A 71,674-nucleotide genomic window follows, 5' to 3' on the forward strand; every position below is an offset into this window, starting at 1 on the left:
TTGCATTTAGCAGTTTGAGGCCCTTTGAATTGGTCAAAGGGGCAATTGAGCAGAGCAGGGACACAGCATGGAGGCGTTTTGTGGCCACCACTGTTACCCAACAACAAGCCCTCTCCTTTCATGATGGCATTCTATCCTTTTGAGGTGCAATTCTTTTCAAAGTAATAGAATGGTCGGACAATCTATTTACTATCTTGATTTTTTTTTTTTTTATTGAACATTAGTTACGTGGTCTCTTTTCATTGTTATAAATGAAAATTCACAATCTGAGTACTGAATAAATTTATAGATACAAAGCATAAGAATAATAATATCTCCCGTTAATTCATGTATGTTTCAACAGGAGGGGGGTGCTCGGTCTTTTAAGTCAAAACATAAAAAGGAAGAGATGATGACCTTTTGTTAACCCAATGGTGGGGCCTAATTTAGCTGGCTGCCAAAGATTGCATCCTAACCTGCCACGTTTACGGGGAAAGATGAGGTGGCTCGAGGGCCTTGCACAGTTGGGGGATTCCAACGAACTTAACTGCCAAAATGCCACCTAAAATAACACCGCCATTAATGCCTTTCCAAGCCTCTGGTTTTCCCCTTTTGTTCCTCAGTTAAAGCAATCTGTTTCGGATTCTGAATCAAAACCCCCCATTTTAACCCCAATCTCCGTCGCCATTGCAGACTTTTGGCACCCTCCGAAGATCTGCAGATTTTCTCGTCAGCCAAGAAAAGGAAAATTTGTTGGAATCGAGAGAGAGAGCGCGAGCGAGGAATCAATCCGCCTAAGAATATTTTGTTCGTTTGCTTTTTCTTTTTTGCTTTCTCGATTGGCCTCTTCACATGGGAAGAAAATTTCCTGGGAGAGAGAATCCATCGATCCATCCAGTCCTCTCGTTATCTTTGCTCGTCGCCTACATGGCCGCCATAGTCGCCTTAGTCACCTCTCTATGCGCCTCCCGGAAAAAGACATCTTCTCCGACGCCTTCCCGCCAGAACTCCTCGGAAAAACTCGATCAACCAAAGGAAGAGGCCGCCGCAGCCCCCCCAACAGCAACGGCCACGTCAGCATCAGAATCGGACAAGACAACGGAGACGGAGACGGAGGCGGCGGCGGCGCAGAACGAGGAGTCGTCGCAGATGCCATTGCCGCCGCCGCCGGGGCTGTCCAAGCTTCGAGGGACGACGTCGTTCCATTACGGCACTGACTCATCGGCGGCTCCGCAGAAGAAGAAGCTGACGAGCATGAGCATGAGGGTGGTCGGCGGCGGCCTCGGCGGCCTCCGGCAGTTCTCGAAACGGGAGGATCATCCCCAGGAGAAGAAGCGCGAGAAGAAGTTTAAGCACGAGGATTCGGTTTGGAAAAAGACCATTATTCTTGGCGAGAGATGCAGAGTGCCGGACGAGGAAGACGACACCATTATTTACGACGATAAGGGGAATCGGATCTCGACGTATCACCCGAAGAACCATACGTCGTTGGCGGTTTCCCGGCCGGTTTCCATGGATGATGCTGATTCGGCTGGGAGCTCTTCGGTACAGAGCTAGGAGAAGAAGAGGAATTAAAAGTGGGCTGAGGATTAACGTTAGATCTTGTTCATCGATGATGATGTTGGTTGTAATTCTCTTAATGGTTCATTTGGGTCGTAGAATTCGATCATGAAACTGTGATTATATGTATAGAATCTCAAAGTTGATACCAACGAGAAAGTTGTCATGTAGAATCAGGCTAATCATGCTGAAGATTCAGCTTCCATTAAAGATATATGGATCTGCGAACTTGACACTGCACTGCAGGCTATCAGATTCCTCCCTTCGTGGTGATATAAGAAAAACTTTATGCTCAATTAAAAATATAATATACTTTGATGCTAAATGTTAATGCTATCAAACTATAGTTAAGTCTTGATAGCAGTATCATTTATTTTGGCTTAGGCCATCTCCAACGGAGACGGCTTTCATCACAATAAAATGGTGTATCACAGTAGGTTGTTAGTGTAGGATCAATTTTTTAGGGTCGTAAAACATTTGCATTCCTTTGGGAGTGGTCCTTGATAAGTGTCACGTAGTTTTAAAAAAAAAAAAAAATTCTGATCACTCAGACATATTCCTAATCTACCTCTCGTGATAACCCTGGAGCAGATTTAACGAGGCGCGAGTAATAGCGAGTAATCTAAAAAAAAAAATGGCATATCATTGTTCAACCACGACATTTTGCCGTGAAAAATTTATTCCCAAATTGCCCCTCTTCTAATGTGGAAAAATGTTTATGTCCCCTTTTAATTTTATTTTAGTATGTATAATTATTGATTTTGGTCTTAATTTTTGTATTTAATTTGATTTTTATTTTTAACAACATAATAAATTAAAATTAAGCAAAAAGATTATAATTATTTAACAGAATAAAATAAATTACTCTATAAAACTTAAAAAGTTGAGAACAACATGAGCATGTATTCTTGTTCAAGTAATTCTTTTTGAATTTTGTCGTATTAAATTATAAACCTTGTAGATTAGATTTTATGTAAATACGTATAAACTTTTGTTTATATATTTAAGCTACAATTATGTAAATAATTAAATAATTTTTTAAAATAAATTAATTGTTATAAAGTAAAGAAATAAGGAAATATAAATAACATTGTTCATTTGGTATAATGGGTTGGAGATGACTTGTTTGAATAGTGTGAAAGTTGCACTATTTTGATGCAAAAGTTACACTATTTTGAAGTTTTGGGTTAGAGATGGTTTCAGAGACATCTATATTTGTATATATGGTAGCATAATTTTGTCTTGAAAAAGTCTAACTTAGATAGTAAAATGATTTTTTACTTATAATCCATAACTTATCCTTGACTTAAATTAAAGAGAGATGAGTTGAGCATATCTAATTTTCAGAAAAAAAAAAAGAGTGTGGTTATATAAGTTTCACATAAAATATTGTTTATAAAGAAAGAGAGCTCTTATAAACTAAAACCATAGCTCGTCCTTGACTCGTGCTATTATCAAATTCTTCCTCCCAAAACAAGATATTTGGTCGATGGTGAGCTATATTGTACGAAAATAGAAACAGGAAACATTTTCAATAAGAAACGAAAACGTGGAAATAAACATTTTTCTAAAAAAATAGACATAAATAGGGTCCGAAATGAGAATAGGAAACGTTTCAAAAATGGGAAAATGACTCCTGTGAAGTATTTCCATATAACATAGATGGTGAGTTGGGTATGCATATTTTATGATTTTTTTTTTCATTGATAAGATGCAATATGAAGCGATAACAGTTTTGGTTACATTCTTAATAATGTATTATTCTCTTTATTCTGAAATGACTCTTATGAGAAAAGAGAGTAACCCTAATTTATAAGTTACAAATTTCCTTAGACTCAAACCAATGTGAGATTATCTTTCCTTCGCTTCACAATGACCATTTTTAGAATAAAAACACATGGCCATGCCTAAAGAAGATACTGGTCTAATCTAATTCAGTGCTAGTTGGTCCAAGCCATTTTTTCTCTTATTTTTAATATGAATTTACCTTGGGACATAGGATAAGAAGTAGCAAATATATATTGTTTAAACATAAGGTATATTTGTTATATATTTTTTTAAAATTTAAAATACTGTTACTTGTTAATGATATATGTGAGGATAAGATAAATGTATTATCAATCAATATATGTGTTTTAAATTTAAAAGAAAATGTGTAACAATACAGCCAATTAACAAGGAACCAAATATATATATATACACACACAAGGGTACAAACAAAATTAACATAATTTTAACATCTAATTACTTTTCCACAAAACAAAATATGAAATTTGGGTTTAAGAATAATATAAAAGCAATACATTATAAATAATATATAATATATTATATGAAGAATTCAATTTTCTGTTTTAGACCAATATCGAATAAAAAATCATATCGTGACAAGTTACAAATCCAAGCGTACTCGATTGTGGGTCATGGACTAGACTTAAAATTCGAATACTCCTATTCATTTGTGATAATCTCTTACTAGCTCTCTTACATGCACAACAAATTTCAAGTGTTTATTAGTTTTTACTTAATATATTTCAAGGTAAATTAAAGAAAAGGTGATAAATAAAGCACAAATAATAATGTAGAATTGATGACATCAGAAGGAATAAAAGGACAGAAGAACCCAAATGAGGAGCCTCACAAGTCCGTTAGTCAAATTCTGCTATCAAATCTGGGAAGCAAATTTGATTTTGAATTTGAATTTCACTAATGCTACTATATATAGCATGCATGCATGTTTCTTTCTTCTTCTTCTTTTTTTTTTTTTCAAGTTATATGCATGAATGTGCATCACTCAACTGCCGTTTGCAACTTTAAAGGTAAAAGACAAATTGGTAGAGAAATAGTGTTAGCCTTTTCTTCTTTTCTGTATATTTATTTATTCATTTATTTAGTGGAAGGTGGTTGGTGGTTGGAGAAACCTATAGCTTTTGAGTTTTGATTAGTGTTTGTATTATTATTTTTAGTTTTAGGTATTTTTATTTTTTTAATTTAGAGATTTCTCATATTTTAAAATTTTAATTGTGATTTTAAAAATTCAATAAAAAATCATATTTACTTAAGAAAAAGACAAGAACATGCAATTAAAAATTTAATTATTTAGAGATTAATTAGTTTGCTTATGTCATTAAAAAATAAATTGAATTTCAATTAGGTTATGGATTGATTGGGTTTTGCATTTCTTTAGAAATAAATTAAAATTCTGTTTGAGTTTGCGAATTAATTGGCGTCACTTTCTTTTATTTTTTCTTTATTCTTCCCTCTTAATTAAATTATCAATAGGTGTCACTTTCTTTTACTTAAGGGTAAGTTTGTATTTTTATTTTTAATTAATTTGCAATAGAACTATGTGTACTTATTTAAGATTAATTAGAACACTTTGATCATCTTATTTTTCTCGGTATATAAATATAATTTTTTGGCCCAAAAATAATGTCGAAAGGGGATCTTGCTCAAAAATAAAATTACAAAAAGATTAAATATCCAAAGTTATAAACTTTGAAGAAATTTAGTGCATCGTAGTCACATAGGAAAATATTAAAGTTGGGATATTACAGGAATTTAGGTTTTGATATTCTATTTATCTTTATTTTTAAATCTAGTTATATAAGCACCTTCATTTGCATTCAAGTTTATTCTTACTGGCTTTTTGAGTCAATATATATATATATATATATATATTTTAAATTACATACATGAAAATAAAATATAATTTTGAAGGTTACAACAATAACAAAACTATTGTTGGATTTTTCAGAAAAGCTCTAAAACTGTTATGTTATATATAAGTTAATTTTAGGGGTTTATGGGCCCTTTTATTGGACAGAATTGTGGGCCGTTTTATTGGATAGAATTATGAAGCCTACACCAGTCTTGATAAAAGTAGATTATAGGTGATCATATATAAAAATGAATAAAATAAAATTATATTAAAATAAAATTTAAATATTTTTTAGATCAAAATATAGACCAGTCGAGATAAGATTGAAAAATATTTTAAAATTTTTATCAAACTGTTTATTAAATTTTTTGAAATGTACTAAATAACATGTGTCATTTTTTTTTTTTATTTGTAAAGTCTAACATATGCTTATTTGGATGAGAGAGAGATAAACATATCTGAAAAATGACAAATAAAAAGTTACGTGACTTCTTTTTCAAAAGTCATCAAATAAATTTAATAAATATATTAGAAATAATAAACGTTTGAAATATTTTTCATATCTTATCTTTTCTACTTATATTCTGTTTAACAAACATTACCTAAGAGAGAAACCAAGATTAGGACAAAATTATAAAACCCAGCAAGATTAGGGCAATCTGTTCAACAATCAACAATTATTTAGGGCTAGGGGTATATATGAATTTTTGAGAAAATTCGCATTTTACTTTTATAATTCTATTTATTATGAGGTTTAAAATAAATGTAGGTAATGTATTTAAAGTTTAAAAAATTACAATGATTATTCTTGACTTTTAAGTTACATTGCAATTTTTCCTTGTTAATTTACATTTATTATTTTTTCAAATACCTAAAATACGTTCTATTATGATCTCTTCCTCAATCTCTCCCATCTCTCTTAATGCTAACCAAATCATTGAATTATGGAATGAAACCCTAACAATTGTTGTGGTTCAATTGGAATTTTAGCAACCATTGGTGGTCCATCGTCATTGGCATAGCCACTAACTATGTTATTTTATTTTAAAATAATCTTTAAACTGGGTTCTTAGTATTATTTTCGAAATTTCAAGAGTGTCTTTACATTAAAACAAATCCCAAAAGTGATATTTGTAAATTAATCTAGAATTAAATTTGATTTAATTTGCGTATATGCATATGATTGAACAACAAAGAATCTCAAGATTTATTAGTTAGGATTTTCTTCATGACCTAGTAATTTAAGGAAATTAATTAAATGCCTTAAATTGTAGACAATATGGGACGGGTTATTAAGAGAAGTACTTTACATAAAAACATGACATGCCAAGTACATGATTCTTGTTTATTTTTATTGTTATCTAAATACAATAATAAATTTATTTGATTGGAACATTATTGTCAAGTCACTTAAATCTACAAAAAAGAAACAATTAGAAGGTGCAAGGAGAGCATTGCGCAAACACTCCGATACTTAAATCAAATACTAAAGACGATGCAAATTATATTAAAATTAGTATAAAAAAACGTACATTTTCTATAATGAGTGCCTACTTATTTATAGAGGAATCTGAAATAATCTTAAATAATTTGTGATTATAATTTTTATAGATAATGTTTATTCTTATTTTTTCAAATATGGTTGGTATTAAAATTATTATGGAAGATGTCTGTCTTTTATAGATAACGTTTATCTTGCCATTTTTTAGAGATGAAATTTTTTATGAATAATTATTTATTCTAATATTTTAAAATTAAAATTATTTATAGATAATTACCTATTATTTTTTTTAAATATCTAGATGAAATTTTAAATATTAAAATTATTTAATTTGTTCATTTGTGTGTGACCATTTATATCTTTTAACTTAAAGAAATTATTGTGAACCTTGAGATTTTTTAATAAATTTTTGTCTATGACACAATTAAAAAACAATTTTAACTGGGGGTGGATGTGTTTGTTCTTTGTAGTGCCAACCCATAATCATAAATCAGAAATCAGTTTGGCAGGTGTCCCTGTCACGAAAGCGGGCAAATTGGCAAGTGCAAAACTAAGGGTAAAAGTGAAGTGTCCCTGTCATGGTAAAGTGTAAGTCTAATAAGTCCAGCAAACTTCAGATCAAACACGTCTGTCTGCAAGACTGCAACAAGACCCGTGCCCGACTCACCCACTTCTCCCCCGCCCCCCAACTCCCGAGGCCCAAACTTCAACGAGGTGCTCGTGATCCTCCCTCCCTTCCCTTTTCACCCCTCGGCATCTCAGAGCTGTAATGCCTGCAAATGCAATCAATTCTATTAACATTCATGCGGTTTATTTTTTGACATCATTTTTATTAAAAAAAATTAAATTTATATGTCAAAAAATCACAATTGTCTAATTAAACTTAAATATAATCACACACAATTCTATTTTTATAATAATTAATTAAAAATAAAATATTAAACTTACCCTTAAATTAAAAAAAAAAGTGCCTTATAATTTGAGAGAGAAAAAAAGTGAAAAAAATATAAACATTAATTATAATCAATTCTAAAATAAGTAAAATCTCAATTTATGTTCAATGGGGTACAAAAGTCGATTAGTCTTTTAATCACAAAACAAATTAATTTTTAATTTATTTTTAAATCACGGAAGCAAAGTAATCTCTAATAAATTAAATTTTTATTGAATTTTTTCTCAATAAATACGATTTTTAATTTAATTTTTAAACACAGGACTCGTTGAATTTTTTTTTATTTTTTTAGTAAATATGGTTTTTGAATAAATTTTTAAACACTATATTTGTGCTTTTAATTTCAAAAGTTGTAAATTACTTTGCTTTTATGATTCAAAAATAAATTAAAAATAAATTTATTTATGTGATTAAAAGATAAATTAGATTTCGATTAAGTTATAAATTGATTAGGTTTTGTAATTTTTAATAGATAAATTTATATTTTATTTGAGTTTACTGATTGAATAATTAGAGTATATTTGACAGGGGTAGAAAATGAGGGTGGAATTCGAATTCCATCTAAATTTTAAGAAATTCTATCAAATAACTTTTCAATTTTATGAAATTCAAATTCTATCTTAATTCAAAAGATAAAGATTTTTCTTAAAATTAAAAAATTAAAATTCTTATGGGTTGGGTGAGAATTGGAATTCCACTCTCATTTTTCATGCACCCAGTGTTAATAATTATAAAATTTTCATTTTTTTCTTGTTTTTTTCTAAAATTATCAATTGAAGCCACGATCCTTTCCATTTAAAATTTAAGTTTAATATTTTTATGTTTAATTAATTTGTAATAATCGAATTTTATATAATTATTTAAGATTAATTGGACATTTATAGTCATTTTATTTTGTCATATAAACATAATTTTTTAAGATTAAAGGATAAAGGCGCACGGATTGTCCGCGATGGAACTGCCTCCCGTTCTATATTGATTCCACGAAGCGCCGTCCAAGAGGAAGAAGAAGAAGAAGAAGAAGATTCTGAACGAAGCCCCCAAGAAAGCCTCCTTCCTAAGGTGAAGGAGACCGGGCAATTGATTCAAATTCGTAATAAAATAGTTGAATTCCTGTTCTCCTCCAACCCCATCGATCCCTCCCTCCCAATACCTTTGATCCGCGCTGTTGATTTCCGATCCAAATCTTCGCTAGAATCGATCTATTTGGCTTCGGATCCTCCCGGTGAACGCGTTTCGATTATTAGGTCTACATTATTCAGTTTCACGCAAGTTTTCGGTTTAGTCTAAAGGGTTTGGCTTTGGCTTTCTGATGTCGGCGTCGTATTGTGGGTCAGATTTAATCAATATGGATTTACGAGGGCAATTGCTTGAATTGAGGGGGGCTTGATTGCTCGATCCTTGTGCTCAGTTAATCTGCTTTTGTTGATGTATCTTGTTATTGTCAAAGAACAGGATCGGCTTGTGAACGTACCGAACTCGTTTCCGGGTGTTCTCAGGCCAGTTTCTTTAATATTTGAACAGATAACCTTCTCGTTTTGTATCCCCAGAGATAGATGGGATAAGGAGTTCTTCAAACTGCAGAGTGGATAGGTAAAAAGTAACTGATTTTAAAAGGTTTTGGTAGAAAGTTGGTGTGAGTTGTGGTAGTTCAGATGGATTCTTCGCAAGGATCGGCTTTGTCCACAAAGGTCACTGGCTTTGTTGATGGGTCATCCGCACGTAAAGAAGTTTCTTATCTTGATAGCTTGCCTGTCTATGCCAAGGAGCTAATAGCTGGAGGTGCTGCTGGGGGATTTGCAAAATCCGCTGTGGCTCCCCTCGAACGGATTAAGATACTCTTGCAGGTAAATTTGATTCTCCAATTTTTACCCCCATTGCCTTATTTGTTTTTTGTTTCCTTCTAAATATTTTAGACATAGTTAATTCAAACTTATTGCAAACAACGTGGTATTTTTTCAATCATTCTACTATTTGTCTTACTAACCTTTTCTGTTAGTGTAGGCAAAAGCTAATATTAGTTGTTTCTTCAAAGGAACATGGACTTTGCTCCACAACCATTATTGTTGCCCAAAGTTTCTTCTTTTTAATTTTTTAGGAAGATAATATGATTATTAATTATTATTATTGATAAGTATTTAATAGATTGGATTTTCAAGACAAATATACTAGATTAGGGAGTTTTAGAGGGTATGAAGAAGTGGATGGAAGAAGTTTGTAAGGGTGGAATTTGAGTGGAAAGAAAATGAATTCCAGGAAATTGAATTGCAGGGAAAATGAATGTCTGAAAATTGGAAGTTTAACCTGTTTGATTGGTATAATTTTCTATATGGAAAATGATGTTATTTTCCATCTTTTGGTGTTTGATTGGTAATATTTTTCATAGAATTTGGTCATTTTTCATGGAATTCAATGGTGAAAATGTATTGAAAAATATTAAATTTTGTACAGAAAAATTAAAATAATAATGTATTTTAAATTAATTAAATTATTTTCTCAAAGAAATAAAACTACTAAATTATTATTTTTTGTTTTCCAAAGAAATAATTTATATAGAATATTTTTTATTTTTTCTTTTTATATATTTATATTTATTAATTATTAAAAATAAAAAATATAAATAATTTACAAATTCTCCCCCATCCACCCACCCTCTGCTTTCAATTGCCTAGAAAATCCCATCTCCTCCCTCCCAAGGAATTTGATTTTCATGATTTGAAAGAAAATGCCCTCATGTGACCATTATAAGGAAAATGATTTCCCTGGGAAAAAATGGCTATCAAACAATGCACAAGTTGGAAATTGAGTGAAAAATTTTCCTTTTCCATAAAAAAAATTGGCTATCAAACATGCCCTTATTGATACATGATATACTGAGTTCTATTTCTTCATGTTTTTGGTTTTGATATGGAAAACTTTCAGAAGTAATTAGTATCAATGTGGCAAAATATTATGTCGGATTCCCTTCTGGACACAACCCTCCAGTGAGGGAATTAAACGTTGAAATAATTGCATTGATTAAATGTGTTTTTGAGTTGTTTGGAGTTTTTTTTTTTTTAAATATTCACTGAACATGCAATTTGGTTCTTGTCAGTGTGTATATATGGTTCGCTTTTCATCATATTTTCTCTCTAATTGATTGATACATGTCAGATGTGCATTATGACAAGTTGCAGCACCTGCACATCTGCATGCCACATACATGTTTCCCTAACTTCTCTCTTTGGATTTATAGACTAGAACTGAAGGATTTCATTCTTTGGGGGTCTACCAGTCATTAAAGAAGTTACTAAAGCATGAGGGTGTTTTAGGATTCTATAGGTAAGTTTTCACTAATTAATCTTCATCGTTTACCTCTCACAATATTTACTAGACAATGTTGTTTTAACTCTTGTTTATCTTATCTTTTAGGGGAAATGGAGCCAGTGTCCTTCGCATTGTTCCATACGCAGCATTACATTTCATGACATATGAGCAATATCGCACTTGGATCTTGAATAACTACTCTGCACTGGGTACGGGCCCTGTAATAGACCTTCTAGCTGGTTCAGCAGCTGGAGGAACAGCAGTTCTGTGCACGTATCCCTTAGATTTGGCTCGTACTAAACTTGCTTACCAGGTAAGTAGTTCATGCGAACATTTTAGACCTTTTTCTGTAATAGTCTTCCTCACATATTTCCACCATGGGGGCACTTTATTACATTGTCTGACTTCTTACACTAGGCCTGGAAATCACATATGCTCCCTGGACTATAGGGATCCCTTGCAGTACTCTAGCATATCTCTTTGTTGTTAGAGGGGAGCCCTGATAGCAACGGTGAGGTGTTACGATTTTGTGGCTAGCAAATCGCTGGTTTGAGTTATTGAAACAACATCTTTGCAAAGCAAGTGTAAGGCATTCAACAAATAGGCACACCCAATCCTTGCAAATAGGCACACCCATTTTATATCTCTGTGTTGTTTCAGGAAAGAAACCCTGTTCTGAGAGAAAACAAGAGCTGCTAATGCAAACCACCCACGGATAACAATCTATTTCTCTCCACTGGCAACCATCAATTACTGTGCCTCTCTTTTTCTTCTTCATGACTAACTGCTTGACTTCCTCCTAAAATCATGTCCTCCACCTCCATTGTCCAATCACTGTCTACCTTCAATGTCCTCTACATCAAAATAGGAGGCAAGGGTTAATTGGTGACCTAAAAATCGATCTGAAAATACTATACATGAAGATAAAAACCACCATTACCTTTTGTTGCACAGTTCCATATGAAAGATCTAAATGTACATTTAAGTACAAAAATTTCTGGGCATTGATTAAATCATAATTATTCACTAACCGTCTGTTTCCTGCTTGCCTGATTAATTCAGTAAACATCCATTTGCAGTTCTCATCATAGACCTCTATAACTCATATTTGGCAGCAATAGCTGACATTAACTTGCTTCAGCTAATCAGCTTGGGATAGCCAGGAACTCTACAGAAACAGATTCACCAGTATCAAACCCTGTTAATGTGCATCTGTGAAAAAGAAACGACACTTTGTCATTCAATTGTAAACAACCCTTGTTGCATTGTGTCCATGAATGCATTCATTACGAATATCTTTTATTGAAACTAGTCCTACTGCACAATCAACTGGCATTGACAAGACTGATTTGATTGGCAATATCTCACAGCTATTCATTTAACAATTGAGAAATCACAATGGTTATATGAGTCTCTTATATAAGTATATAACTCAGTGGGCTCTGCAGTGACTTTGTGAAAAGCTACTGGCCATTGGAGAGAGAGCACTTTGCATTTTAAGATCATAAAGCACATTTCAACTTTTCAAAGACAATGATATTACACTAAGAGGAATGTGTTACAAACTCATAGTTATTCAAATTAAGGTTAGGATTTTCAACTTTTCAAAGACAATGATATTACACTAAGAGGAATGTGTGACAAACTCATAGTTATTCAAATTAAGGTTAGGATTGATTCATTTTAATCCTAACCTTATCTGAATAAATGGTTGCATTAATAATTTAGTACAAGTGGTTACATTGTGATATTTCATTGCTGTGGCCATGGGAATTTTTTTAGCATTGTCCTTCATTGGTTTATGGGAGTATCAGTGAACATATCTAACATCTGTTGTAAAAAGGATATTATATATTTCATCTATAGTTTGTTGTTCACTATCATTTTGGTTGAGTGTTATTTGTCTTAGAGATTAGTCTCCAATATTAGCCGTGTTGTTATAGGAGTGTGCTGGTATAGCCTATGAAAAATGGAGCTCTGTGATATAAATTCTGTATCCCTGTAAAAAGTTGCATGTTTTTTATTTTCTTGGTTGTCTGGTGTTGAAACTCTGTTTGGCATATGAGCGAGATGCAGGCATCACCTATAATGTTTTTCAAGTGTCCTGTCTAATTAGATAATCGGCTCATATTGCCTGTTTTCAGATGATTTACTATTAGAGTAGTGTTCTTTTAGTTGATTAACAAAAACTTGGTAAATGCAAAGCTGGAATTATGAAGTGATGGTATCAACCTTTGAAGAGGTCCTGGACCACTGATTCATATCGTTTGAGTATCTTAAATCAAAATCTTCTTTAAGTGCTTGTGCAACATATACATTTTGGATGCCTTTGTATCTTTTGATTGTTAGGGGACGCCCTTATTTCTCAAAAGCAACCATGCCTATCTGAAACCTTTTGGTCTCATGAAGTTCAATGTCAAGAAAAATGTTTCTGTTTCTCAATGATACACTTAAGGATTTTTCATGCGACGTTTATTAGTAGAGTTCCCCCCCCCCCCCCCTTTAATAATGTTATATAACTTCATGTGAATTAGAGTGTTGTATATATATATTTTTTATTTTGGTTTGTGAATTCTTCATTTTACAGGTTGTGGACACAAGAGGAGCTCTCAGGAATGGTGCAAGAAGTTCTCATGCACAGCCTGTGTACAATGGCATAAAACACGTACTAGGGAGTGTTTACAAAGAGGGAGGAGTACGAGGACTGTATCGGGGAGTAGGTAAATGATGTGTGCTTCCTTTGTTTTTCTTCTCAATTACATTTAGTAGGTACTGTATGTCGACTTATGAGCATATTTATTGTTCAGGATCTATTACATGTTTGCTAATTAATATTATAATTTATTGAAGGATCTTCATTTTGAAAAATGTTTTCCACGTCATTTTCAAGTAGCTCTCAGTTATCAGCAGGGTTGAGACTGCTTATAATTTCTCAGTCCTAAGGCAGCTTCTCTTGTGATGATGCTATTGATTGAATTGGTTATATGCTTGAATTTCTTATTGCATTATTGGCTATATGTTAAGTTCTTTTTGCTAAGTGTTCAAGATGACTGAAGCTATACTTTAAACAGGTCCAACACTCATTGGCATTCTTCCTTATGCTGGTTTAAAATTTTACATCTACGAGGAACTGAAGAGGCATGTTCCTGAAGAACACCAAAAATCCATTTTGATGCGTCTTTCTTGTGGAGCTTTAGCTGGTTTATTTGGACAGACCTTCACATATCCCTTGGATGTTGTTAGGAGGCAGATGCAGGTTTTATTTTTTCCACTTTACTCTTCTGGTTACAGTTTCTCTTATTCCTTCAATTGCATATCTAGTTTGATAATAGATTAATGTTATTACACTCCTTTTGTTGATGAGGTTTAAACTTCTGTTTGTACATGTAGTGTCCTTTTCCTCTTGCTATGGCTTGATTTATGTTGGAATTGTCTTGAAAAATATGGTAATGGAAGTTTGTAATGAGAGGAATAAACTTCCTTAGTATTCATTGTTTCACGGTATGCAAATATATACACAAAAGTTCCTAAGAATTCTCCTAATGTTTAGTACTAGATTACAACAATATGTTTAGATTAGAATCAAACTCGTATTAGGATTTCCTTATCTGTTTTAAGGACTATCCTTATCCTCCCAGCTGGACATCTATTTCATCTTTATCTTTATCTTTTTGTCTTCTTATCCTGTTGGTCATAACTTAATTTCCTCCTTTATCTTCTTCAACACTCCCCTCAATATATTCAAATCCTTGTTTGAATAGATATCTATCATTCCCAGCTTGGCTCTAATATATTCAAATCCTTGTTTCTGCATTGCTTTAGTAAGGATGTCTGCCTCTTGAAATTCAGTAGGGATGTAGGTAAGGCTTATATCACTTCTTTCTATTTCTTGCTTGACAAAGTATCAATAAATTTTTACGTGTTTCATCCGGTCATATTGTACTAGATTATTCACAATGCTAATGACCGATTTACTGTCACAGTAAAGTACTTTTGGTGAGGATATTGAAAGCTATAAGTCTTTCATAATCTTCTCCACCCAAATAATTTCACACAGCTCTTGTGCAATAGTTCTAAATTCTGCTTCTGCACTGCTCCTTGCAACCACTGATTGTTTCTTACTTCTCCAGGTTACCAAATTCCCCCATAATTTTGTACAAAAACCATATGTAGATCTAATGTCTTCAATAGAACAAGCCCAATTAGCATCTACAAATGCTTTTATTCCTTTGTTTTGGCTCTTCTTAAATAGGAGTCCTTTCCCGGGTGTTCTTTTGAGGGTACATAAGAATGTGATAGGCTGCCTCAAGGTGCCTTCTTTTAGGTGAATGCATGAACTGACGTACTATGCTTACAGCATATGTAATATTAGGTCTTGTGAGTGATAGGTAAATCAATTTACCCACTAATCGTTGATATCTCCCTTGCTGTCTTCTTTATTTTTCTAGTTAGGTTCTAAGGGGTACTAGTAGATTTGCATCCAAGCTTACATGTTTCTTTAAACATATCAGTAGTGTATTTCCTCCGAGATATACAAATTCCTTCCTTGCTTCTAGCTGCTTCCATCCCAAAAAAGTATTTTAACTTCCCCAAGTCTTTTACTTCGAATGCAGCCTTTAGTTTTTCTTTTAAATGCTCAATTTCTAGTGTATTGTCTCCTTTGATGATAATATCATTCACATAAACAATAAGAACTGTCTTCCTGCCATCAACTTCAATTTTTGTAAAGAGGGTATGGTCAGCTTGCCCTTATTTGTACTCTAGCTGAATGATGGCATCACTAAACAGTTTGAACCGGGCCCTTGGAGATTGCTTTAGGCCATATAGTGACTTCTTTAATTTGCATACCTTTCCTCTTGTATTTTCTGTCTCAAAACCTAGGGGTATCTTCATATAAATTTCCACTTCTAGCTCCCCATTCAAGAATGCATTCTTGATATCAATTGATGCAGCCTCCAATCTAGATTAATAGCCACTGAAAGTAACACTCTGATAGAATTAAGCTTGGCCACCAGAGCAAAAGTCTCCTCATAATCGAGTCCTTGGGTTTGGGTAAACTCTTGGGCTACTAATCTTGCCTTGTACTTGTCAATGATTCCATCTAACTTGTACTTGATTGCCAATACCCATTTGCTGCCCACAACTTTCTTTCCATCTGGTAGATTGACAATATCCCAAGTGCCATTAGTCTTTAGGGCTTGCATCTCATACCTTACTGTTGCCTTCCAGTTCTCATCTTGCAATGCATGATGTATATCTTTAGGAATCACTATATTATCAATGCTAACTGTAAAGGTCTTGAATTGTGGAGATAGCTTTGAATATCCCACATAATTTGAGATAGTGTTATGTACAAGATCTCACCCCTTTCCTTAATGCTATTGGGATATCAAGATTGTCAAACTTGTTAGATACAACCTTTTCCATGTTGTCACTGCCCTTTGAACGTATCTCTGGATCAGACATTGGGTTTGACTAAAGGTCATGAGGCCTTCTAGAATATACCAAATATGGTTTATCTAAGGCTGGATTTTTTGAATCCGATCTTCTTGATCTCCCCCTGAATTAGACATTGAAGTTTGATTAGGAATAGGGATTTCAGGGACCGATTCAGTGGCAATAGGGAATTTAGGATCTTGAATAATGGGTAGAGACACAATAGAGTCCCATTGTTCCTCTACAATAGGCATTTGTTCCTGCAGAGGATTGGTGTGGAAAAATGGTTGATGTTCGAGGAAAGAAACATCACATGATACAATGAGACGTCTTGTAGAAGGGTGGTAGCACTTGTGGCCTTGTTGAGTAGGAGAATACTCAACAAATATGCATTTAAGGGCTTTAGGTTCAAGTTTAGTGTCATGTAATAACTTGCTGTAAGGGGAGTTTGCTGTAATTATCTATAGTTAAGGGGTAAAACATAGCATATGGTAGTAGCTAGCTATGAGGGTTGTACTAAATTAGTTGGTGCATTAGCAGCAGGTACATTCTCATGCATGTGGGCGGTTACAGCTCATGGGAGGATAGGAATCCAGCTATATATAGTGCTGAATTCCGTCCTACGGTTATGTACGAAATATCAGAGAATCTTTTGATTTCTTCTCTCTCTCTCTCCCTTTCTTTCTGCATAATTCCCTTCTCTTTCTTTCTGTTCCCGTCATTCCTATTCTATTGTTTGATCGGAAACTATTGTCCGCTTTGGGAAGCTGACATTTAGATTGAGAAGGTTGATATTTATGCACAAACACAATGCATCACTTTTGGTGACAAAGAGTTGAGCACCCTAGTATGATAGGGATAAGGAAGATACTCAAAGGGGTTCTAAAGGAAAAAACTTTTTGAGGGTAGACGATTAATAAGGTAGGAAGAGATAAGAATGGCTTCCCCCCAATATGTGTTAGGGACCGAGCTTGTGAACATAAGAGCTCTTGCTGTTTCAAGGAGGTGATGATTTTTTCTTTCTGCCACCCCATTTTGTTGAGGATTGTAGGGGCATGAATTTTGGTGGATAATGCTATGAGTAGCTAGATAATGACTGGAATCATTGGAGAAATATTTCCTGCCATTATCTGATCTTAAAACATGGATTGGGGCTTGAAAGACATTATTTACCATTTGTTGAAACCTTTTAAACACAACATAGGCCTCAGATTTGTCCTTCATTAGAAACACCCAACTAACCCTTGTATGGTTATCTATAAATGTGATGAACCATGGAGTGTTAGTCAAATTAGGTGTCATTGCTGGTCCCCAAATGTCACTATGAATCAAATAAAAAGGTTTTGTAGGTTTATATTCATAAGAACGATGAGAGTTTCTAGTTTATTTAGCAAGAATGCAGTGTTTACAATGAAACGAATGACTGCTTTTATTGATAAAAAGATAGGGAAACAAAGATTTAAGATAATTGAAACTAGGGTGCCCTAAACGCTGGTATCATAACATGAGTTCAAAATCTGAAATAATAGACAAGGAGAATTGGATTTGTGACCTAGATCCAAGGGGTTGTCCATGCTTTGTCATATATTAGAGGCCTCCCTTTTCCTCAACATTGCCAATCGTCTTCCTCGAAGATAGATCCTAAAATTCACAATAGGAATGAAAAAATGTTACCAAACACTTCTCTTCTTTGATTATTTTGCTCACTGACAGTAGATTGCACTTTAAATTAGGCACATATAGGACTGATTTCAATTTCAAACCTGCCACACAAGCTGTACCTTTCCCTTGAGCAATTGTTGTAGTACCATCAGCCATTGAGATGGTTAAGCCTTGAGAACAAGGCTTAGGCTGTTAGAACCTCAATAGATCCAGTCATGTGATCAAAGGCACCTGTGTCTATTATCCATCAATCCATAGGGAATTTGAAAGAGATTAAAAAGTGTCTAGGAATACCTTGTTTGGTAAGTGATTAGGAGCTTCTATTGTCTCCGGTTTGGTAACCTTAGATTGGCTCAACAGTTGTTGTAAAATCTCCAACTGATCTGCAGATAGAACCAAGTTGGTTGTCTTTCCAGTTTCTACCTCTCCTCCATAGACTGTTTGATTTCCTTTCCTCTGATTTCTAGGCTTCCAATTTACTGGTTTTCCATGTATCTTCCAGCAGGTTTCCTTGGTGTGATATGACTTGTTGCAGTGATCACACCATGGTTTGTCTTTCTGGGTTTCTCCTTTGAATGAACTAGGTGGTTTTATTCTTGAGGAAACCAAAGCTGATGTTTGTGAACTTGCATCAGAATTGGGCATCCTTGAAGGATTCAACATCACCCTTTTTCTGCTTTCCTCTCCCAACTTCTGCAAAAACTTCTCTTATTGAAGAAAAGGGTTTGGTTCCAAGTAACCGCCCTCTAACTTCATCAAGATCAGCATTCAATCCATACAAAAAATCAAACACCCTTTCTTTTCTATCATCTTTTCATATTTCTTCCCTTCTCCAGCTCATTCCCATTTAATCTCATGGAATAGATCCATCTCCTGCCACAATTCTGTTAGGGAATTGTAATATTCAGTGCTTAATTATTACCTTGTCTACTTGTTTGAATTGTAGATCGGATCTGAAAGCTTTGGGAAGTAATTTCCATGTCTGAGTAAATTTCTTGAACAACTTCCCAAATCTCTCTAGCTGTCTTGTAGAATAAATATGTCCTTCCAATCTTTGGTTCCATAGAATTGATTAGCCATGCCATCACAATAGAATTTTCAGCTTCCCACACACCATAGTTTGTTGAGCTTGTGCTTGGCTTATAGGTTGTCCCAGTTAGGTATCTAATCTTTCCCTTTCCCTGGATTACTAGCAAGACTGATTGGAACCATTACCTAAAGTTGATTTCATTCAACTTGTGCTGAGTGATCTGCAAGGAATGATTTTTCAAAGGTGATTGGAGATGATGGAACTTGAGTATTCCTTGCTAGAGGAGGTAAATCGGTTGAAGCTTCACTTCCTGTCTGAGATTCAGCCATACCATGAGCTTAGAGGATTCTTCAAAATGTAGGAAAGGGAATAGATAGTAGATTCTGCCACAGAACCGTGGCTCTAATACCATGAAAAATATGGTAATAGAAGTTTGTAATGAGAGGAATAAACTTCCTTAGTATTCATTGCTTCACGGTATGCAAATATGTACACAAAAGTTCCTAAGAATTCTCCTAATGTTTAGGACTAGATTACGCTCCTAATATTTAGAATTAGATTACAACAACATATTTAGATTAGAATCAAACTTGTATTAGGATTTCCTTATCTGTTTTAAGGAATATCCTTATCCTCCCAGCTGGATGTCATCTTGTCTTCTTATCCTCTCAGTCATAACTTAATTTCCTTCTTTATCTTCTTCAACTTTCCTCTTTATCTTCTTCAACATGTCTATTGATTTGATCCTGTAGATTTTGACTCATTTTGTGCTTGTTGGTAAAAAGTATGGTATATCAGATACTGGAAATTTATTACAAAGATCGTGTCATGTTTGCAGAATAGGAAAATTTACTCAAAATAAGTCTATACAAAAATAAATGTTTTTCTTTTCTGGATGCATGCGGAGTTATAGAGGAAAATTTAAACATTCTTGACAGCTTATGATGGCAGCCCTGCGGGCAATTCAACCTTGTATATTGATAGTCCATAAAGTCAATAATGTGATGTGAAAATTTAGGCCTTTCTGTGGAATTAAATACCGTTGGAATTTGGATCCAACAACTTGTAGTAAAATAACCCTTTGATTCCCTTCTCTCTCTCTTTTCTTTTCTCCTCTAGGTGAATTTGCTGTTCCTTCGACTTTTCTTCCATCCAAACATAGCATATATCTGTCTCCCATAAGAATAGGTAGGAAACTAGGTTACTATTTAATTGCAAAAAATATTTTCCAGTTTTCTATCTTTAGTTTTTCACAAAAAGTTTAAACGCATCAATTGTTTAAATAAAAAAAAAAATTCTTTTATCTTAGAATTAAAACAGGTACAAAAATAGTTTACGAAAAAAATGTATTCAATTATTGTATAATATAATATCATGCAATTAACAATATTATGATATTCCTAATTATGTTATTATTATTATAAAATTAATATTAACAATAGAATATTCATGATATTCCAACTATATTATTTATAATGATAATTGATAATAATTTATTAATAATATTTTAAAATTAAATCTATGAATAAATTAGATTGATATGTTATAAGATTAATATTGTCAATATATATATTCATGATATTGCTAATATTAATGATAACAATTAATTTTAATTGTTTCCAACAAAAGTAATCACAAGCTTTAATCCATTAAATGTGGTTGGTTGTATGAATTTTAGACCTCCATCCATCTCTATCTATGGCCATATCCTCTACATGACAAATTCTTTTCTACAATTTTAGGAATTTTGTAATACTTTATTATTGATATTGCTAATATTATAATATTACTTAGTATTCCAACAATAAACAATAACATCATCACTAGCCTTAATCCACTAAGTGAGGTTGGTTACAGGAATACTGGCTTTCCAATCATCTCTACACACAGCTATATACCTGTGAGGCATACTTGCCTCATAGGTAATGCCTATTGGCCTATTTCTTCCATGTCCAAACTCTAAACCCTATTTATTTGTCAAACTTAAATTTATAATATTATTTGTTGTTAGTTAATTTTGCTATTTATTAATATTGTCATTGTTTCTATTGTTATGATATTATTTATTTAACATGGGAGAAACGAGTACCTAGGGAAGTCCTATTGAAGGTGTTTTGAGGAGGAGTTTGGATTGCTCATATACAATATATTAAGGAGATGGATCATTTAGCAGAAGTGTGTTAGGACTTGTGGAGAAGATATTGAGACTTTCCCAATTACAATTGGATTACATCAGGGATTTGCATTAAGCTATTATCTTTTTGCTCTTGTTATCATGAAACTAAAAAAACTCATACTAGAAGTGCATTACTGTATTTTATTTGCAGATAATATTGTCTTGATAGATTGACAAAAGAATTCCTAGGATTTAAGCTAAGTAGGTCAAAAACTATGTGGAATGTTAATTCAATAAAAATATAAGCAGTTGAAGCTCAAATATTTGAATGTGACCTGGTGCTGGTGCCATAGTCGTATTAAGTTCATCTACAAATCATTAGTCCCATGGTTTAAAGCTGAACTAAGTTATGATTTGGTTGGGTTTCTGTTTCTCTGAATACACGGGTGGATTGATATGTTGGTTAAGTTTTGGGTTAAACTCAAAAGTCAATGGAAACTGACGCATGTGCAGGTAAATACCTACAAGGAGGGAAATACCATATGCTTAACATTCATTTGGGATGCAAGACCAAGTAGGAATATAGATTTGATTGTGCTTTTATAAGTAAGAACTTGAAAGACAACTGTGCCTAATTTGGATAAGTGCAGTCAGAAAGTTCTATTTTTCAATCTGCCCAGAAGAGTTTAGTCATTTGTTTGATATCCCTTATAACTTAAACTGGACTAGTGTTATGTTATTATATATGCTTAGCATATTTACCCTAGATATGCATCAACGGTGTAAAGTTTGTTAATGTTTTATCATGTATGTGTATCTGACTTTAGTCTAATTAAGTCCAAATCTAAAGTGACTGACGTGGTTCTTTCTTGTTTTCAGGTTGAACACCTGCAACCTTCAGTTCAAGGTGGTGGTAGATACAGGAACACATTCCATGCTCTTACAACTATTGTTCGTAATCAAGGAGGGGCACAATTATTTGCTGGGCTAAGCATTAACTACATTAAGGTATTGCTTCAACTGAATGATTCAGTAATTACATACTTTTGAGCACAGCTTGACATAACATATTGTTGACCACCAGATATCACATTTTAGTGCTTTTTAATTATTATATGCAGAGAACGCAGCTAACAACCAAAAAGTAATTACAATGGCAACAATGTCTTGTTACAAATTTATAATATATTTTGATGGAGAATTTATTAGTTGGTTATTGATTTGCTGGCACAGATCGTTCCTTCCGTTGCCATTGGATTCACGGCTTACGACACGATGAAGGCGTGGCTTAACATTCCGCCTCGACAGAAATCATCGGCGGCATCATCGTCGTAGTCGTCATAATCATCAGCAGCTGCATGCGCTGAGATACATGGGCATGAACACAGCCGTATATGCAAAGCTCGTTCACAGTTGAATCTCATCTCTAGCGGAGACTAGGGAGCTGGTTAGCCATGTTTTGTTTCGTATTTGATTCTCGTCTTTGGTACTTTCGACATAGCAGAATAAAAGTACTGGTACTGTTCTGTGTGGGCTATGTTCTTAAAGATCCGGCCTTTAAATTTAATGTTTCAACTGATGTGCCAGTCTCTACTCTCTTTTTTAAGTCTAAAGGAAACAAGAAGATTTATCAATGGATTCAATTTAATAATGACTTATTAGGGTAACGGAACAAATTCACCAAAACCTTTAAAATAGAATCTACCAATTTCGATCAATGGACAATATTTTCTTAATTTGTAAGAATTTGCGAGGAAGTTAAATATGTAAACAACTGTTCAAATCGATCAAAATTAATCATACACGAGATATAAATTTTTTCGTGAAAAATTTCTTCAAATCAAAAAGTAAAAACCACATAATCAAAAGTTCAGAAGCTTTAGTATGATCAATCAATCAATTGTTTACAAATCTCTCTCTTAAGACTTTTACAAACTAGCACCAATATTTCACAGATAAAAGGGATCATAGCAATAATTAATAAAATAAAATAATGAATGGGAGAAGAAATCACCAAAAATATAATTTTTGTTCTAGCGGAACATTCAATACTTGTAGGTCTCCGAATTCAAATCCCACTGTCAAGATTGAAGAAAGAAAAGTCTGAAAGTTCTTGTTCAAAAATCAAATCGATCAGACCATAAATCGCTTTAAATTGTCAAAATGATCACAACTACACAAAGTTGGAAATACTTACAAAACAGCTTAGTCTCAAAAACATAATATTGTTCTGAGTAAAAATAGTATGACTACAGAACTCAAAAATAAGATTAAATTATTTTAATTAAAACTCTACGAGAATAGAGCACACATTCCAAAAATTATGAAGATCAGATCATGGGATACTTTGGAAAATTATGAAGATCAGACCATGGGATACTTTGGATTAGTTGTTTGATCACAATTCTATTTTCCCCTCTTCTTCTTCTTTACAATCCTAATTACAGCAAATTTGGGCCAATAAAAGAGCTTTTAAAATGGATTTTTTCTACCATATTTAGACTTTTCTCCACAAAGGAAGGGAGCCAAAATTGGGCCAAGAAAAGAGCTTTTAAAGTGAGTTTTTTCCACCAAATTTGAGCTTTGTCTCCACATAGACAGAGAGCCCAACCCAACATGACTAAGTTGTCAGCTTGGATGTTTGATAATTATTATTAAGTAGCAGCATGAAAAAGGCAGAAGGATGGCTGCCAATTCTTTTTAACTTAAATTATGTATAATGTAAGTTGTAAATAGGGTTGGTTATGGTTTGGTTTGTTTTTGTATTTTTGTTAAAATCATAATCAACTCATTACTCATTGATTTTAAAAATTAAAAATCATAACGAAACCATTCGATTTCAATTTTAATCATAATTTGTTTAGTTTGATCCATACTAACAAACAAAAACAAACTCTTGCAAATAGTATTCATAAAAATTTCTGATTACTCTACAACAAACAAAGACAAACTCTATTAAAGTTATCTTCTTCTTACATAGAATTATAAATTAATTTCAAACTTCTCTGATATAATTATTTGATTGATAAAAATAAAATAATTTAAAATTAAATTTTATTTGTATTTGTTAATTACTTTATAAATGTTAAATATTTTATATATTTGTAATGCATTAATTAAAATACTTATAAAAAATGTATTAATCAATATATATTAAATAAATAAATATTATATATATATATTCAGTTCAGGTTGATTCGTTACCCGCACATTCAATTCGATTTTGATTCGAATTTTGATTTGAATGTAGTAAAATCCATAACTAAACCATACTTATTGAAACAGTATTCGATTTTTTCTCAAATCAAATCATTACCCAATCAAATAATTTTTAACCACGTTAACCAATTGAATTTCGATTTGATTTTTCATGATTTGAGTTACCATTGCCACCTCTAGTTATAAACGGAGAATAATAAGTTGCAAATTTAGGACCCTTGAGTTCTCAAATTATTAGATAATTCTCTTCTCTAGTTGGGACGCGACCCACCCGTAATAAATAAATATACAATATGAGAAGTCATTGTAGGGGGGAGGGTGCGCAGCAAAGTCGCGATAGATACCGATGACTCGTTGTACGGATAGTTGATGTTCTGTTGATAATGGAATGGAAAGAAAACAGGACACTGCGCCAGCAACTTGCAGGCTCTCGTACGCAGCGAATCTGTCAAACAATAATAACAAATGGCAATCAACAGCTCACCATGCCCGCGATTATTGATATTCAGATTCAGATTCATGCTCCCTGCCCATTTATTTCATCCATCCATCTGTCTGCCCCTCCCTCTCAGTTAATTTCAAAATTATTTTTCCTACTCCAAAACTTGTTGATCATGTCATACCCTAATGTTGTTTTATCACATTACTATAATCAATGGAGTGTGATTAATTATTTTAATTTTGATTTTTAGAGTAATGTTATACGTTTAGATATAATTAAGAGTCATAACAATATCATCAATCATATGTCTTATTCCGTGGTGCCCAAAAAATGGAAAAATAAAAAAGTTCAAGCACGGTGGGAAAGCCACCTTCGAAAACCGCTGAGGAAGAGTTTCGAAAACTGCTGAGGAGAGAGCTTCGGAAGCTGCTGGTGAAAGAGCTTCGGAAGGAGCTTCGAAAGCCCCATTCGAAAGCGGCTAGAGAAGGTTCCTTCGGAAGGAGCTCTTCAGAAGGAATCATTCGGAAGGGCCACATATGCTCCCTACTCGATCTCTATAAAAAGCCAAGTTCAACCCTCAAACAAGGATCCAGATATTGGTATTTCTCTCCCACTTTCCTTCCGAAATTTAGTCTTCTTTTCCATTCCGTTACTGACTTGAGCGTCGAGGGCCTTCGCGGGAGGAAAATCCCGCGAGCCTTCTAACCTTTGTTTGTCCCGTACAGACCTTCGGAAGCAATCCTGTTCCTTCGGAAGACCCATCACGCTACTGAAGCCTAAGTCAGCAGCAGGCTTCGGAAGCCCCTGGTGCTTCGAAAGCCTCATCAACCCTTCTGAAGCCCAATTCGGCAGTGGGCTTCGGAAGCCTCTCTTTTCCTTCGGAAGCTCTGTCATGCCTTCGGAAGCTCAATTCGGTTGCCATTCTTCGGAAGCTCACCTAGACCTTCGGAAGCGACCTTCAGAAGCCCACATTGACCCTTCGGAAGCGTCCCTTCGGAATGAACCCTTCGGAAGCCCCCCTTAGTTTTGCAGTCAAATCATCGATCGAGTCCCGAGGCCAACGGCATCCACGTGCATCTCACTACTAGAAATTCTAATTGTTGTATTTTAGCAACCACACATTCTAATTAAAAGATATATTAAGTAAAAAAATAATGACATGATGTGCTTAATATTCTCTAATAAGAAGACCTCTCATCAATAATAACACCATCATCAATCATGACTTTTAATATTTTTCGTTAATAAATAGTAAGTATCTTACATCAAAATGCAAACGTTCAATTTACTTTAGAGGAAGTTTTGGTGAGTTATTTTTTATTTTGAGGTTAAAACTAAACTCCGAACAATGATTATGTTTGATAGAGGTAATTAAGTAGTTTATAGATCAATCTCGAAATATTATGTGGCATAATTTAGAGATGACATATGAGTTAGTGGGGAATTGACACATGATATAATTTTAATAATTTAATATAACACTCACTTGAAAAATATTTATTCTTATCACGTGACGAAATCTTATGTTTAAGAAATATGGTTCTACCAACATAGCTTAACGTCTTGGTATCATGTCTTGGTCATGGCTCGGGATCACGTTTCTAAGTAAGGACCCTAGCGAAAATATATAATGTTTGGACCATCATTGTGAGAGTTATAAAAACCCTCAATCCTCTTAGGTATATAACTATTTAATAGTCTCTTGTGCATTATTTTGTTTTTTTACATCCATTCGTCTATTATCAAAAATTAAGTTAATAGTTCGAGTTTATCTCAAAAAATTAAAACTCCCAAATTTATAGAAAATTGATAAGTGTTGTGTCGAATCCTATCTTCTCTCAACATCCGAACACTTATGGACACAAAAATGTTATCAATTTTTTTTTAGGATTTTGTGTGTAAAATATTTTTAAAACACATATTTTGACAAATAATACGTCAAAGATACGAAACTAACTATCATTTTTACGTACAATTTTTTTAAAATGCCAGCACAACATCAGACAACACGAGAATTATTTCCAACGTAAAGACTTATGCGTAGAAAGGGGGGGGGGGGGGGGGGGGGGGAGAGAGAGAGAGATTACAAAATAATAAGGATGGAAGTCAAAAATGAAGATTTAGAAGTCAAAAACATATTTGTGGAATAATTCCACGCGTGTGTAAATCCACTGGTTGGTGAGGACACGTGTGAATCATTTACTGCTATTAAATTTGGCAACTTTAATATTATTAATTAATTAATACGAAAGAGATATACCAACCACGACGCAACGACTCCGCTGGATTTTCATTTTCCTACGTGGAAATACAACTTTTTTAAATATACAGCTGGCAAAAAAGGAATAATAGTCGGTCTGAGTCACGACTTTGACTTTTAGTCTTTTTTTATTTTTTCCATATATGACCTTTCATTTTTCAATAATTATGTGCATGTGCATGTGCATGTGTACTATTAAATAAATTTTACTCGTGACTTGTGTACCCACATCTATATTATAATTATTTGTACTAGACTAGATCATCGTGCAATTTGGTCTGAGTCACGACTTTGACTTTTTCTTTTTCTTTTTTTTCATAATTATCTTCATGTGTTCTATTAATTAAATTTTACTTGCCCCACTTGAGTCACATTTTTAATATATATATACATATATACACACACTCTACCACGCAGGGAAACTTCCTGGCACACAGTTTTAATATTTTAAAAATGTATTTTTTTGAACAAACAAAAAATATTTTTAAACTATTTTTATAATTTTAAAATTTTTTATGATCATTTTATAATATTAAAAAAATATTAATTCACGAATTGTGAAATAAATTTTTTTTTGTCTCCAACATAAAATTTGTTTGAATATATTATGAAATTTATATTTATTTTTATATTAAAAATTATATTTACAAAGATCTTATATTTTTTTTACTTATGCATTTTTCTTATTTTTTTGTTTATTATTTCTTTTAAAAATGACATTTCTCCATCGTATTTATTTTTTGTTTTATATGATATGTACATGAGGTAAAAAAAATTAAAAAAATGTAAAATAAAGATTTATTTAACGTGATCAACAGCATGTAATTTAATTTTCAAAATTTTAAGTACAATTTATATGATGATGGTTTATTAACTGAATTATGGATTTAAAAATTTATATATAAAATACAATAAATTAGTTCATTAGTATTTAATTTATTTGAAAGCTAACTAAAATAAGGTTAAGGAAATTAAACATAATGGTGTGAGTTTAATTTGGCTGGATGGAATGCTGGAGAATGGAGATCACTTTGGCAAGGAGATAGGGAGTGTGACCTTTTATCTTTTTGGATTCTTTTTTTAAATTTTTTTATAAAGGCTAATTTACTTTTTACTAAAGAAAATAAATTTTAAAAATCAAACACCATTTTATACATTTTTGATAAAAATTAAAATTGATTTATCAATTTAATCAGTTCACAAAAAATAGTCGATTTATATAGGCATGACCATTCTTTGCTTTTTCCAAAAAAAAAATAAAAATTCATGCCATCAACTAGGGAAAAGAAAAATCATTATTCATTGCAGAGAGAAAGGGAGAGAAGTAATTTTAACTTCTAATAGATGCAAGAAGTCAAATGAAAAATTTCTGCTTGGAAATGGAAAACTTGTCGAGTTGAATATTCAAATCCAGTCCAACTCTAAATGGTAGATAGAGAGAGAGAGAGAGAGAAAGAAGGGGGACAATGTAAAGTTTTGTGGCCCATGGCAATAAATAAATGGCTAAAGAAATACATATGGATTGGAGGCTGAAATGGATGCTTCTTCAAAGCTTCTGTTAAGCTTCTCTGAATCCCCCTTGCAACCATTTTTCCTTTTTTACATTTCAGCCTGTCTGGTGGGCGGTTTGACCGCTTATAAGCTAATATATAACCTTTTAAGTTACTTAACTTATTTAATTAAAATATTTTACTTATCACCCACATTTAAATTATGTAGCTTAAACATTCTTACACCAACTTTTGTTTCTACAAAAGTTAGTAAGGGAGAGTTTTACAAAATGGTGCTTACCAAATAAGCTGCGTTGATTAATTATTTTATCATTTTATTCTTTATCATTTTTTTTTTAATTTTTAACCATATCATTCTTCTTCAACCTTTTTCTCTTGCTGAGAGTTGCCCTAGCTTATTCGACCCCCACCATCAGTCATCACTGTCGCCCTCACTATTTTTCCATCTCCTCCCCATTGTTGTTCGTCGTCGTCCCTATCCTCATCGGCCGCAGTCTCCAGCTCCACCATCCCCGTTAGCTGCTGCCTCTAGTCTTTATCGCTCGAGTTCGTTTCTTTCTTTTTCGTTAGTTGTTGTCTGTTGCCTCTAACTTTTATCGCTCATCATCTGTCGCTTCCATTGCTCACGATTGCATTTCTGTGGGTGTATATATATATGTGTGTGTAATATATATATATAATATATTGTATTAGGATTTTTTTAATACTTATATATAATTTTAATACAATTTTATCATTAGACATTAATTTATAATTTAATTTTATTAAAAATTAATATTTTTTTATTTATATTATTTAACATGTCTATTTTCGTCTTTTTGTTAAGTTCTAATAACTTATCAAGTATTTCAAAAATAAATACATAATTATTAACTAATAATTTAAAAAGACATTTATTCAAACATATTATTAATTTAAAAATTATATAACTTAAAAATTGAGTAGCTTAAAAGTTAAAAAAAAAAAAACTTAGCCAAACAAGCCCTCTTTGACGGTCACCTTCTTTGATTCTTCAAAAGGCCACCACTCCCCCCCACCTCTATATAAATGCTCGCCCATGCAGTTGTTGGAATGTTCAATTGGAACTTGCTTGAGAGAGAGTGGGGGAGAGAGACTTTCAAGGGCTTGGTTTTGAATTTTAAGCCGAGGAACATTGATTTTCATCATTTGATTGATAAATCACTGTAAGATTTCACCTGGGTTTTTGGCTTCCTATTTAATTCGTTTTTCTACTGCTTTGTTCTTGATGGAGATTTCATGGCTTCTGCTTCTTATCTAATAATGGTTGGTTTCTGGGTCTAGAATAATTAAGAGTTTCTTTTGTTCTTCTGTTGAGATGTCGATTTGCTGCTTAGCTGTATTGCCCTCGGAATGATTACCCATATTCTCATTTTCAGTTTCCCCCAACCTTTTTTTTTTTTTCTTGGGTGTTCAGTGTCTTTGCGCTCTATTGTATGGAAGGAATATTCTTCTGTTGGGTGTTCTTTCTTTTGGCATGATGGCCTTTTTCTTGTTTTAAAGATGAACCCATGATTCTGGTGAATGCAACATGTTTGGAATTCTACTAAAATCCTCTCTTTATATTTGTTTAGCAGGTTAAATTCAGCTCAAACACCTTTTACTCTGTTAGCCCTTCCAAATCAATGGGCCTCTCTCTTTCCTTGCTCTTATCTGCATGGAATGAAATCCTAGAATACAAATTCTTCAGTTTGGCAGACGCCATGGAAACTGTATTGGCGAGATCGATAAGCTTTGGAGCAAACGGTGGGGAATTGGAAGATTCAGAAACCATAAACAAATCTGAGGGATTAAATCAAAGGATTCAATCTGAAAAATCAAGGCTTAAAACCACTTTTCCACTCATTAATTTAGTTCTTGAGAAAGAAAATTTGGAGTCTATGTCTTTAGAAGACAACGATTCTGATTCTGTCAAGAAGATAAAGCCAAAAATTGCTCTTGCTGAGCCAGAGATATTTTTTTCTCCAAGACCGAAAACCGAGCTTGATGCTGCTGCAACCAAGGTTCAGAAAGTGTACAAGAGTTATCGTACCAGAAGAAACCTTGCGGATTGTGCTGTTGTGGTTGAAGAACTCTGGTTTGCCTCTTCACTATCATCTCTACTTTCCTGTTTATGTTCTTTTCGCAGTATTTTTTTATTTTCTTTCTTCTCTTAATATGAAATTATTGTAGGTGGAAGGCCTTAGATTTTGCTGCTCTAAAACGGAGCTCAGTATCGTTTTTCAGCATCACAAAACCAGAAACTGCAGCATCACGGTGGGCTCGTGCAAGGACTAGGGCTGCCAAGGTTCATTATTATACATCACTACTTCTACTTCTCACAATGTTGCCTGGAGAAGTTTAGCTCGAGAAACTTAAGTTCTTTTGTTTTTGCAGGTTGGGAAGGGCTTGTCTAAGGATGAAAAGGCTCAGAAACTAGCTCTTCAACATTGGCTTGAAGCTGTAAGTCCATATACTTCTCATGGAATTAACTTACCTAATTGTGTATCATAATAATATCTATCATTGTTTCCCTTATTTTTTCATTTTATTTCCTTGATGGGCTGTGTTTGACAAGGGTTTCATTCCTCGTCTGTCAATTGTGTCTGTGTCAAGCTTGAGGTGGCTTATCACCTACACTACACTAATTCATATTTTCAACATTTCAAGAAGTCTAGCATATTTTTTAATATGCAACTCTTGTTGAATGAACAGAGTGAGAGGTTCTTCAATTTGTCTTTTCTTTCCAATTAAAAACTGGGCAACTTTTAGATGTCTATTGTTGATTGAGTCACACAATGGCTTCAATAAGTGGGGTTTGGGAGTTTTACAGCAACCTTTATTGTTTTAACGATTCTTTCTGTCATTCTTTTCCAGATTGATCCACGTCATAGGTACGGACACAATTTGCATTTCTATTATGATGTATGGTCAGATAGCAAGAGCTCCCAACCTTTCTTCTATTGGTAAGAATACCCTTATTTTACAGTTGTATACAAGTCATGCCTTGCTCTTCTTGTAGACTTCATAGTAATTTGTTCTTCTTTTCTGGAAATGCAGGTTGGATGTTGGCGATGGTAGAGAATTAAATCTTGAGAGTTGTTCTAGAGTTATTTTACATCGTCAATGCATTCAATATCTTGGACCTGTAAGTTTCGTCCCTCTAATTACGTGTAATATTGAACCAAACCCCTTGCACTTTCACTCCCCACATAATGGATGAAGGCAGGCTTAATATGCTGTTGCCGTTATAGTTGTATGCACATGGACACACATTATGCATGAAACTAACTGGCATATCTATGCAGCAAGATACGTGGATATAACATCGTCTTAATTGCCTTTTACAGATGGAACGGGAAACATATGAAGTGATCGTGGTGAGTGGAAAGCTAGCATACAAGCAATCCGGAATTGTATTGAGTACAGATGAGCATTCTAAGTGGATCTTTGTCCTAAGCACATCAAGGGCTTTGTATGTGGGACAGAAAAAGAAAGGTGTTTTCCAGCACTCGAGTTTTCTCTCTGGAGGAGCTACAACTGCTGCCGGTAGATTGATTTGCCATGATGGGATCCTCGAGGTGAATATTAACATGATTGACATGTAACTGCATGAATGGATGCTCATAGTTGTCACAATTTGAGCTGATTGAACTTGTTCTTTCTTGTCAATTCAGGCTATATGGCCATATAGTGGTCACTATCTTCCAACTGAAGACAATTTCAAGGAGTTCCTCAGCTTCCTCGAGGAGCACCAAGTTGATTTGACCAATGTTAAGGTAATAAATCCCTCTGCCTTTCTTTCTGCACGTAAAATCGTGTTATTTGGAGGCATAGACGCCCGAAATAGATGTCCAGATCGTATGTGAATAGGCATATGCTGCCCCATTAAACTAGAATGGCTGATGGTTTATCCATTTCTCCGCAGAGATGTGCAGCAGATGATGACCATGTCTCATTCAAACGTAGCACTGAGGATGATGCTAAGCCAGAGGAAGTAGAGGCCCGATCCGAAACTACGATACCAACAGATGTAAATGCTGCCAATGGCAATGGACCAACCGATAATACGTCCATTAAGACCTCTGATCCAGAAACCGGCATAACCACCAATGCAAGAACACCCCGGTTTGACTTGAACAGGCCACTGTCGTGCAAGTGGACAACAGGCCTTGGTCCCCGCATTGGTTGTGTAAGTGACTACCCCATTGATTTAAGATCCCTGGCCCTCGAGAAAATGAATCTATCTCCCAGGTTTACCCCGGCCCGGTCCAAGAGCTCGATTCCAATCCCTTCGCCCCGCCCTAGCCCGAAGATCCGGGTGTCGCCTAGGCTGGCATACATGGGACTTCCAAGCCCAAGGGTTCCTGCTTCAGCCGGAAATTAGACTCCTTTTCAAGCTGCAGCATATGGGCACATCTTGTGCCCTCAATACTAGTCATCTTCTTTGCAATTCATTCGTTCATTCGTTTACTATAATTGGTTGGTTCTTCTTCTAACTGCAAGCTTGTCTTCAATTTTGCGCCGCTTGCTTCGTTGCTCCCTAGTTTACATGTAACTGCACTTCCCAAGTTGTAAATATACTGTTTTAGAATAAAATTGTTGAAATTTTTTCTCAATTCTGGTCTCTTAATTCGAGTCTTTGTCTTTGCTGCTTTATGCATGCTGTTTTTATTGGAAAGTTGTGTTCTGTGGAACGCATGAACAATGAGACTTGTCAATTGCATTTTGCTTTTCACCCAAAAGGAGGAAATGAAATTTGAGGACACTCTGGATGATGATCTTTGAGGAGAACTTGACTCCTTTTTTCTGGTCAACCAAACAGTAGTAGTAAATGATGAAATCTATCCAGACAAAGCACACTTTCTCTACAGTTTAATGGGAAAAGGTACATGGGTATATGTTAGGATTGAATCACCAACAGACATCTAGAAAAGATTAACAGGGAAAATTCTTTTATACTAGGGCGAAAATTTAACATAATTCGTTTTTAACAAATTTATACAAGCAATTTCATGATGATGGGATAAACCTTTTGAAGAGAACATTACAAACCCCTTTACAATATTTGTTGGATAAATCAAATTTTGAACGATCTAAAAATACACATCTTCTATAACTCGGTTACATCCTCTCTTTATAATCTTGATTGTGAAGATGTGCTCTTCCAAAAAATCCATGTCTGGAGGCAAAATGGTAGGCAACTACTCCAAGTGATTGGATTTTCCATCTTATCCCTAATCTTAATCAAAATGAGATTGAGTTTTATAAGGTTGAAACAAAGTGCTTTTAACGTTTAGTGGTTATAAAAAAAAAGTATTTGGTAGATTGGTTTTAAAATTTTTTCTCTGTGACACCTTTTTTAGAAAACAAAAATTTGTGTATCATTCTATATCCAAAATGACCCAAAAAGCTTGAACCCAGCATAGAAACTTCTCCTCGTACTGTTTGGAAGAAAGGAAAGTAAAATAAAAGAATCTGTCATTTGACACAAGGATATAGGAAAATACAATATAGTCGTAGATATAAATAATACATTATTGAATATTGGAGAAATGTTATCCCAGCCTCGAGTATGCAAGGGGAGGAGGGGCCATGCTCGGCCCTGGACCCATGCCCCTTTAATTTTATTCATATCAAGTAAATGTTATGTTGTTTAATGTGAATAATATAAGAATTTCATTCATTACATGTTGACAAGTATCTTTCAAATCTTAATAGTATTTGATTCCAGGCAGTATCCATTAACAAGGGGCATCCACACATGGATAAACACCAAAGTTTCCCCCCTTTTTAAGGCAGAGCATTCTATCAAAGCCATTGACTGTCAGTCTTTGCCAAGAGAGGTGACAACTTTGACTAAGCACGAGCTTCGGGTTTCAAAATCTATTCATTCTTCCCAATTTTTAAGCTTCTCTGCACTTCTGAAATTTTCATCAATTTCATTCTTCCCCATTTGTCAGCGTTGGTAATTTTGAATAACATTCTGTTATTTTGATTAAAAATTCATTCTTCCCCACTGCCAAATGATATTGACAATCGACCAAATCTTCATTTAATTTAATTTGTTTCAACCAGCAAAACAAAAATCCTTATTTGAATTTGAAATATGAGCTATTGAAGCAAATAATGCCAAATACATACCTGAAGAAGGGGGCAACGAGACAACGACTTAAGGTATTCGAGGCCCACGAGAGAATTTCAAAAAGAGGAGGGGCGGTTCTTCAATAAGACGAAACAGGGTCAGGGTGAGTCGATGACAGCTCTTCAACCTCGGTGTCAACGCCAACAACTCCGTAAAGTTAAATCCCTTGTCGGTAATTATTGAAAGTAATCCTCATTTCCAATGAACAGTGACTTTGATTGAGGAATTAAATTATGTTGACACCCCTGTGGTTCTTTACAATTGCACCAACGTCACTTCCCATTTCAAACATTTGCCCTCTCGTCACGACGCTCCTCAAATTTACGATTGAGTTGATTTAGTTTTGATTTTATTATTTTAGAACCACTCAACATTGAATTGGGTCTAAGGCTCCATTTGTTTGTCAAAAGACATTTTTTTCAAAAAGTATTTACGAGTTTTTTCGTATTTATGAATTTTTTTTCAAATAGTGCCCATCAGCTTTTCCTACATCATGGCCTTTGTCATTCGACTCCTCTTGGATCATCGTCCTCCATGATCTCTTTTAGAGTTTTCGTCTTTGTCTTTGTTTTTATTCATCTCTGCTTAAGTCATGTTGTTGTTTGGCCTTTCGTTCGACACTTTCTCCCTTGCTCTCTCTATTCTCTATATTAGATAATATATGATATTATTATAGTTTTGAATTATTAAAATTATATATTTATTATTCCTTTCATTATCATATTATAGTCGAACAAAAATAATAAATATTACATTTTTCAAAAAATTGTTTTCCTAAGGAAAAATACCTTCCAACAAACAAACAAGCCTAAGTTAAATTACCAATTTTGGGTTTTTGATTTAATATGCTTTTTTTATAAATTTATTTTAAGCACACTTTGCTATATTTTTTATAATTTATATTAAAACAGGCTTTGTAGATTTTAATATTGGATGTTAGACCTTTCTTATTATAAAATTATGATATATAATAGCATAATAAATTTAAGGGTGGCATGTGTTTATAATATTGTGGATTATATAAACAATACCAAAGTCTCATTCTTTATTAATAAGTTTTCTATTCCTTTTTATTTTACCTGTGCTTCTTATTATTTTTTAATTAACGTTAAAAAAAAGTTTAATATAGAAAAATCACATCATTATAATCAACTTCCAAATTCACTGGTTTGATTAATTCAATTTTACTTTTGTATTTGATTGGTTTCGGATTTAAAATTTCAAACTCAATCATTAATAATAAAATTCAAACTAATACAATTATTGTTTGTTAATCAAGATATGTGTTCAAAAAAGATGAGATATAAAAAGCTTTACAAACAAAACAAAAGTATTTTTATTATATTTATTAAATTTATTTGACAATAATTGAAAAAGAAGTCATATGACTTTTTATCTAAAATTATTTAGATAAATTTATCTTATACTTTATAGAAAAGAAAAAATAATCTATATGTCTCTCAATGTATTTTAAAAAAATTTAATAAATAATTTAATAAAAATATTAAAATATTTCCTAAATTTATCATCTTAACCATTTTATATATTTGGTTCGAAAAGTATTTTAATTTTATCTTAATATAAATTTATCTTACTTATTTTAACAAACGTTATCTTAGTAGTGTTGTATAATGGTTGATTTGGATAATTAAAAAAATATTTTTTAAATTAAACTATTATTGACAGTCTACTTATTTTTCAAATTATAACTAAAATACCTTATATTTGAATTTGGGTGATTTGAGTGGAGTTTTAAGTAAAAAAAATTACCACCAACTAACAAAAAAGAATAACAATGACATTTTTTTTATTTTTATAAACATAAAATTTAAATTATAAGAAAATAATTCTAATTAAGGTATATAGTTGATTTGACAGTTTATATGAATATAAAATTCAAATAAAATCACTTTAAATGACTTCTAAAATTATTAAATGATAACTAATGATTTGAATTGAATTAAATTAATTGGATGCGATATGAATTTTTAATTTTTTTAGTAAATTTTGAAGTTGATGTGAGGATAAAATGGTCAGAAAAGAAATGAAGGGGCGGGATCTGATCTGATCTGATATTGATGCAAATTAAACAGCGATTCCACGCTGCACTCACTTTACAGATTTTCTGTCGAATTGCTTTTGGGGTCCGTTTTCGAGCCTTTTCATGAAATGACAAAAAAAGGTTGCGCCTTTCCACAGCTGTGGGTCTCTGGCCGAAGCCATTAGCCATTGGGCCGTTGAAAGGTGTTGTTTCGTAATATCTCCCAACTCGAGGTGCATTTTCTCACGCTCTGCCCAGGCCACCAGAGCTTCAAAGCGGGAATAGGATCTTTCTTCCCGTTATTGTTTGAATTTCAAATACCGAACGGCCCATTCCAGATAATCCTCCCATTACCCAAAATTCTCTCTCTCTCTCTCTCTCTCTCTCTCTCTCTCTACAGTTTCAGCTTCTTCTAGCAACATTTCTCTATCTGTAAAATAGCCTCTTTTTCCAGCTCTTGAAGCCACTAAAAGAAGAGGTTTTGCGGACGATCTGAAGCTGTTACATTAATGGGTGGATCAGGAAAATGGGTAAAGGCTTTGATAGGTCTCAAGAAGCCAGAGAAAGATTACCAAGTAAGCCTATTTCTGTTCTTCTTCTTAAGCCGTGATATTTCTGTTCTGTTGTGGAAAATGTTCTTCAGTTATCTATCTCTAAATCTTTGAGAAAACTTTTATGGAGAACAATGTTTTTTGAATCTCCAAACTAGTAAAAAAAAATAAAAATTGGAAGGCTCATTTTTAGAAGTTTTTCAATCAATACAAATTCGAAAAATTGAAAAATTTGGGTTTTGGATTCGAAGTTGAACAAGTTCTCTAATGTTTTCCCTTCCTTCATGTAATCTTCTTCCTATTTCAGGGTGGTGGAAAGAGCAAGAAATGGAAGTTATGGAGGAGCTCATCTGGGGATCTGTGGAAGGGTTTGAGAGGGAATTATAGAGGTGGGGCTGCATCGGAGGGATCTGATTCTTCATCAGTCAATAATGATGCTTTTATTGCGGCGGTAGCCACAGTGCTCCGAGCTCCGCCTAAAGATTTCAGGGCTGTGAGGCAAGAATGGGCTGCAATTCGCATCCAAACTGCTTTCCGCGGCTTCCTGGTACATGGGTTTTCCTCCTTTCCGTCATTTCATCTGTTTGGTTTCTGAGAAAATGTGAAACAAAAAATAAGAAGGAACCGACTATTTTCTCATCCAGATTATTTTCTTTCTCGTTCCTTTTTTTTTTTTTTCTTTTGCGCGTGTCTTAGAAACTAAGAACTGACCATTTTTAACTTATGAAAAGAATAAATTTCTCATCGAGATTCTGTGTCCCAATGAGAATACCCGATGCAATATCTAAAGAGTATTGATTATGGGTTTTCATTAAAAGGAAAAAGAAAAGAACTAGTACAATTCACCGTCTTAAATTTTGCAGCGAAGGATGATGAGTAACATCAAAGCTAAAAATCCCAGGTTTTTTTTTCTGTTTAGCAAGGAGATCTATGGCACCAAAGGTTTACTGGATCTGTAGAGTGTTGATCTATGTAATAATTGCAAATTATAAATCAGTAGAATGATTAAAACCTTGAAACTCGCTGGTCTCTGGATGTAACGAACATAATCTGTTCATGATAAAAATGAATTTATTGGCTTTTCCCACTTTGGCTTATAAGAAAAGAAAATTGATTTTGTGTCTTAACTAGTTGAATAATTAGCAATGCACGAAATTTCCAGTTGAGCCTTGAAATTTTCAGATGAACCTGTTCTCAACTCAATCATGTTCAATCTAGTTATGCTGTATGTAATCAATGGTTTCCATGTGATAAATGAAGGCAAGGAGAGCCTTAAGGGCATTGAAAGGAGTGGTGAGGCTCCAAGCCTTGGTTAGAGGTCGGCAGGTCAGGAAGCAGGCGGCTGTGACTCTGCGATGCATGCAGGCTCTTGTTCGAGTCCAGGCTCGAGTTAGAGCTCGTCGAGTTCGCATGTCAATAGAAGGGCAGGCTGTGCAGCAGATGCTAGACGAACGTCGCACCCAGGCTGATCTCTTGAAAGAGGCTGAGGTACAAAGATATGCTTTACCTTTTTTGGGATAAAATTCAGTTCAAGTTTCCGTGAATTTCCCTTGCTTTCTTCTACATTTGCAGGAAGGGTGGTGTGATAGTAGAGGGACACTGCAAGAGGTTAAAGCTAAGCTGCAAATGAGGCAAGAGGGGGCCTTCAAGAGAGAAAGAGCACTTGCATACTCTCTTGCTCAAAAGGTATAAATTCAGAACCTTGTTAGGGTACCGAAGTGGTGAAGTACCCATTTCACCACTCGGCACCCCATTGGTGTTGCAAAAAATTAGTGTCCCATAAGTTGAACTCTTCTTTTGTCTTTGCTACCGTAAAGTGACTTAAATTCTCCATTTTCACAGCAATGGAGGTCAAGCCAGAATTCAGATTCAAGAACCAATCTGTCAATGTCTTCTTTCAAAAGTCAATTGATTGATAAGAATAGCTGGGGTTGGAGTTGGTTGGAAAGGTGGATGGCGGCGAAGCCATGGGAAAACAGATTGATGGAAAAAGTCCTCACCGATCCCTCAGAGGCAACTCCACCTTCAAAAATTTGTTTTGATAGTTCAAAATCTTCTGAAACATGCTCAGTGAAAGTCAGAAGGAACAATGTTACCACCAAGATTTCAGCGAAACCGCCCTTGGTAGGGCAAGTTACTCGCTCTTCTTCAAGCCCGAGTTCGGAATTTCGATATGGTGAGAGCTCTGCTTCCTCTTCAATCTGCACATCGACTCCTGTTTCTGGAAATACCATCATGGCTTCCGAGCGGACAGAGGAGAGCAATTTCAGCAGGCCGAGCTATATGAACCTGACACAATCAACCAAGGCTAAGCAGAGAAATTTGTCTACCCGAATTCAAAGGCAGTCCATGGATGAGTTTCAGTTTCTTAACAAGTCAACCGCATTCTCCAATGGGGACTTGAAAAGCAATGCCTGTTCTGATTACTCAGTCGACATGTCCAAGCAGATGAAACTGGGGGAAAAAGGGCTGTTGCTTCTATGATCCTTGGGTGTTACCAATTTCAACTGCTTGTTGTAACTTCTCAATTTCAGGATGTATTACTTCATAGCGGCTGTGCTATGAGAGCTAATCAGTACCAAAAACTAAGATGGTCATTTCATATTGTAAAGTAGTAAGTTTGGCTATTGAATCACCATTTCCTTTTTTCCATTAGTATCTGATGTTCATAGATCTGTTTGGATGAGATTCTTAATGTTTGAAGAAGAGTTTACAGCTACCGAGTGCATTCAAAACATGATGGAACTATAAAAACTTTCGAACTTCATTATCTAGAAAGGATTAACATACGTAACAGAGATATTCAGCCAGACTGAGCGATTTTTACGCTCTTTTGATGGCTCTAAGCTTGACGCCATGCTTGAAGTTAAGAACTATGCCGTAGTCGAGTTTCAATGGCTTTTCCATGTTGGGGGAATGCCGGAAAACATACTTACGATACAGGTGAATCAGCGAGAGCTTTAGCTCTTGCAGGGAGAACTTCTGGCCAATGCAGGCTCGAGGCCCAATTCCAAAGGGTATATTTGCGTAGGGGTGTCTCTGTTTTTCTTCTTCACAATTTGGATCAAATCTCTCTGGCTTGAACTTGTCTGGTTCTGGGAAATTCTTGGGATCTTTTGCTAGAACTCCAAGCGCCAACCAAACCCAGGTGCCCTGTTCATTCATGAAGGAATTCAAGACATCAGATGGCTGCACAGATTTCATCAAAATGAAAACTTCCCAGCATGCAATACCTTTGGCAAATGGTAGCCTCCTATCTCTACTTCCTTTGATGTCTCTCTTGCTACTAATGGGGAAACCGTGTAAAACCTCATCGCCTCCTTCACCACCTGCAACCGAGCAATCAGAGTGATCTCAGCAAGTACAAAAGAATGTTTCTTTGGCTAATTCTTTGAGCCTTGTATCAGATTGAGTGATGGCAGACTTGCCTGGTCTAGATAGGGAAATTTTAGCTGGAGATCAGTGGCAGTCGGCTGCTGATCGTGTGGACCGAACCCATCAATCTCTTCGAGCAGCTTCTTCTCGACTTCTGGATGCCCTGAAACTAGGTAAACAATCGAGGACAGAGTGAAGGAAGTTGTAGCCGATCCAGCAAGCAGATGCTCGTAAGTAACGGCACTGATGTAGTCTGGGGTGAAAACGTTTCTTGAGGCTGCTTCTGTCTCTCTTGCTCTCAGTATAAGTGACAAGAAGTCCTTTGAGCCGAGATCCTTGTCGTTCATTCTCTTCGCAACTATGTCTTCCAGCCGGCTGCTCAAATTCCGGTTAGTTCTGTCAACCTTCCAGTCCATCGTGCCCGGGATTCTTTTGAGTATCTGCCTGAATGGTTCTTGAAGGATCGGGACAAGCAGGCCCAATATGATCGAAAATGAGCCCGAAAGGTCCATCTTAAGATTTGTTGTGGAGTAAATGTGTTGGTTGATGAAATCCTGCTCTTCCTCATTGCTATCACCTCGATGACTTGAATTGTTCAGAGAGTCGGTTATTGATGATTTTGACTTCGAGAGGCCAAAGTCGACGCCGAAGGCGGCCTGCCCGATCACATCAGTGGCTAATTTGAGGGAGAGATCGGAGAAAACAATGTCGTCTTCTTTGTTAGAAGGCAGATCTTGAGTTGCAGATGTAATGTAGGATTGCATCGTTGGTATCAGCTTGGCCAGGTGCGATGGCTGGTAGACTGATAATATTGTGTTTCTCATGGTAGACCATCTCGAATCCCTGCAACCAATTCCTTCTTCATCAACCTCCGTCGGTTTGGGTGCGCTTATGATTGGCAAATTAAAATTCATGCACCCGACAAACAATATTTGACCTGTTTTTGCAGCAATACCTGGTGAAGAAGAGGCCCTTTTGATGAAGAGGGGAGGCTGAGATGGGAGAGGGAATACTTCTGTTGGGAATATCTTTGAATTTCTTGATCCCAACTTCCCTGCAAAGCTCTGGATCTGCCACAATTACCAGTGGTTGCCTACCCATATGAAATCTGCTCCACGCAAAAGATAATACAATTTGGAAGCTCGTCAGAGAGTAAGAGCGGTGGATTGCTTCTTGTATTACCTAAACTAAAAGCCCGCCACATTTTCTACTTTGTAAAAAGCTGTTTTTGCAGCTTATCGTATCTAATAAAGCTTAGAAAAAAGTAATCAGTTATATACTAGGGAGACTAGCTAGTGTATGATTAAGAATCATAAAGTAAGTATAACGTCATGGATTCTTACTCAAAAATCTTAACAAAGGTGCCTATTACTGTAAGCTTGAGTCGTGACAGTGATCAAGAAAATCTAACCTGAAAATAGGACCATATTGTTTGGCAAGGACTGAGAACAAGCCAGGACCATGCTTAGCAAGCAAGGGCAGGTTCCCTACCAAGGGCAGGGCCAAAGGGCCAGGCAGCCCTCTAACCCTCCAGTAGGGTGCATAGAAGTACCCTAAAACTGCAGCCACTAAAGCCGCAACAAGCCATGCAGCTGGAACCAGCCCCATCTTCTTCAACTCTTTTAGGGTTTCATTCATCAAATCCATGTCTTCCAGGGAGCAGGAGTCGAGATAGGGATGGAAGAGTGGAGATATATAAGCGGCGTTCCCAATGGGCCCTGTTGGTTTCATAATATGGTTCAATTATGATTTTGTTGGGCAATTGGCCAGTGTGGCTGTGATTGTGAGGGATTCAAAGATGGGACAGCAAAAATGGTGGGTCCACTCTTTAATGCGTTGATACTTATTTAAGTTAAGAAAATAAAGCCCAGCTAGTGAGAAATTAAGAGGATTTGAAGAATGAAATGAGTTGAGTGGGTGACCCAATTTATCACGTAATATGTTCTCTTATTTTAACAATGTTATGTTTATGTACAGTTAATAATAATATATTAAATTTTAATTTTATTATAAAATAAATTAATTTATAAATCTTTTATAACTCATATATCAAATCTTAAATCTCAAATCAAAATTTTATTCCTCTTATTTCATTTTTGGAGTGGAAGATTTGTTATATTCTATAAATTTTTCTCATAAGGGGATTTAATATTTCTTTTTTTTCTCATATGATTAAATTATTTTAATAGTATTTCACACATTATTTTAAATTAAGAGTCACTTAGATTTTATAACAAAAAATTATATTTCTAATTTGATGTTTTTTTATATGGCTTGCAACTCTTTCTTCTCTATTAATACACTTGTTTTTACACAAATTAATACTTTATTATCTAATATTTTGTGCTATAGAATAAAAGGCCAATCTTATAAGTGCTTTATAAAGCTTTTCTTGAAAGGAATTTCATAAAATGGTTGGTTATACATTTCTATTTTAACTATTTTCTCATAATTTTATGGATAATCTTCTTTCTTAATGTGTATATGGACCAAATCCTAATTAAAAAGATTTAGTGGGAAACCAGATAGAGACCCTAAGAGAAAAAGTTTAGAGCTGAATAATACATCGAATGAATACGTATACTAATAGTAGGCTAATCATGAAACTCACATAAAACAAATTTGGAGTAAAAAAAAAAAAAAACAAATTTGTCGAGAAAATGACCCAAGAGACCCTATCTGTCAAAGGATTCCCAAGAAACCCCCTTGGCAAATTGAAAGAGGTTTCAAGAAACTTTCTCGAATAGTCTCTTGTGAGTCAATCTCTTGATATTAATGCAAATCGTTATCTCTAGAATCTTCTTCTTCTGAAAGTTGGAATAGCCAATCCTAATATAGACGAAAACTTTGTCACTTGTCAACCATCACCATCACTTATATAAATAGAAGGTGACGCCTTCTCCACAAGTATGAGACAAATACCACTACTAATGCTATGCAATCTCTAGTCTTCTACTTATAGCGAATTTGACTTAAGTATCGAATGGTTTGCGTTGGGAATGCCCAATACCTTCTAATTGCATTCTTTTTTGTAACACCTTGACGGCTTAAAGATGATTTCCCAACATCTAAAATTCTATTATTGTGGTCGAATAATAATAATTGACATCGTCTATAGGAATTCGTCTAAAAAATCAAACACAATGGTTCGCACAAGATATCAAGCAACCAAAAATAGGCAATGTGAGGAAGGTCACGATGTTGATGGTTCCCCTAATCCTTATAGGTCATGAGAGACTCTATTGAAGGGGTTCTTAGGGCCTCTAGGACTACACCTACGACTATTCTTTTGACTGATTATGAAGTCTTGAGACAACAACAACTGTACACAAACATAAACCCAATCACAAAGCCCATAAAAAACAAATTTAAAGTAAAAGAAGAACAAATCTATCGAGCAAAAGGAGTCAAGAGACCTCATTGATCAAAGGGTTCCTAGGATACCCCCAATGGAGGTCTCGAGAGACTATCTCAAGTAGTCTCCCATGAGGCATACCCCTAATATTAATGTAAATTGCTATTGCCAAAGTTTTTTTCTTGAGAGTTAGAACAGTTAATCTTGAGATATACCGAGATATGGCACAAACAAATATCACTACAAATGTTCTGTAATTTTTTCTGGTCTTCTATTTTTGGCGAATCTAATTTAAGCATTAGAGTTTTCGCAAAAAATACCTTACACCCTCTTATTGCCTTCTTTTTTGTAGTATCTTAACAACTCGAAACCAATTTCTAACATCTAAAATTCTATTATTGTATTTGAACAACACCACTTATTAATCTCTATTATTTGTTTTATACTACTTAATTTAGTGTTCTCATAAAAAAAAAATTGGAATAATTTTCTCACTAACAAGTAATCATTGCTAATTGATATCTCTTCCCACTGATGACGAACACACTTTGAATAATTAATCAACTACAACCCATTAACGCTGTGCCATTTTTGCGTGCCATTTTTGCACTTTGTTCTTCTCCTTCTCCTCCCCTAGGCATTGCACAGTGAAGCCAACTCACGCACTTCATATAATATTATAATGGAGCCACTGTGCTAGTCCCATGGTTCACCAATCGAAACCAGCCTCTTCATAAATTTTTTATGTATTATAATATGGTATTTTTATAATTATGAATTATTTTAATAAGCATTTTTCTCTAATACATGTGGTGTGGATGAGATGCATCTTAATTTATCATCAACTTGACAAAGTATATATTAACATGGAAGACAAACGAAAGATAGGTCACATCCCCAGATTGACACATTTGGTTAAGGATCTATATATAAAATAATGATACCCTCAAGATAATATATCTAGCTCTTTTTTTTATTCTTAGCTATTGCTATACAACACTTGCTCTCTTCGCTAATATGGTGCTGAAAACTCTTTCTAAGACTAATACCGAACATCTCTCTTGTACTAACTTGCAGGCCAATCTTGGCTGTAATTCCACATCTATCATCAACATGATCATTGATGACACATTTATTTTGATGTTGGGGACAAGCTTATAATTAAATAATGGAATAGTATATGACAAAACCTAAGGCAGCCATTAATGGTGGTGAATAATTGGTGTGTATTTTGGAAGTTGAAAACGACCTATGCGTGGCTGAAAATGAGAAAGATGGATTGGCCCATGAGTGGTAGGGCAATCTATATTATATCTCCGGCTGAGGGGGAGTGAAATGACACATGATTCCACCTCTCTAAATTGATAAATCTACTGACCTCACCAATCCGTATTCCTTATTTTATGTATTGAGTCTTCAAATTTATGGCACCACAAGCATTTGTTATAGTAACTAATGATCGTTTGCTGCTGTTGAAATCCTTCTCTTTTTAATCGTTCCCTTGTTTTGTTTCTTCTCCCTCTTCTTAATTAATTTGACTAGATTGTTTAATCAAAAATATTATTTTGACACTCACTAAACTTAGTTCCAACTCTCGTGTCTACAAACTCACTCGAATTAGAACCCAACAAACTTATATAAATGTCCAAATAAGTTAACTTTGCTCTAATTATTTTGGGCAAAATGATAAAATCCTGCCCCTTCACAAAGTGTTATTTAATAATAACAAATGTAAAGAATCAAATATTGGTTCTTATATTCTTTTGATGATTTTTTTGGTTGTTACATTTATTATTATTTCACTATTGCCTTGGGTATTACTTATAAATATATATATCAAAAAATAAAGTAAAATAAATACACTTTACGAAGGATATTTATTAAATTCAAACGTCTTTAGACATAGATTTTAGTTATGTTAGATTGATTCATCTTTATATAATTAGATTGATAATAAATTTAAAATTACACATTTAAATTATGTCAAAAAATTTATTAAATCCAAATTAACTCATATTTTATTAAATTCAAACCAACCCATCAAATACCACTCCCGTCCACTGTGTAAGAAAGCCACTTCTGGCGGCATGAATATCGGAACCCTAGATGAATAGGTGCTAGCTCCTAGCCCACGTCCACCAAAGTGTACCCTTCAGAATAAAATGACCAATTTAATTTTTTTTCTTTTATTAATATATATTAGATTATTAATTTAATTTTGTGTAGTTAATAAAGAGAAAAAGAAAATAGATGACGAAGAAGAAATTAATGGAAGAATCCCAGGAAGCAGGATTAATTATATTATTATATAGACATACAAGCTATAGCTTGTTATATTACTTATTCATTTCTTAAAATAGAAAAAGATATACAAAAGACAATATTTCAAATGATAAATTAGCCAAAAAAATTAATGAACTATTTTAATGGTGTTTTCAAATTTAGATTAACTTTTATTTTTTTTAATAAGCAGATCCAACATATTAATTAAATGCTTTCAATAATAGACCATGATTTATGAGGTCAAAATTTTAATTTGGTCTTAATAGTCTATTATTAAGATTATTTAATAAGGTGGATGAAACTGTTAAAAAAATTATAAATCAACCTAAAATCAGATAAAAGTTTAATATTTCAGTTATTCACTGTATAGCTAATTAATACAGTTTAAGCCACACCCACACCCAGAAATTATTCATGTTTATAACCCACACCCAGAAACACCTGCCGATTGGGAGTAGCGAGTTCAACTTTCCCGAGAAAAAGTAAGGGAAGCGAGAAAGTAAGAGAGAAAATGGAGGAAAGTTGGAACCTGAAAACAGGGCCATAACGCTTGGCAAGGACGGAGAAAACATCTGGGCCATACTTGGCCATCAAGGGCAGGTGCCCTAGCAAAGGAACAGCTGGAGGGCCAGGCACCTTTCTCACCTTCCAATATGGCCCATAAAAATACACCAAAGCTCCGCCAGCCATCACAGCCAGGATGGTGAAGATCAAAGAAGGCGCCATGGACATCGTCTCCATTGCCCTTTCAACTGTTTCTCTGACAACAGCATCCATTTTAGAGAGAGAAAGAGAGAGACGGGGGGGGGGGGGGCTTAATTAATTTGGAGAAGATGAACAAGACGTACTGGACAAGGGTTGGAATATAAAGGACGGTTTGGGAATAAAAACAAGGCATCTCTCTTCATGTGGATTGCTTGTCTCTGTGTTTTATTCTGAGGAATGAGCATTAAGAAATGGTGGGGGGCCCTTTTTCTCTATTTTTTTTTTTTAGTTTTATTTACACGGATAATTTAGTTTTTGGGTGGGTGAAAACTGAGCAGAAAATAGACTATTTTATGTTATATTATCTTTCTGCGGTGACATCTAATCTCACATATATATTGTCAACCCACTTTGGAGTTTTAGGGTTTGGAAGAGGACAACTCCTTTAGGCCATCTCTTCCAAGTTTCTTCATAACTGACCACTAGCTAGAAAGAAACAACATGAATTAGTTTAAGTTGCATATATATATTTAACGAAAAATATTGTGATATTTTTACTTTTCAGTAAATAAAATAATAAAACCCATGTCCAATTTATATATGTACAAAAAGATATATTTTTTTTATGACTTCACCAATAATTAATAAAGGAAACAAACATGCATATTTTGAGATACTATATATATATATATATATATGTCTGTGTGCGTGTGATTGGAATTTCACAGCAAGACCACACAAATGTAAAGGTCTATATATATATATATATATTCCAAAGAAGCTTGAAAGAGATATATAATTGGAGAATAAAGGGGGCGGTTTGATTTTAGAAGGGGTATGGGTGGGGGTGAAGAGGTCGAACCACTGATGATGAGAAGTATATTATATAATTGGGTGGAATTAAGCTGATCCAAAACTATGACTACGAGATTGTAGCAGATATGTATTGTCTTTATGGAGTTAGGTCTGTTTCAATTCTTTAATGCCTTTTACTACTACTACTACTACTACTACTAGTTCCTTGTTGACAAAGCCACTTCACTTGAGGTTCTTTATTTTAATCACTCTCTCTGTGTGCCTGGTTCATGTTTCTATTTTGTTTCTTCAATAATATTTTCTGATTACTTTCTAATCCAAACAAAAATTATATATGACTGCCAATTACCAAAATTCCATGTTAAGTTCAACACTCAATCTTTAGATCGATCTTTATTCAAGTTCTATTCTAACTAGGCTGCCAATTTGGTGGCAAGGATAAAAAGAAATCAAATCCTCTCGAGCTATGTACGTAAGAGAAGAGAAGGGATTGTGAAATGGTGTTGGCTTATCCATATTGCCAAGAAATATTTAAGTTGTTAGACGACGTGAGGGCAAATAACTCTATTGCGGGATCATCTCAAACACCAAACACCAAACTTTGGGGCACGCCTCAAAAGCTTGATGTGATCTCTATGTGTGTGTGTGTGTCTGTATATATATATATATATATATATATTCTATTATGCAATTAAACTTTCTTATTTTAATCCTGATTAAATATATTCAATTATATATTTGAATATATTATATATACAGGATGTATCCCTATAATTATATATACATAAATTTAACGATGAAAACAAAACTATAGATTATTTAAATATATACTAAATAAACTCATAGTTACCCACAATAAGCCCATAACCTTGCCAAATTAAAGCAGTAGTCATCAACCTTCCATACTTTCACAATTCCATCCAAAAACATTAGCCCCCATTTCGTGGGGTTTTATTTGGTTTTATGTTCTGATACACTGCAATTATTAAATTATTACACATTTAGTCTTCAATTTGTTAACTAATAAAAGGAAATTATATATAAAATCAGAATAAAAATTAAAAAATTCTGTCAAACCCTGATCAAGTACTAATTAAGGTGCTCACTTATGTTTTCTTTAATTAATATTATATATATATATATATTCCGCTTTCAAAAGAAAATTATTCTCCAGTCCCTGTACAAATGGGTAAGAAATGAGAATATCCTTCATTTGGAATGACACTGCTGCTGCTTGGGATTCCTTTGAGTGAGTTTGTCTTGTTGCTGCTCTTACTAGAAAATAGATGGTTTGTTATGAATTATTAATGTTATTTCATTCATAATTTATCAGCAACATATTTGAAACATAACTTTCGTATAAAATTCTCTTTCTTTTACTTGCTAAAAGGGAGTCTGAAATTTCAAGAAACATCCGGATTCAACTAATTAACTCGAGCCCACCCATAAGATCAGGCACAATGCAATTAACAATTTTGTTCAAAGTTCATATAATCAACACGTTAATTAATGGTGCCATCTAAGGGTTTTAACATATTCTTCCGATCCAGTCTTTTATAGAAAAATCGTTGATCTCCTTATTCCTTAAACCCGAAAAAGCATCATGGGAGACTTTAAGTGACTTAACAGTACTTTTAAGACCCGTAAAATTAGAACTCAAGACTCCAAGGTTTATAACACAACTACCTACTATTATAGGGTACCACCTTGATGGGTATGTAGAATTCTTACACAAAATAATATGATTCATTAATATTTATCAATTAGTAGGAAAAATAGAATAAAATGATAGCCATCTCAAAAAAAATAAAAAAAAAATATAACATTGATTTTTGTTCGGGCTGGGTTTCCTCTATTGTAGAGATGGCCCATTAATTTCTATTTAATCATTAATTAAGTAAAGTAAAGTCCATATGAGTTAATATGAGTTAGGCTTATATGGAAGATCTAAGGGTATTTTTGTCCTAAAAATATCAAGTATTAAAGAGTTTTAACCCTTTCTAATGTGCATACCGTACACTAAGAAAAAGATGGAAAAAAAGTACAGAATTTGAAAAAAGAAGTACAGTCCACTTTTGATCAAAAGGCTTTTGGGATTCAATCGATAGTCCGATTTAACTGAAATTTGATTAGTGTATTCATAACGCACAGCTCTATAATCTGAACGATAGATATTAGTTTTAGAGTTCTCAGTTAATAGGTTTTTATAGTAGTTTTTAAACTTTTTTACTCGATTAGATTTCTCTTATTTCTTATTATAGTTGTTTGATTTCAAGGATAATTATTCTTAAAAAATTATTATTATGTGTCTCTAGTTATTAATAATTAGAGAAGACTTTCGTGTGTTCTCATTATTTGTTTGATAGCGAAAGTTTTGGGTAAACTCCAATCCTTTGGTTTGTACTCCTTGCATTGAGGGAGTTTTTTTTAACGTAAAATTTTGGTATTCTTGTAATTAATTGATTGCTAAATTTTTTCATATTACTCTATCTTTACTTAATTTAACTCTTACTAAGTTCACACAAGAATGAAAAAAAAAAAATATTTGGACATCCTTATATTAAATTGTTAATTTGACATATTTTTCTCCCAACAATATTTAGCAAATGAAAAAAAAAAAAAAAAGATGGCTTTATTTCCTAACAACCAAAAAAAAGGGTTTTTCACATAAATTTCTTAAAATTTATTTCATATATGTATTTTGTAAGTTGTTATATACACCCAATAGATTTATTGAACATCCATTCAAACGATAGTGATTATGAGTTGTAATGGATCAAAAAATATGGGCTTTTCAAATGAAGTAAACATAGGTTATGGTTGGTTTTCTTTGATGGCGCAACCATATGCCATTACCCATTGGGCCACTCGAAGTTCCCCCTTCAATTCTACCATTTGACCCGCGAAGAAAAAGAACCCGACCCACAATGGATGGGCGAATTGACTCTTTTGTCAAATTTATATGGTTTTGAAATTAAAATGAGTATTTTGAAAGTTAAAACATGATTATAGATAAAAAAAAAAATGAAGTATGCTTGACGGTGAGCATGAAGTCGAAATTAATAAATAAAAATTCAAGAAATTAATTAAATTTGGAAAATCTATTTGGTTGGAATAATACTTTATTGACACGAAAATATTTGATCTGCTACGTGTACGGCCGATAACGCTGCTTTTTTGCAACCATGACGTTGGACGTGGCCCACGTGAGGGGACAAAGATTCAGACAGTTATGTCACACGTGGTCCCTACGTGGAGCTGTCATGTCAGGTTACATCACCCCATGTGTCAGCCACGCTCCCTGCGATATCGCCTACACGCAACTCCAGTCCTTTTGTACACGTCGGACTATGAATAGGTTTAAGAAATGAATTTGATTTTACGATAATAAATATTTATTTTATTTTACTTTTAATTTCAAAATACATATTTTTTTACTTGTGTTAGACACAATTTTAGGGTTTCTTAAAACAGTAAATTATAAAAATAAAGATAGACAAATTCACCTTATCTGTAAATAATTTTTTTTTCATTTTCTCTAACAACATTAGAAATTAATTTTTCAATAAAAAATAATAAGATTAATTTATTTTTTTATTTTTTTCTAATTATTATTACTTTTTAGTTGTCCCATCAATTAAAAGGACAAGTCATACGATAAGGGATAAATTATACTTAGCATCTTTAAAGTTTAGATAATTAAAAGATAAAAATAATGTTGATATTTACAAAATTACAATGATTTCTCTTTATTTTTCAACTTTAATTATATATTTTTATTATTAAAATTATTAATATAATAAAAATAACATCACATCCGTCTTTTTTTTATCATCCTTATTTTTTAATAAATTGATCCAAATTCAATAATTTATCGATTTATTTCTCTTTCTCTAGCTCGATGAAGGTTAAATTGTTGTTGAATTAGAAAAAAATAGATAAAGAACCATATTTCACCTAGTTCTACACGAGAAGGAAGGTGAAGGGGAGAAAAAATGTAAGGATTTTTTTGTTATATTGAAATTCTTAACATTTATAAAATAATAATAGAAAAAAAAAGTGTAATTGGAGTTCTAAAATTAAGAAAAAATATGTGTCGTTACTTAAATATTAGAAATGTCTTTAATTTTTAATTTATAAATTTTATACTTTGTAACAAATTGCTTGTCACTACATTTCAAATTTTGTCATCATAACTACTAAATTTTGATTTATATTATATTTTAATATTTCTTTTAAATTTTTTAAAAACTATATTAAAATAAACTAACATGAAATGTATCAATATAAACCTCAAGATGACTTAATTATGGTGTTTATATTAATTTTAACATTAAGTGACTTTTAAATTTATGTTATTGTATATCATGTATGTTTCAATTAACAAAAGTTAGTGAAAATTAAAAAAAAAATTAAATTATAATAAAAAATAAAGTTTAAGATTGTGGTTACAAAAACTAAAATATAAATTTAAAATTTGCTTGTGCCCATTGCTATCTCCCCTTGTTTATTGTGCAAATTTCTACGTTGACCAATTATTAAGGTATCGTTATCCTAGTTAAATAATATGTAAAATATATCTTCTTATTAATAATATAATATCTGTATTTTAAATTTATAAATCAAGATATTTTTTATGAATGTCATTTATTGATTTTATAATTTTTACCTTCGAAGAATGAGCTAATTGTATCGACCCCATATTCCTGTTCTTGACCCATCCCACCATTTTCCATTCCCATCCTTGTTGCACTATTTCTATTAGGTTTTTAATAAATGAGTATTTATTAAGAATTATTTAGACAAAAATATATTTAAAATAGAAAAATTATATAATGTAATGACCACTTTATCCACCTATCCAAATGAGCTGTCAAGAATGAGAATCCCGTGGGTTGTTAAAATCTTTTGTTTGACCGGCTGACCATCTAAGGCTTCGGGTTGATTGATGTGAACGCGCGCGTGCCACACGAATCCCGGAGAAGTTATCTTTCGCTTACGTTAAGTCATGAATAATAATAATAATAATAATAATAATAACAATAATAATATAATTATAATAGTTTCCGCATGCATCGGAGGAGGAGTTTTGAGTGCCCTTCACGCCTGTCCGGTACGCGTGAGTCACCTCCCCCTCTTTTTTTTCTTTCTTTGTCTTTTCTGAAACGCATGGCTCCACTCGCCTTCTCGTAGAGTGCAATCAACGCTCCAACTCCAACTACTTCTCGTAGATTGCAGATCAGAAGAGAGATCTGCTACTGCTAGCAGCCTAGCATGGGCACTTTAAGATTATAAGTTATTACTTGAGTAATAATTTTGATTAGTGAATTGACCAATTGAATTGTTGATTTCTACTCAAATATTTAAGTTGCTTTCACGCAACACTAAATATGAATGTGATTGTATTAAAAAAAAGCAAATCCGGATCGACAAACATGGTCTTACTATAATAACTGAGGAGTGATGCAATACGCAGGCCATCTATGGCAGACAGACGCCATATTCACCTCCATCGACGGCTCTGCTTTAACCACCAATTACATGATGATTTATAATTAGCCCCGGAAAATGCCCAACTACGCGGACACCTACGACTGGCCAGCCCATGAATGCAGGTGGGGTGGGCCGTGCATGCTGCTCTCTTTCCTCCACCACCATTATCTCCACGGCCGAAGGAAAAGCGGGAGGAGCTCCACGTGTCGGCCATCCGACGGAAAAGTGTCGCCGTCCCAGTTCATTCAATCTGATTACGTAAGAGAGAGAAAGGTCTACGACTATGGGGCCCGCAGGAGTTCCCCGTCCGAGGCATGTGATGACGTAATCGGCAATTAATGCACCGTCACTCCATGTGACCGCGGCCCACGCCAATCGCCTCCCCAGTATTTCCGAGTTGTATGTTTCCCCACGCGCTTTCTTTCTCACTCGCCTCATTGTCGTCACTGTGGATGGATTATTAATTGTACTTGATCCAGGTATGAAGTATAGACAATTTCGATTAAAATTTAATGTTTAGGGACGAGACCCGAATTTCCTAAAGTCCTCGAATCAAACACCAGATTAATTAGGATCGAGATCAGATTGGTTCGGTCCTAACTAATTCTAAATATTTTTTTTTTGGTTTTTCATTATTAAATTTTATAATTTAATGTATTATATATTATGTATATTATTGATAAATAATAATATTATATTAATTACAACTAAACTTTGGTTTTGAATTGATCCTAGACCAAGCCAAACCCAAAAATCGGTTGAAAACTGAAGTCTAATCAATCTAGATCAAAATTTAAACACCCCCGTGGATAGAAAATTTCATGACAAATAACACAAACTATAGGAATTTGAATGCAATTTTGTTAACATTTAAGAAATGGTGGTCTTTTGTAAAAAAAAAAAAAAAAAAAACTCAAGAATATTAAAAGATATGAAATACAAAATCTGCTTACAAATGATTAAGTAAAAGAGTATCGATACGAATACAATTTATTCATATATTTTTATATGGTTAGATAGTGTTTGTTAATCAATATATAAATAAAAAAAATGACATATAAAAAATATACCAGATAAATATATTTTTTATTATATTTGTTAAATTTATCTAATGATTATTAAGAAAAAAATCACGTGATTTCTTATTTTTGACTTTTCAGATAAATTTTTCTTGAATTATAAAGATAAAAAAATGACGTATATATCATTTAGTATATTTAAAAAATTAATAAATAATTTGATAAAAATTTTAAAATACTTTTTAACCTAATCTTGATATAATTTATCTTACTCGTTTTAACAAACGTTATGTAGTGCGTTAATTATTTATAAAAGGCCAATTCATGTTGCGGGCATAAGTCATGGATGATTACGAGCTTTTAGTTAAACCCGCATTTATTCTTATTTGACAAAGATCCCAAATTAGTTAACAAGATTCCAAACTAAAAATACAAAAATTGCAAATATGGCAAACAAGTGATGAGCTGGGGTTAATATCAGTAAATCACGAGTTCGATATTCTACTTGTGCAGCAAGGGTCAAAGACTCGTCTATAATTTATTTCTTATGTCGAAATTGAGGGCACGAGCGGCGAGAGGCCAAACAAAAATGGTAATCCCAAAAACTTTAAATGTGTTGGCTCATAATTTGATATAATAAATAAATAAAAAGTTTTTTAATAATGGGTAAAAGAATTCAATGAATATCCGTTATTAAAAATCAAGGATCAAGAATTTAAGATAATAAATTAATAAATATTTATTCCAGGATGGAAAATGAAAAGAACACAAGTGTGGGTAAGTAGTATATTGCTAAATTAATTAATAGAGGAGGCGGTTTAACAAGGAGATTAGGGGGGGAGAGAAGTGCAGTCGCAGGGAGTGGGAGTGGGAAAGGTGATGGATTGGGGGATCGGAAAATGAGGAAGTGGAAGTGGGAATTACGTAAGACACACATATATAGGTTTGGTTTTCTTTTTATTTTGTTGATGTAACGAATCCCAGCTCTCTCTCCCCTCTTCCACTCCCTTATAAATCCCCGTTTCCACTTGCTCCCCCTCTCCTTCGTTGACGATATTCCCTCCCCCCCTCTTTCTCTCTCTCTCTCAAACAACAAGATTCACCACCGCCGGCGATGCAGGGAGTCCGCAGCTGCCGGCCGCTCTCCGACGGCGGAGTCCGCCTGGAGCTCACCCCGAGCGCCGCCTCGCCGCTGGCCTTCGACTTCGAGGAGTCGGCCGAGACCAGGATCCAGCGCCTGATTTCGGAGAATCCGGTGGTCATCTTCAGCCGATCCGGCTGCTGCATGTGCCACGTCATGAAGCGCCTCCTCTCCTCCATCGGCGTCCACCCCACCGTCATCGAATTGGACGACGACGATGAAATCGCCGCCCTGCCCACCGCCGCGGGCGGCGGCCCCCCTGCTGTGTTTATCGGCGGAGCTCTCGTTGGTGGCCTGGAGAGCCTCGTCGCCCTCCACCTCGGCGGCCACCTCGTCCCTAGGCTCGTCGAAGTTGGTGCTCTCGGGGTCTCGGTATTGTAATTCTGGTTTCCTCTCGTGGGTACTGTTGTAATTCCCTTCCATCAAAACCCCCCCTCCCTCCTCCTCCTCCCCCCCCCCCCCCCCACCCCCCAACCACCAAAAAAAAAAAACCAAGTCAATTGGTAGTGAAAAAATATATATATATAATTAGTTTTCTAATTTGTTTTTCTGATCAGTGGGTACCTTGTAGTAAATAGCTTTAGACTTTGTGCATATGATCAAGAAATGAATGGCTATGATAAATGGGTTCTCTCTCTTCTTGTTGGTCCATATATAGAACATTGGAATAACAAACAAATTTGGTTACAAAATAAGAATACAACCTTATCAGTATTATTATTCATATTTATTTATCAAAATTAATCATGTTCCATAATTGAAATGGAGAGATTTATTGGAGGAAATTGAAGATTCGTGAAGTCATTTCATTGAATTGAGGCCGAGGGTGGACGAATATTCTAGAATTTATTTAATAAGGCATTTGTTGGACTAATCTTGGACGAGCAGTGGCTTCTTCAGTTGTCTTTTCCTTTTACTGGAATACACCACTATATATACCCAAAGTATAATTTGAGCGATCCCTCTCCAAGTAACCAACCAGCACAGCTTCCAAGTACCCAATTGCCAATCCAAGTTCACCCAAACAATAATAATAAATCCAGTTCTGCTTGGTTCTTCTTGGCTTTAGTCAGTGTACTTTCATTCTGGCTGTCATCCTTCTTATCCCTCCCTCACAGTATTTGGTCCAACTCTTCCCCCACAAGTAGCATCATATCCATGTCTATGCCTATGAGCACAGATACGGGACACCATATTTATATCATCTGTGTTAATTGTTTAAATAATTTTGAAGCGTCACAAAGTATCAAAAGATTCAAAATTGTACTTCAAACTTATAAATATATACATTTAAAATTCATAAGTTAAAATTGTGAGTGCATTTAACTACTCTAATCTAATTAGTAATCAACTTTTTTTCTAATCTTCTTTGTCCCTCCTAATTAGGTTCATATGTGAAGGGTATAAAAGTTAAAGAGTCATCCAATCAAAACATGAAAAAATAAAAGAATTATGCAACTACTAAATTGTAAAAAGGAAAATTCCCACTTTTTAATCTTTCAAGGGTCTGCATATATAGGCGTCACGTGTATCTCTTACTAGAGTGCCCTCTTGAATTATTTTTAAAAAAAAAATTAAAAAGTATCAAGTATGCATGTGGGTGTATTTAATATATACATGTTGAAAATATTTGTAGTGTCTATAATACGCTGACGGCACCAATACAACCACCCTTAGAAAATCTTCATGCTTTATAGCATTATTTATGTCCTCAAAAGAGGTGATAATATTCAATTTTAAGCTTAGATTTCATGATAAAAGATTATAATGATTATATATTTTGCTATTTAGATTCAAACTTTTTTAACCTAATAATATAAGTTCACATATAAGTTTTTGTGTTTTTATTTGATGGGTAAAGTTTGTGAGCACATGTATTTTATAAGTCTACTTAGTATATGCTTAAAGAGAATCATGAATTTCTTAAAGGCAAATGCTAGGGTTGAGCCGAGTAAGTGGCTAATCCTATAAGAAGATATGATTTTATGTTAATTATTTTGGAATTGAGACATGAAAAAATGGCTATATAATATATATATTTATTAATTTGGGGTATCTTGGGTTTTGCTCAACTAGTCTTCAAGGAGATTAGCCTCACCCCAACTCACATTTCTAAGTAAATTATGGTATAATCTCCATTTAATACCTCTAAAAGATTTTAAACCTAAGATCTTAGGCATGTACACCCCTGTTCTTACCATTGAAGCCACCCATGAAGTGTAAAATGGCTATATATAACTGGTAAATGTAACGTTATTAGGGATAAGTTTGACCAAAAAAAAAAAAAAAATGCTTCTATCCTTACAAAAGAAACTCCAAATTCTTGCCTATACTTCACAGGAAAAAAAATAACTTTTGTTGCCAATAAAATTATTTTTTAATTTTAGCCAAATACTATTAAAAAAAAAAAACCTCACACGACCAAACGTGTTATTATAAATGTATGCTAAATGCGCAAGCCTATGGAGTTTTCATGAATGCCAAAATACATGTAAATGTAAGGAGCCAATGGCCAACAAGGAGGCTACCACTTAAGCCCTAAGAAAGAAAAAGATTATTTTCTTGGCTCCCAAACAAAGTTACATCAAGAGATCGAAGACCGATCTTTATTCGGTTTCTTAATTAATGCCCACTAACCCAATAATAATTAATTAATGTCCTACAAAACTGTTACCCTAAGAATGGGCAGCTAAGTGGTTGTATGGACACAAATAGAAACCCTAGTTTATTTTAGATCCGTTGTTTGCTAACCCACTTCAAAACTATTTCCATTTAAGGAAAAGGAAGAGAAGCCCTTAATTATTCTGCACCCCAAATTGATGCCCAGGGGTCCTTTTCTTTCTTTTGGGTTTGGAATTTAAAAAAGATGAAATCACTGATGACAATGTAACCACTACTACTAGGCCACCATAACATTAGGTATCTTTCTCTTAGCTACACCACATTCACAATTTAAGTGCTTAATCAACTTTACTAGTAGAAAATTGATCAATTTGTTTTTTTTTTTTTCTATTTTATATAAGAATATTGTCAAATTTGTAATAATAATGATTTTACAGTTGTAAGTCACTATAATGATTTTTTTTTTTTTTTTAACTTTTGCAAAGAACAATATATATAAGAAAAAAGATATATGTTCACACAAAACATATATATCTATAATGATAATATATGAAATTTAATAGAATTATAAAATTTTTACAATTACCAACTATTTTGATAGGGTGAAATTACTGTTAATTGGGGATATTACAACAATAATAGTTATGGAGAATAAGTATAAAACTTAAAATGAAACAATAACTATAATAAATAAGAAAATTCTGCAAAAAATCTTCGAGTTGTAGAAGATTTGAAAAATGATAAAAATCATTTTCCTAAAAACGAAGTTTGTCCTCCTTCCACTTTGAGTTTGTTGTAAGGATTTATCAAATCGGTTTAGTGGATATGATAAGTCATTTTTTATTTCTACACTCGACAAAAAGTGAAGTCAAGTTTTGGAATAATAGAAATAGTTTTGATCTTTTTTGACCGAGACAAAACTTATTTTATGGTTTTTCTATTTGTTTCTAATGTATTCTATATACATATAATTTTCAGAATTATTTTGATATATATATATATATAGACTAGGATAGTTAGAACTTTGAAAAAAAACAACCTTTCAAAATTTGACCATTTAAAAGGTGGTTAATTTGTTTTTGAACAACTTAAATTATTAACAATCTCCCACTTGCCCAAATATATATAAATTAAGACACTAAATGAAAAAGATCAAAACATGTTTATGCATGAAATAATGTATCTTTCGATTTGAACATTACCTTAGTATAGTGGCACAAAATGAAATCGAAATCCCAAGTAGCATGAAAGCTTTGAACAAGTTATTCTTTGTGAATTCATCAGCGTCACTATACACATAAACATTGCATCCTTTATTCCACTCAATAGGTTTATTAGCACTATTAAGGCCATGTGTTATCAATTTTCATGAATTTTTATAAGAATAACTCCAAAATTATCAATTGAAGCGACACCATTTCAAAGTTTATATAGGTGAAACTCTTTCAGTATCTTTGTCACATTATAAACACTTATTCTCATAATTGAACTTCATTAAGAGTATAAAAATTGAACCCTCAAAATTGTGACAATAAGTACTTATCTCACGTTTTATGCCAATTTTTATTTTTTAAGTACTTAATCATCTACTTATCAATAACTTATTGTTGCCCTTTGAACCCAAAAATTACTCATTTCATAATGTTGGGTAGGATTGTGTCATTGGTGGATTTAATTTAGGAGTTTCAACCCAATCATTCTCGAAGTTGATTTCACTAAATCTTTTTTTTGAGAGGCTTAGTGAATGGATTGCCCAAGTCCCTATTCCTCGACTTCACAAATGTGAGAGAAATTATTTAATCTTTGATTAATTTTCTCACATAATCATGTATAAGATTTGTGTCTTGACTTCCTATTATATATATTACTATATGCTTGGACTAAAGTAGCTTGACTATCACAATAAATAGAGATTGAACTCACATTTTTCGAAGTTAATGAAATTTTTAGAAGAAAATCCCTAAACCATTCAATTTCTTTACTAGTTTATGCTAAAGCAACAAATTTTGACTCCATCGCATAAAGTTGGTGCCATCAAACCAATCAAGACAAACAAAATCTTGATTCATCATCTTGATTGTGCTGTCCTCCATGGTTGAACGCACACCAAATTTCGCTTTTAGAATGTTAATTGGGGACATTACAATAATGACAATTATGAAGAATAAGTGCAAAACTTAAAATGAAACAACAATAGCAAATAAGAAATTTCTACAAAAAAATCAAGTTATAGAAGGCTTGAAACACAATAAAAAACGCTTTTCTAAAGGCAAAATTTGTCCTCCCTCCACTTTGAGTTTGCTGTGAGAATTTATCAAATTATTTTAGTGGATATTATAACAAATGTTTTTTTGATTTTTGCATTGTGAAAAAAGTGAATAAATCAAGTTTTGAAATAATAGAAAGAGTTTTGATCTTTTTCGACAAAGAAAAAACTTGTTTTCTGGTTTTTCTATTTGTTTCTAATGTATTCTACATATATATATAGCTTCCAAAATTGTTTTAATATATATAGACTGTGGTATATATATATATATATATCAAAATTCTTTGAAAGGAAATAACATTTTTGAAAGAAAACAACCTGTCAAAATTTAGTTAGAATTTTGAAAAGAAACAATATTTCAAAACTTGACCGTTTAATTAGAGTTGATTAATTTATTTTTGAACAATTTAAATTTTTAGTAGTTAGTGGACTTTAGATAAATCTCATATAAGGTATATGCAATGGGATCAATGATGCAACCTTTATATAAGCATAAATTTGATCTCGTGTAAGGTGTCCATTAAGATTTCTTTTTTTTTTTTTGTCTTTATATATTTTTAGTATAAAGGGATAAGTTTAATGTTAAGAGATTTGAAGATTGATTTACACGTCTTTAATTATAACAATCTTAGCTCAATTTATTATTCAAAAATTATTATAGACAAATATTCTATTATTTATTTAAAGACAATGATTATATCACGTGGACACCATTAAGCCGCTAAAAATTAAAAAAAAAAACACAAAACTCAAACATGAAACTCGTCTAATTTATAAATTCAACTTTATCGTTTGGATTATTAATTGATGGACCAAAACTAATTAATATGTTTAATTATTCAAAGACACGTGACACACATAAGATCGACCCTTGGATGGACAAAAAGGAAGCCCCACCAACCCTAGAATCTATGAGAGGAAGAATCTATGATTGAATCATTGAAGAAAGGCCACCTGCTAGCTAGGGGGGGCACACTCAACAATCATGCAAAGTGAATAGTGAGATGCATGTTATATAATTGTACTTACTTTAAACAAATAAAGAACAAAAGAAAGAAAGAAAGAAAGAATTCAGAGTATATTGGCCAACCCGTCTTCTGTCCCCACTCCCAAGTTCCTTAACACTTAGTCCCAATACTTTCTTTGTCTAAAGTTCCCCAGAACCCCTTTAACTACTTTATCTTTCTTCTTTGTTTTCATTTCCTTCTTTTTGGGTGTGAAGTCATCTTTGCTTTGGCTGCTTCATGGGGCTCTCACTTTCTTTTAGCTTTCAAAGCTTTACCTAATTGCAGAGAACTGTTTTGTTTTCTAACATGTTCTTTTCTTCCTTTATCCTTTTATGTTTGAAGAATTTGAGATGATCATCAGTTAACACCTCCCCCAGATAGTTGGCAACCAATCATAGATATCTTTGCAATATAAGATGGTATAAATTACTAGAAATGATAATTTAGAGAATCTATTCTTCTGTGTTTACTTAAAATCTCTATTTAATTAGCTCCACTTATGTCATAAACATTGTATTTGTTCCGTCTTTTTCCATAATACTTTTATAGGGAAAAGAATAGAAGAACAATGAAAGTTTAATAAAAAACACTTATAACATATGATATAAGATACAATGGTCTTATAAAAAGAGAGAATATAAGTATAAATAAAAATAATTAGAGATCTAAAATTCACGTAACTGACAAAACTAGAATTAGAATAAGAGTTATGTGATTGTTATTATTCACTAACACAAAATTTAGATTTCATTCTTCATTTCAATTGGTGCACTCGTGATGGATGGTTGTTGAGCACAGTTGACAAAAGTGCTGCTGGCTGAGCCCACTGTTTGGTTGGCTCATTTTGGCACCGAAAGAACACAAATTGTTTATCTAATGGAGAGGCATAAACAACAAATATTAGAATATGTTTGATTATACATATTTATTATGAAAAATACGTAATTATTATATATTTTTTATAAAAAATAATCAAACTTTCTTAATTTTTCAAATAGTACAAACATTTAAAGTTTCTTTTCATAAAATTTATTTTTTTAAGAGGATGAGATGATTTTTATTTTTTAAATAATATTATCTAAAATTAAATTTTAAATAATACGATTAAACACACCTTCAGTGCAAAAACATGCACCGTAAGGATAAGAAAGAAATGCGTCCATTTGGGAAATAAATAACACAGCCTGTCCTAGTGTAGGCTTCTAGAAACATTAGACCACATGAAAGAAAAAACAAGAAAAAAAAAAGTTTTAACTTCTTGTCACATCTCACGTCAATTTGAGAAATATTGCTACATCACCACAAAAATATAGGGCTTCCCCGACGGTTATTGACAGTTAAAAAGAAAACCCCAACAAATGTTGGTGACGGAAAAGCTTTCCGGTGTATATAACAGCCGGAAAGCATTCCCAACATTTGTTTTTATTTTTCCGGGGCTTATTACAAATGTTCTCACAAACATGGTTTCCAATATTTCTACCAACAAACAACAAAGTTTTCCACATTCATATGAAAGAATTTCAGCTAGTCTCTATTCTTTTATATGTCAGCCAAAAAAATTAAGGCGTGCGGCCTCATCTACAGTTACAAAACCTATTCGTTCTCTATAAAGGACTCTGTTGCTCTATTTCTGCCTTTTCCTACTCTATATATGTTCTGAAATGAGAACAGTGTGTGTTAGAATCCACCCCAATTCATGAACTTCTTTACCTCATCGTACAGAACCAATATGGCGGCAGCACCAGTACTTCTGAACATATTTGACAGAGCCCCGCGGTAGAATGAAGCCACTCCCTCTGTACGGTAAATCTTCCCCCAGCAATCGAAAGTGCTACTATACACTGGTTGTTCTAAGCCAGATTGCATCATCATCCGCCTCCTAACTGTATCCAGTGGATACGATAGCAATCCAGCTGATGTTGTGACTCCCTGAGCAACTGCCCAGCGCTTCCACAATGCCAACTCTGGTTTTGATTCTTCTGACATCATTTCTTTTATGGTGTCAAAACCTCCAAAGTAAAGGCCTCTGTGAACAATCATTCCATGAAGAGAGGCAGGAAGCCCTCTGTATATCCCTCGAATGCCATCTTTCTTGCGTATGGTGCTTAGGAAATGACATATGCCTTGGAACTGACGAACATCGTTACTTCCAAGGTCAGCAGCAAGACGGGTATGTGCAATATCAAGAGGGTAGATGATGATCAATGTTGTACAACCAGCTGCAGCTCCAGCAATGAAGTTGGCAGATGCACCAGACACAAAATGACTCCCTTGAAAGTTGCCACTGCGTAAGATATTCTTATAAAGATCCTGTAGAAAGAAAAAATTGGTCAAGACTCAGATTCATCAAAGCATCCTTCAATAAGCTCGTCTCAGCATCAGAAATGTAGAATTTAAGATCAAGAAAAGTAGAAAGTTTCTCCAAAGCTTTATCTTTAATCACATAAAGAAAGAAAACTAATTCCAAATACACATGTAACAACTAATCACACAAGCACATTTACATTCAGAGTGATCAAAATTAACCCCCTTCAGAATTATTTTTTAATCCAAAAATTTCAGTAAGTTTCTCCATTCTAGTTCAACAGATCCATGCTGACAAGTGACTCATCAAGTCATCTATTGTTTCATCTTTTAGTCATAGCTCAGGTTTGTGTGCGTGTGTGTGTGTGTGTGTGTGTGAGAGAGAGAGAGAGAGAGAGAATGAGAGAGAGAAAGTCTGATATGACAGCTTGAGTTATTCAAGTTAGAACTCACTTGTTGGCTCCTTTAGATGGAACATACAAACATAATGCATAATGTCAAAATGATTTTTAAAAAATGACCACAGAGGTTTTCCAGTTTAAATAATCCCCATTCCAAGCATTAAATTATTGCACAGCATGACTTCCAGTAAGTTTATCAACAGCACTCACAAGGGGATTAACTTCCTCCTCTGACATCCTCCGACATTTTCTGGAGCTAAACTAATCATCCTGGAAGTAATTCCACTTTACCTGCAATGATTTTCCTATTGAAGACAGTAATGTAACCAATGACCAATCTCCTAGTTGTGCAAAGAAGCACCATGCTAGTGCATGCAGTCTGACAGAGGTGGGAGGAAATGGTAGTTGAGGAAGTATTAATACCACAAACCACTTCCTAAATAAGAAATGGTTTTTTTAATTCTGGAAAAACCGACAGCACCTGGTCCAATCAGCTATAACTTCAAGGATAACATTGTTCTGCACAAAAACCTGGACAGAGTCCAGAAGCTAATGTAACCTCAATACAATTAGCACACAGACTTGAGTAATACAATTCTTTTGCCCCTGAATACCCTACCATTGGCAATTGTCAGGTATGTTAGTGTTTTCCCTCTATGGACTCAATTCAGATAGAAGTAGCTTCGTTGTCAAATTGCAAACAGATAAAAACTGCAAGTGGAAAGGAAGAGCATTCAATCTCCATAAAGTGAGCAAAGATGTCTCGGTCACTAGGGCATCCCACAAATTATGCAATAGGTAAGGCTCAAACTGAAAAAGAAAAATAAATAATAAATAAGACTAGAAAAGGGGTTTCCTACATAGAATGCCTATGAATTATCCAGAAGATGAAACTAAAATCCAATTAATGGATTGCCATAGGACAGATGCTGCTCAGAAGACTCTTCTTTTCACATTTAATCTAATTGTGGATCATAACATATAACATATGATCTCAACAAATTGTCATTGTCATAGTCATAGTATCTTCCATGTATTAAGCTGGAGCATTTTGAGATAAAATTCTCTAAGACTTTCTAAAACCAGCTTAATAAATGCTCAAGCTTAGGAAGCAGCTGTTTCCTAAACTGGAATTCGCCAAAAATGTTTTGATGTTTCCTTATCTTTCCAGTTTTAATGCTCTAGATTCAGCCTATGAAAACATTTTGATGTCCCAAAACCAGTTTATGAAATGTGTGCTTTTGATTTTATTTGGGTCAGGTAAGGGAAGTACCAACCAGGGTGGGATGGGTTTGAGAGTTGAGAACAAATAGATCAACTAAAGGTTCAGATTACAAATAAAGCACCCCCACTCTGAGAACCTAGATATTATAAAAAAAAACAGTATATTTCCGCAAGTCCCAGTATTTCCACAAGACAATGACCCTAAGGTAAACCAGATGACACATTTCTCCGCTGCTCATTCCTTTCTGATGTAAGCACAACATTCTCTAACCATTTTGGGAAATCAAAGGTTTCTATTTTAAGGGGAGACAATCACTCCACTGATGATTCATTCCTTTCTGATGTAAGCACAACATTCTCTAACCATTTTGGGAAATCAAAGGTTTCTATTTTAAGGGGAGACAATCACTCCACTGATGATTCAGATGAGTCATGACCCCAAGGACAGAGTAGTAATTGTATATTAGATGTATTTCTTTCTTGTTGTACTTTGCTTCTTTTCTTGTTTGTACCTTTCAGTTGTTCTGATAACTGAAAGCCTATAAATAGGCTGAAACCTAGAGGATTAGGCAGTTCTTGAATGATAATGAGATTTCCAGACTTCTCTCTCATCAATTCTCTATCGATTTCCTCTCTCTCTCTCTCTCTCTCTCCCCTTTGTTCTCCCTCAATTCTCTATGTTCTCTCTCTTTCTCTCTCCCCTTTGTTCTCCCTCAATTCTCTCTCTCTATCTTTCTGTTCTAATTCTCCTTCCAACTCCCTCTCTGTTCTCGGTCTTACCTAAAAACCCTAGCTCAAATCTAAGGATCTGACATTTGGTATCAGATCCAACGATTCTTAGCTATGATTCCGTCAATTCCTAGCAACTGAACAAGGCTTAGATTTTGAAGGCGAAGCAGAGCAAAGCAATTATTGGCTAACATTCAGGCGCATCTTAGCAGCAATTCAATGAAGCTAATTCAGCAGGCGGTATTAGGAGACTGATTCAGAGCTGATTGATTCACAGGAAATGGTTTCAAAGCAGATTGATTCTGTAGTTCTAGACGACTCCTAGAAACAATTCCAGAGGTGAATTCAGGTTTGTAGAATCTAGATCTAGGCAAGGACTGGAATCAGTTTCAGAGGCGGTTTCAGTGACAGAATTCAGGCAATTTGAAGGCAAATCGGAGTCAATTGATTTTAGGAGGCTACATTGCGATCTTAGCAGTGAACGGAAGTCGAAGTTGAGGCGAGTCAAGAAGGCAAGTGCAATTGAGGCAAGTCAGGAAGGCGAGTGCCGGAAGCAGTTCCTGCGCAATCACTGATCATAGACGATTGTGATCATAGGCGGTCATTTACAGTTGATTGGAGATGATATTTTTGGACGTAAACAAATTGAAGAAATGGCAGAAGGTACACGCATGAAGCAATTAGCAAGGCTGGATGTTTTGGAGCTAGGTTTAAAGCAGACTCAGGAGGAGTGAGCATTAGCAGAGAAGAGAATGTAGCAACCAAAGAAACTATGCAAAATTTGAAAGAAGTGTACAAACTTTGGAAAGAATTGTACAGACAAATGATGCTAACATCAACCAGAGGCTGGATGGAATTATGAGGATGCTTTCCACAATGCTCCAGACTAAATTACCAGAGGATTTTCCTCCAAGATCAACTGCAGCTCTGGTTCCAGCAGAAGCTGGTATTCTCCCTCATGCTCCTGTTCTACAGGAAGCTGAGGAGCGTCATGAATTTGAGTCGGAAGGTAGAGGTTCCCATCCAAGTCACCACCACACTCCTATGCCAAGGTTAGAGATTCCAATTTTTGAAGGAGATAAACCTAGGTGGTGGATTAGGTGTTGTGAGAGATTTTTCCATTATTATCAAGTGGCTGAGAATCAAAAGGTGAATTTGGCAGTAGCATATCTCAACGATATGGTAGATGCCTGGTTCTAGGGATGGAGTAGGTTGAGGACTGATTTTAATTGGCAAGAATTTGCAGATGATTTTTGTGACAGATTTGGCGAGAGGTTAATGACAAATGTGATTGAATAATCCAATAAACTAAAGCAGGAAGGTTCTGTCATGGACTATCCGGTCAAATTTGAAGAATTGAAGTCGTTGATGTGAGAATTGTATAGCAATGGCACTAATATCTCCAAGAGGGGAGTGAATTGGGTTATTTAAAAATTTGATTGAATTTGAAATTCTTTTTGATAGAAAATGAGATTTTAATGCAAGAAAGAATTTGCTTGGCCCAATAAATAAAATAAGAACAAAAAGAGAGACACAACGATATATAGTGATTCAACTCAAACCAAGCCTAATCCACTCCCTTAATTTCATTACAAAGGTTCTATCAATCGACAGATTGAAGCAAACAGTTGACATATGAAAAAATGCATTCTGTTGGTCAACAATACTGTAGCACTGTAGCAACGAAAAATACTGTAGCGAATGGAAAACACTCTAGCAACCAAAAATTACAGTACCAATCGTCAAAAATTAATTTGAAACTTTTGCTCCACTTCAAAATTATTTTCAAAAGTATTTTGAGACAATATTTTTAATCAAATAAAAATATAATATTCCAAATGTCATCAAGAAATTTATTACAAGATTTTGGAATGCATGATAAAATTGATTTTAATTTTGATGCTTAATAGATCATATAAAAGTAATTTGAAACACCAAGTTAATAACTATTAATAAAATAGTTTCATTATCAAAATACAATTGATTTTCATCATCAAAATCATATCAAAGGCAAAACATCAATTTATCATCAACATACATTTTCTGGTCAACAGTTCATAGCAGAACAGTTGACAGATGCAAGGCAAATTGCAAAATATCAAGAACAAACATTTTGTCGGTCGACAGCCCTAAAGCAATTGGTCAACACCCAGAAGTATAAAATCCGCAACGGTCAATAGTCACTTCTAGTCTTTCGACAATTTGGTCAAAAATGCATGGTTAACAAGTTCCTAAAACCGATCGACATATGGTCTCTTGCCTTTGAAAAGTTTTAGCTTTATTTTAACTAACGGTTCAAAAATAATTTTTGAAAGTCATTTAGGAGATTCATCATAATACTGGTTTGTGCAAATCTCTATATATGTATAAGAATATAATTCGTTTGGTTTTCATTTTAACAAAGTACTTGAAAGTGATTTTTGTTGAAAACCATAAACTTGACTTATGACTTAGGATATAAATCATTTATTGTTTTTAATTATCAAAACCAATTACAAGAGTAAAATATTAGTTGATGCTCATTTATCATCCGACTTTGAATAAGGCCTACTTTGTATCTAGTTTCATTAATGGCCTCAATGATGAGCTAAGGCCAACGGTGAAAATGATGCAGCCAACTATAGTCAAGCAAGCTGCTGAGAAAGCTAGGCTACAAGAATTAGCACTGGAAGCAATTTTTAGAAAGCACCGGATCCTAACTGAACTTCATCCGTCGATCAGTCTGCAGTTGAAAGGGAATTCTTGGATGATAGGATACCAAATAGCAAATCCAAACAACAATCAAATATCAATAGTTTCCAATACTTTTCAGCAGAAAACAAGAACAAACCAGGGCATTCGAGAGGCCCTTACTCTCCCAATTCTTCTATCAAAAACTAGCTACCCTCTCCCTCTTCTTCTCAGCTCTTTATACTGCTCCTCTGCCCCTCTCTAACCGAATTCCCTTGCACATGCAGATTATTCCCTCAACCTATGGATTACAAAACTACCCCCATGCACACATGCTAGTTGTAACAACCTGCATGTGCTAATTCCCTATTCTCCCCTTCATGCTTGCTGGTCTTTGGTAGGTCCGGTACACCGGTGGCCTATCATTGGACTACAACCTCAGGATTGCATCAAGGAAGTCTGAATCTTAGGGTTTATGCTAACCCTAATTCAGTCAAATCTCTTTCAATGGAGTAAAAGTTACCATTGTGGAGAAAAATTTAGTTCAAGACACCACGCAAACAGTTATTATGTATGGAAGGACTAGAGCAAGAAAAAGAAGAAGACGAGCAAGCAAGGATTGGCTAAAGAAACAATGGCCAATTGGTGTAAGTTATTGGGGATAAGAACTCTCTCAAGGAAGAGGGAATTGTCATGAACCCAAGGATATAGCAATAATTGTATATTAGATGTATTTCTTTCTTGTTGTACTTTGTTGCTTTTCTTATTTGTACCTTTTAGTTGTTCTAATAACTAAAAGCCTATAAATAGGCTGAAACCTAGAGGATTAGGCAGTTGTTGAATGATAATCATATTTCCAGATTTCTCTCTCATCGATTCTCTCTCAATTTCCTCCCTAATCTCTCTTTCTTCCTCTGTTCTCTCTCTCGATCTCCTCTATTCTCCCGCAATTCTCTCTGTTCTCTCTCTCTCTGTTTTAATTCTCCCTCCAACTCCCTCTCTGTTCTCCGTTTTACCTAAAAACCCTAGTTCAGATGTAAGAATCTGACAAGATGCTGATGATGATTTAAGAGAGAAGCTTGACACAGCTGCGATGGTTGATATACTGCTTGTGCTGGTGTCAGTGCTGCTGCTTCAACTGCATTTGAGCCAAAGAAAAGAAGTGGGAGAGAAAGAGGGAAAAGAAGAGGGAGAGAAAGAGGGATTACAGCTTCATTTCCTGAATAATTGATGATTGTTCGAGTTTGATCTCTCCCTTGCTATATATCTTTGTGTTTATATGAGTATTCCTGTATATACATATATTTTCTTCCAGTCTGAAATTGAATGAAAGTAGACAGAAAGAAAGATGTGTTGTAGGCATCTTTTTCTTTATTTTTGACCCAAAGGCTTGCAGGTCAGGAGCAGGGTAGGGACGGGGTCGGGATGGGAGATATGTGAGGGGGAAGATGAGAAATCAGGGGAAGAAGAAGAAGAAAGGGAAAAAGAGAATTCAGCAAGGGAAGGAAGGAAAAAAAATCTCAATTGTATTCCAAATCAATCACCTCATGATTACATAATTAATGCCAGTTTATAGGCCAAAGTTTAACTAAAAAGATAAATTAAATTTCCAAACAAATATTACTAAACATAAAAGCTAAAATCTAAATTCCAAAATTTAAATAAAACCTAAATCCTAATATCATAAATTAAAATCTAATATTTCAAATTTCTCATCACGGGAAAATATGGTAAGATGCTGAAAGGCAAAGGGCTGCTACTTCATTTATAGAGTAACCACATTGGCAAACTTTACCCTTTTATCACTAAAAAATTTTCAAAAACACAGGGCCCGGATAAGTGAAGTTCACTAGTAAAGGAAATTGCAGATTATCTTTGGCTAGGCAAAATAACATATCAATTCCATTAATCTATCATTCATGGCCTCACTGTCATGTATTAGATAAGGGAAATCCTTTATCAATTTAATGTCATCATCTTCAAAATCTAATTGCTTATGTGACAAATATGTGGCTAATAGCTAGAACAAATCTCCCCGAAATCCAGAGAGGCATACAAGGGTACGCCTTCCAAAAAGAATGGCCTAGATAATAGCATTGCCAAACAAGATTGACATAGACACAACAAAATACTTGGAAGAAAAGCTTTTCTGTCTACTTGAAGAAAATCAAGTTAGAGGCTATACATATATTGTCATTGGCACCAGCCTATTTGAAACAATTGAAGATCAACTGAGCAACAATAGCACAGTTCAATGCTCAGTGCCGAAGGGCTCAGTTTCATATGAAAAGCACAAATGCACTGATTTCTTGCAATCTTGTCATTCAATTAAAATGTATAAAAACTTAATAAGATAACTTTCCATAAAAAGCACAAGGTGGGATTGGCATAACACCACCTTTTTGTGTCTGGTGGCAAGCTTGGTGGAAGAGAGAACGTAGGAGAGCATAGGGAGAGAAATATTTTGGCTTAAGGAACCATCTTGTTTCCTTTTTCAACGGTTGAGGGTTGTAACTTTCTCGTTTTTTTACAGTTTGACAAGCTCTCCCTGTAGTTTTTTCTCTGAGAGTTTTTTGTACTGGGTTTGCCCTGTTGTAGTAACAGAGAGGGTTCCCAGGCTTTTGCTCGACTAGTCGCAAGGTTTGCCCTGTTAAGGCAGTTCTTTAGTGTTTCTGATAGCATTGGTTGTCCCACATTGGAAAATTAGAAGGCTAACTTCTTTTGCTAGTTCTATATAACACCCCCCCCCCCCCCCTCTCTCTCTCTCTCCCAACACACACACATTGGGTTAGATGTAAAGAAAAAGAACTTATCTCTAGTTTTCCCATGTAGGACAACCAACGCCATCGGTTTCTTTATTACTTAAAAAAAAAACCTCATTTTGATTCACAAATGCAT

General features: G+C 34.0%; 6 protein-coding genes across 8 annotated transcripts in view; 4 read left to right on the forward strand and 2 right to left on the reverse strand.

The window, feature by feature from the left end:
* Positions 1–8,583: 8,583 nt before the first annotated feature.
* On the forward strand, positions 8,584–22,779 carry LOC127813352 (mitochondrial carrier protein CoAc1). Its single transcript, XM_052354289.1, has 7 exons — positions 8,584–9,497; positions 10,886–10,971; positions 11,062–11,269; positions 13,544–13,676; positions 14,028–14,212; positions 22,080–22,208; positions 22,434–22,779. The coding sequence occupies exons 1-7, from the start codon at positions 9,306–9,308 to the stop codon at positions 22,533–22,535; spliced, it is 1,035 nt and encodes a 344-aa protein (XP_052210249.1). The 5' UTR covers positions 8,584–9,305; the 3' UTR covers positions 22,536–22,779.
* Positions 22,780–29,664: 6,885 nt separating this feature from the next.
* Positions 29,665–33,248, forward strand: LOC127813021 (IQ domain-containing protein IQM1). Of its 2 annotated transcripts, none has more exons than XM_052353694.1 (9): positions 29,665–29,816; positions 30,225–30,727; positions 30,823–30,937; positions 31,027–31,092; positions 31,507–31,595; positions 31,690–31,777; positions 31,980–32,210; positions 32,307–32,408; positions 32,558–33,248. In XM_052353694.1, exons 2-9 carry the CDS (start codon positions 30,276–30,278, stop codon positions 33,014–33,016), a joined length of 1,602 nt encoding a protein of 533 aa, XP_052209654.1. In that variant the 5' UTR covers positions 29,665–29,816; positions 30,225–30,275; the 3' UTR covers positions 33,017–33,248. The 2 variants fall into 2 exon arrangements, with proteins under 2 accessions (XP_052209654.1, XP_052209656.1); XM_052353696.1 differs by having other exon boundaries at positions 29,666–29,816; positions 30,228–30,727.
* A 3,638-nt stretch (positions 33,249–36,886) lies between these two features.
* On the forward strand, positions 36,887–41,852 carry LOC127813022 (protein IQ-DOMAIN 6). Its single transcript, XM_052353697.1, has 5 exons — positions 36,887–37,390; positions 37,674–37,913; positions 38,627–38,854; positions 38,939–39,052; positions 39,209–41,852. The coding sequence occupies exons 1-5, from the start codon at positions 37,325–37,327 to the stop codon at positions 39,848–39,850; spliced, it is 1,290 nt and encodes a 429-aa protein (XP_052209657.1). The 5' UTR covers positions 36,887–37,324; the 3' UTR covers positions 39,851–41,852.
* On the reverse strand, positions 40,109–47,259 carry LOC127813020 (cytochrome P450 711A1). 2 transcript variants are annotated; one of them, XM_052353693.1, is made up of 5 exons: positions 46,909–47,259; positions 41,697–41,849; positions 40,795–41,584; positions 40,600–40,695; positions 40,109–40,519 (listed from the first exon to the last, which is right to left on the reverse strand). In XM_052353693.1, the coding sequence occupies exons 1-5, from the start codon at positions 47,154–47,156 to the stop codon at positions 40,190–40,192; spliced, it is 1,617 nt and encodes a 538-aa protein (XP_052209653.1). In that variant the 5' UTR covers positions 47,157–47,259; the 3' UTR covers positions 40,109–40,189. The 2 variants fall into 2 exon arrangements, with proteins under 2 accessions (XP_052209653.1, XP_052209652.1); XM_052353692.1 differs by lacking the exon at positions 46,909–47,259 and adding an exon at positions 42,153–42,779.
* An 8,012-nt stretch (positions 47,260–55,271) lies between these two features.
* Positions 55,272–56,189, forward strand: LOC127813277 (glutaredoxin-C6-like). The gene has a single exon (XM_052354167.1). It carries the CDS (start codon positions 55,527–55,529, stop codon positions 55,932–55,934), a length of 408 nt encoding a protein of 135 aa, XP_052210127.1. The 5' UTR covers positions 55,272–55,526; the 3' UTR covers positions 55,935–56,189.
* A 6,473-nt stretch (positions 56,190–62,662) lies between these two features.
* LOC127813467 (probable ADP,ATP carrier protein At5g56450) overlaps positions 62,663–71,674 on the reverse strand; it is a 12,036-nt gene continuing 3,024 nt past the window's right edge. Inside the window, exon 2 of the mRNA XM_052354429.1 lies at positions 62,663–63,758. Coding sequence (XP_052210389.1) covers positions 63,126–63,758 — 633 coding nt within the window. The 3' untranslated portion in view covers positions 62,663–63,125. The remainder of the gene's footprint in view (positions 63,759–71,674) is intronic.

The sequence above is a fragment of the Diospyros lotus genome, chromosome 11, assembly GCF_014633365.1.
Source record: "Diospyros lotus cultivar Yz01 chromosome 11, ASM1463336v1, whole genome shotgun sequence".
Taxonomy (NCBI): Eukaryota; Viridiplantae; Streptophyta; class Magnoliopsida; order Ericales; family Ebenaceae; genus Diospyros; species Diospyros lotus.

What these genes read in the sequence shown, in the direction of transcription:
- LOC127813020 (XM_052353692.1), bottom strand. Translation starts at nt 42,472, where the DNA reads ATGAAACCAACAGGGCCCATTGGGAACGCCGCTTATATATCTCCACTC. An exon ending in CAATATGGTCCTATTTTCAG is followed by an intron (nt 41,850 to 42,152) that starts GTTAGATTTTCT and finishes TGCGTGGAGCAG; the next exon opens with ATTTCATATGGGTAGGCAAC. An exon ending in AAGGGCCTCTTCTTCACCAG is followed by an intron (nt 41,585 to 41,696) that starts GTATTGCTGCAA and finishes AATTGGTTGCAG; the next exon opens with GGATTCGAGATGGTCTACCA.
- LOC127813352 (XM_052354289.1), top strand. Translation starts at nt 9,306, where the DNA reads ATGGATTCTTCGCAAGGATCGGCTTTGTCCACAAAGGTCACTGGCTTT. An exon ending in GGTGTTTTAGGATTCTATAG is followed by an intron (nt 10,972 to 11,061) that starts GTAAGTTTTCAC and finishes CTTATCTTTTAG; the next exon opens with GGGAAATGGAGCCAGTGTCC. An exon ending in TTGTTAGGAGGCAGATGCAG is followed by an intron (nt 14,213 to 22,079) that starts GTTTTATTTTTT and finishes TCTTGTTTTCAG; the next exon opens with GTTGAACACCTGCAACCTTC.
- LOC127813277 (XM_052354167.1), top strand. Translation starts at nt 55,527, where the DNA reads ATGCAGGGAGTCCGCAGCTGCCGGCCGCTCTCCGACGGCGGAGTCCGC.
- LOC127813021 (XM_052353694.1), top strand. Translation starts at nt 30,276, where the DNA reads ATGGGCCTCTCTCTTTCCTTGCTCTTATCTGCATGGAATGAAATCCTA. An exon ending in GCATTCAATATCTTGGACCT is followed by an intron (nt 31,778 to 31,979) that starts GTAAGTTTCGTC and finishes TGCCTTTTACAG; the next exon opens with ATGGAACGGGAAACATATGA. An exon ending in TTGATTTGACCAATGTTAAG is followed by an intron (nt 32,409 to 32,557) that starts GTAATAAATCCC and finishes ATTTCTCCGCAG; the next exon opens with AGATGTGCAGCAGATGATGA.
- LOC127813022 (XM_052353697.1), top strand. Translation starts at nt 37,325, where the DNA reads ATGGGTGGATCAGGAAAATGGGTAAAGGCTTTGATAGGTCTCAAGAAG. An exon ending in ATCTCTTGAAAGAGGCTGAG is followed by an intron (nt 38,855 to 38,938) that starts GTACAAAGATAT and finishes CTACATTTGCAG; the next exon opens with GAAGGGTGGTGTGATAGTAG. An exon ending in CATACTCTCTTGCTCAAAAG is followed by an intron (nt 39,053 to 39,208) that starts GTATAAATTCAG and finishes CCATTTTCACAG; the next exon opens with CAATGGAGGTCAAGCCAGAA.